This window comes from Oncorhynchus clarkii, chromosome 20, assembly GCF_045791955.1.
Source record: "Oncorhynchus clarkii lewisi isolate Uvic-CL-2024 chromosome 20, UVic_Ocla_1.0, whole genome shotgun sequence".
Classification (NCBI taxonomy): domain Eukaryota; kingdom Metazoa; phylum Chordata; class Actinopteri; order Salmoniformes; family Salmonidae; genus Oncorhynchus; species Oncorhynchus clarkii.
The window spans coordinates 68,181,840-68,253,928 of record NC_092166.1 but is presented as its reverse complement, the minus strand read 5'-3'; the positions used below and the strand labels follow the sequence as shown (position 1 = coordinate 68,253,928).

At 42.3% G+C, this 72,089-nt stretch overlaps 1 protein-coding gene across 1 annotated transcript; it reads right to left on the bottom strand.

Moving 5' to 3' along the window:
• Window positions 1–13,084: 13,084 nt before the first annotated feature.
• LOC139375665 (heparan sulfate glucosamine 3-O-sulfotransferase 3A1-like) lies at window positions 13,085–65,910 on the bottom strand. Its single transcript, XM_071117469.1, has 2 exons — window positions 65,264–65,910; window positions 13,085–14,052 (listed from the first exon to the last, which is right to left on the bottom strand). Exons 1-2 carry the CDS (start codon window positions 65,908–65,910, stop codon window positions 13,431–13,433), a joined length of 1,269 nt encoding a protein of 422 aa, XP_070973570.1. The 3' UTR covers window positions 13,085–13,430.
• Window positions 65,911–72,089: the final 6,179 nt, after the last annotated feature.

The window sequence follows — 72,089 nt, the reverse complement described above, 5'->3', positions numbered from 1 at the left end:
GCCTACCTCAGACCACTCGTAGAGTGCCAAGTGCATTGTTAGATGCTTTTTAAATGCCCTCCCGTGTCACTTCATACAGAAAAGATGTCCGCTGAACATGGAATCATATCGTTTATCCATCTTTAACTTCAGAACAAAGTTGACTACAAATACAACGTTTCCCAATAAATGACTGGGAGTTTATATATACAGTGTGGGACTCTCTTCTTTATTTTTTATAGCTTACAGTTTATTCGCCTTTAGTCAGCACCTCACCTTTACAAACTTTTACAGATACACAATTGAGAGCATCCTGTCAGGCTGTATCATCGCCTGGTATGGCAACTGCACCGCCCGCAACCTTTGGGCTCTCCAGAGGAAGTGAGGTCTGCCCAACGCATCATCCGGGGCAAACTACCTGCCCGCCAGAACACCTACAACACCCGATGTCACAGGAAGGCCAAAAATATTATCAAGGACAACAACCACCCAAGCCACTTCCTGTTCACCCCGCTATCATCCAGAAGGCGAGGTCAGTGCAGGTGCATCAAAGCTGGGTCTGTGAGACTGAAAAACAGCTTCTATCTCAAGGCCATCAGACTGTTAAATAACCATCACTAGCACATTAGAAGCTGCTGCCCTGTATACACAGACTTGAAATCCCTGGCCACTTTAATAATTGGAACACTAGTCACTTTAATAATGTTTACATATTTTGCATTACTCACCTCATATGTATATACTGTGTTCTATACTAGTCTACAGTATCTTAGTCTATGCTGCTCTGACATTACTCACCTCATATGTATATACTGTGTTCTATACTATTCTACTGTATCTTAGTCTATGCTGCTCTGACATTACTCATCTCATATGCATATACTGTGTTCTATACTATTCTACAGTATCTTAGTCTATGCTGCTCTGACATTACTCATCCCATATGTATATACTGTGTTCTATACTATTCTACAGTATTTTAGTCTATGCTGCTCTGACATTACTCATCTCATATGTATATACTGTGTTCTATACTATTCTACTGTATCTTAGTCTATGCTGCTCTGACATTGCTCATCCAAACATTTACATATTCTTAATTCCATTCCTTTACTTTAGATTGTGTGTATTGTTAGATATTACTTGTTAGATATTACTGCACTGTTGGAGCTAGAAACACAAGCATTTTGCTACACCCGCAATAACATCTGCTAAACACGTGTATGTGACAAATAACATTTGATTTGATTTGATTTTCTACACAAAATCATTTTCTATGGGTGTGCAGCAGCTCATGCTTTTTATTACAAATACAAAGCTGCCAATGTCTTTGCAATTGATACAAACTATTGACATATAAAAAGATGATTCAAATGAAAACCAGGATGAAGGAATTCAAATGTAAACAGTAGGCTATAGGCATATTTATTCAATCTTATTGAAATACATTTCATGTTCAATCATTTGAGATCTATTTTGCTACTTGTAGGCTACTCTCTGTAATTTCTCTCAATACATTTCATGATGTGTAGCCAAACATGTGTGCAATGATGTGCCAAATCCGTGATTTAGTGCATTTTAATTGGGTAAGCATTAAAATAAGTCCCCTCAATATTTGCAGCTGTAGGTGGTTATATCTCTCTAGGAGATGATCCGTCGTCAGTATTGCGAAATAACTATAATGTTAAGGTCAGATTTGAATGGAGAAAGCTGATCCGAGAGCAGCGCTCCCTTTCTTTCGATCCTATCAGTATCGAAAAATTCTCCAACGACACAGTTAGCGACCATTCTCTGTGCGTGGAAAAATGCATCGTCAAAACACTCGTAAGCCTAAGTTCTATCGCTATCGGGAAACTGGGCCCAGGTCCTTCAGACAGAGGCTTAGTCCCAAATGGCGCCATATTCCCTTTAGAGTGCACTACTTTTGACCAGGACCCATAAAAAGTAGTGACCTATAAAGGGACTATGGTGCTATATGGGACACAGAAACACCAAAGAGAAAAGAACAGAGAAAACAGAACAGAACCCTGTAGGTACTGTAGGACCCTCAGTCCCTTGCTGTTTTTATTAATGCTGGGTCTGGAGCATGCCTCACACAGATATTTGCTCAGACTATTAAAGGGATTTAGGGGCTCTTTCCTGACATCCAGAGAAAACAGAGGGCTGATCTCCTCCACGTCCTCTGTGGGGCAGGACCAAGCTGTGTGGCGGTGACTGTTGCACTGTGTGTGCGTGTCTGCGTGTGCGTACATATCCCTGTGTGTGTGCCTCTCCCATTCAGACCACCACGACAGTCTCTCCTCCATCCTTCAAAGGGCTGTTCTCTGATCCGCCTGTCTCATCAGTTTATGTGTGGTGGCGTGGCGTGGCATATCTGATGCCCCCGGCACGTATTTCAATGGAGCGCCACACGCAGGAACCCATTTTTCTGGGGAGGCTGGACTGTTTCTGCTCTGTTGTATGGAGAAACAGACTCTGTGCGTGCGGATAGTGGAGCATTTGGGTGATCAGAGAGGCTGAGAGGGGCGGGTGGCTTACTCCGAGTTCTGGGGGCTCTGGGGATAGAGGGAGGGTTAATTGTGCACAGGTGACTCTGTGCAGGTACTTCAACACACCAGCTGCTGCCCTGGCATGCACAGACACAGACAGATGGTGGGGAGAAGAGAGATGGTGTGTGTGCTTGGAGTGTGGGGTGTGTGTGTTAGAGAAAGAGAAAGACAGAGGGATAGTGAGAAGGTCAGAGTGAGAAGGAGAGAAGGATAATAAAACAGAAATACTTTTCTTTTTCAACAGCATCTCTCTTTCTGTCTGTTTTTCAATAAACCACATGCGGTCAAACAGTGGTCTTTATTTCTCTCTGTTCGTGCTGCTATTGATGTTGAGCTGAATATTCTCTGACCTGGTCTGTCTCTGTCAGTCTGTATAGATGTTTGCATCCAAAATGGCACTCTATTCCCTACACAGTGCACTGATTTTGACCAGGGCCCATAGATCTTTGGTCAAGAGTAGTGCACTACGTAATAGGGTGCTATTTGTTCCACAGAAGATGTTACGCTTTCATTTCCTCCTTCGTTACCCTCTCACTCCTTTCAGAGAGAGACAGGAACATGGACATGTGCCCCAAATGGCACCCTATTCTCTATATAGTGCACTATGTTGACATATGGATCTGGTCAAAAGTAGTGCACTATGTAGGCAATAGGGTGCTATTTGGGATGCAATTCAGTTTATTTCCCTGATAAACTTCTCTGAAGAGGCTCGCTGATCCAGTAAGAGAGGAATAACAAACAACATCCAGAACGTTAATGATCTAAATTAGGGTTCCCCAACTGATGGCACATGGGCCAAATTTGGCCTGCGGATGGTTTTATTTGGCCCCCCAATTAGGAACATTTTCATTGGTGGACATGACAAATGGTAAAAACACCAGGAAATCATATCCAAGTGATTTTAATTTTGGAAATCTGTCCCAGGCATTACCAGTTATAATAGAGAGACGTGATAGTATGCAAATGTAAGCAAGGTTTGAAATTATGATGTTTTAGTCAAACATTATATCGGGTTGAGCTTTTTGTAGTCAATTTACAGTCTACAAATGATGCCCCCCGATCATCTGCTCGAAAAATAACCCGTGCCTTTAGGGCTTTTAGACTTTCAGGTCTTCTTCAATGACGATCAACACGGTTTAACTTCCCAACTTTAGTCATACGCTTTGATGTCGAGAGAATTGCTCACATCTGCTAAATGGTTCCCACAGGGTCAGACAGTGATATGCTTTCATTATATATTCATCTAAATCAGAAGTGACTTGAAGGTGTAACTACTAAGGGGTTATTAACAACTGTAACATCTAGTGGCGCAGGAGAAGAGGTAGAAGTAACGCTGTGATGCTGAGATTCCTTATGCATATGAAAACAAATGCATTTGGAGACAAAATTGAAGAGAAATGGTAGCAGAGAGAGAAAGAGAGAGAGAGAGTGAGAGAGGGAAAGCAGGAGAAAGTGAGAAAGAGAGAGAGAAAGAGGGAAAGAAAGAGAGAGGGAAAGAGAGAGAGAACGTGTTGATGGAATTTATAGCTTTAAAGGAATGATTAGAAAACTCCACTCATAAACCATATAATTCTAGGAGGGGCTAGGTAGTTGTGGCCTAGGAGGGGCTAGATAGTTGTGGCCTAGGAGGGGCCTCGGATAGGACACTTTGTGGCCTATTGGATATTAAATAGTGAATTTTTTTGTTGTTGTAATAAATAGGTATAGAAGTTGAAGATATACTAGCAGAACACATGAAAAGACTATTTGTTAACCAAGCCCATATGTCCAAGATTTTATGCCGTACAGGTGAATTACAGGAGAAGGTGATTCACTCAATCCAGTCCCTGAGGAGAATAGATGCGAAGCAGCCCCGTTGAGAGGGGCCATACCAAGTACTCCTGGTGACAGCCTTCGCGGTGAGGATAGCTGAAAAAGCTACCTGGTTTCATATCACAAATTGCAAGAGGGTAAGACACACTCTCTACCTCTCTAACGAAGATTCCCTGACCCCGTCCCATCCTCCCTGTGTGCGTTCATAGAAGTGAAAGTATGGGCTCCGGGAAAGGGTGGGGCTTTACAGGAGTGCTGATTGGTCTGAGCTGTCTTATTGTGGGAGCAATATTCCTAAATACACCATGACCCATCCTGAGAATGCAGAAGGTGGTAACTTGACCCATAGTTTAGATGATGAGGATTTTGTATTAACCAAGCATAAGAGATCACTTGATCTGGATAAACAGGAAGTGAGAGTGGAAATTGGGAAGGATGTCACAGTGGAGGTCTATGTAGACCAAATGGGGTCTCTGACTCCTTGGCAGTCTAGGACTATGAGCCATTATGGAAGATATCTGTGCGGGTCCCTGTGTAGTTCATGGAAGCAGGTCATAGCCCACACAGAGAGAGAGGGCTATATGAATCCACTTACCCAGTATGGAAGGAGGTGGTAAATAGTGAAGGTGAGGGTTTTTGACTGCAATTCGGAGCGAGAGAAGTATTGCATAAAGGTACGAATTACTGTTAAAAAACACAAAGAAGGAGGATCTATGTTGGGTTTGATTGGGTTTTGGTGGACACCATAGTACCCATTCCGGGTAGAAGAAGTTAGGGCAGGTGATAGCTCCATAGTCAGCCAGAATACAAGCAGAGCCCCTGACAAAACAGATCCAGAGCCAAGGGCCGGTGCGGATAGTGCAGATGAAAGATTTTAAGGAAGTGATTGAGGTGGAAACTGGTTATGGGGATTCTAACCTATGGTTAGAATGGATTCAGTATTCAGCCAGATCAGTAGCGAAAGAAGAATGTTATGCCTGCGCCACAGCAAAGCCTCAGTTGACAACCATTCCCTTTCCATTTGATGGAATTGATACACCCAGGGGAATGGCCTGTATGGTAAAGCTGTTCATGAAGGCAGGGAAGCCAGACAATGACAGTTGCATTGATCTGCATTATCTGTATCCCCATGTTCCCATTACATCCAGATTTCCCCCTTTCACAGATACAGGAGGACATTATTATCGTATGGTTCGATACATCACACATGGATGGGACGTAGGGGAAGTAAGAACATTCAATAGGACAGAGAACGTTACAACCGACAAGACAATGAGGGACCTGACTGGGTGGTTGAGGTCCGAGGACTTTAGTAAGATAAAAAGGCCTAGAGCGGATGTCTGGTGGTTTGTGGAGGTGTGAGGCTGTGGCCTAACCTGCCTACCAATTGGACCGGTAGTTGTGCACTAGTGCCGTTAGGCATGCCCTTCACCCTTATCCAACACAAAGACCTAGAGCCAGGTAGAAGAGAGAGAAGGAGTGCTCCGTCAGGATCTTTTGACAATAGAGTTTACATTGATAGCATTGGAATTCCAAGGTGGGTACCTGATGAGTTCAAAGCTAGGAATCAGATATGGGCTGGCTTGGAATCAGATATGGGCTGGCTTGGAATCAGATATGGGCTGGCTTGGAATCAGATATGGGCTGGCTTGGAATCAAGCATCTTCTGGTGGTCAACTCGCAATATAAATGTAGATTGAATCAATGATATCTACTATAAACAACAACGTTTCATCAACTATACTAGAGACGCGATAAAAGGTTTAGCAGAATAGAATAGCATTGGATGTGTTACTGGCAGAAAAGGGTGGGGTGTGTGTGATATTCGGAGCCGAATGTTGTTCTTTCATCCCCGATAACGCAGCTCCAGACGGATCAGTGACCAAGGCCAGTATGATGTTTAACTACATTAGCTCACGAATATATGAACATTGAGAACATAATTCTCGTGACAGAAAGAGAGAATGGCCTAGTTTCAATCCGCATCGCAGAAGATCCGCGCTATAGTGTAATTTAAAGATAATGTTCCCGCGTTCGCGGAGACTGCATTCACGGTAAACACTGAATATGTCGGCTCAATCGGGAATTACCTTTATATTTCAAAGGATCTTCTGCGATAATGACTGAATCAACCCCAAGGTCTAAATTCTAGAGGAACTCAAATAAGTGAGGGTACCAAGCGATATAGAGTGGCTAGTGTCTCTCTTGAGAGAAGACAAAACCTTCCTTCCCTGGAGCGTCATCTGTGGTTGCCAGTGCACCCTCTTAACCCATACACATTAGCAACCAGTTCACACTCAGCGTTTCAGAGCCAGGGGACATGAGGAGTGCAGTCACCACACCCTTAAGGCTGTGCTCTACAAGCCCTTTGGACTAGGTCCTCAGTCCTCACCCCGCAAGGGACGCCACAATCCAAAAATAAGGCTTTTAGATAGAAAGCATCTTTTAGCATACTTGAACCCTCTTTTGACATTCTGTCCTGAAAGCTTGGTAGAGATAAGCAGAGACAACAAGAGAAAGTGTAATGGGGGAGATTGGAGAGGGGCTATTAGCTACTGTGTTTGTTCGTACTGTATGGTGGGAGAGACAGGGAGAGATCAACAGCACTCCAATGTTCATATTATTTTTATAACATTTTGATTTAACCTTTATTTAACTAGGCAAGTCAGTTAAGAACAAATTCGTATTTACAATGACGGCCTACCAAAAGGCAAAAGGCCTCCTGTGGGGACAGGGGCTGGGATTAAAAATGAAAATGTAGGACAAAACACACATCACGACAAGAAAGACACCACAACACTACATAAAGAGAGACCTAAGACAACAACACAGCATGGCAGCAACACAACATGACCACAACACGGTAGCAACACAACATGGCAGCAGCACAACATGGTAGCAGAAGAAACATGGTACAAACATTTTTGGGCACAGACAACAACACAAAGGGCAAAAAGGTAGAGACAACAACACCTCATGTGAAGCAGCCACAAGTGTCAGTATGAGTGTCCATGATTGATCCTTTGAATGTAGAGATGGAGATAAAACTGTCCAGTTTGAGTGTTGTTTGCAGCTCGTTCCAGTCACTAGCTGCAGCGAACTGAAAAGAGGAACGACCCAGGGATGTGTGTGTTTTGGGGACTTTTAACAGAATGTAACTGGCAGAACAGAACATGACCTTTGTTTTGGAGGTGTTCAGATCAAGGTTAACGGCAGAGAAAGCTTGTTGGACACTAAGAAAGCTTTGTTGTAGAGCGTTTAACACAAAATCCGGGGAGGGGCCAGCTGAGTATAAGACTGTATCATCTGCATATAAATGAATGAGAGAGCTATTTGAGCTATGTTGTTGATGTAAATTGAGAAGAGTGTGGGACCTATGATCGAGCCTTGGGGTAATCCCTTGGTGATAGGCAGTGGCTGAGACAGCAGATTGACTGACTATATATATATACTGCACTCTTTGAGAGAGGTAGTTAGCAAAATAGGCCAAAGACCTCTCAGAGACACCAATACTCCTTAGCCGGCCCACAAGAATGGAATGGTCTACCATATCAAAAGCTTTGGCCAAATCAATAAAAATAGCAGCACAACATTGCTTAGAATCAAGGGCAATGGTGACATCATTAGGACATTTAGGTTTAGGAAACCAGATTGCATACCAAAGAGAATACTATAGACTATCAAGAAAGCCAGTCAGTTGATTATTAATTCACAGTTGATTATAACACTTGATAAACAGGGCAAGATATGAATTGGCTTACATCAGTTAGGATCAGCTTGATCACCCTCTTTAAATAAAGGACACATCATTCTATGGTTGGGAGTCATAGGGCAAATAATACAAATCACAAGAAAATAATAAAACAACTTGGGGCTAGCCATTGTACAAAAAATTGTCCCAACAAGATAACTTGAGAGAGTAGCTCTCTATGAGTCCAGTAGGCTATACAAGTGAGATAAAATAAACACATAGTTGGCCTAAAGTAGTTAGTTAAAGTGTTTCTGAATAAGCTCACATAATAAGTTAACTAGCCTACACAAGTTAATTACCCAACATAAAATTCATATCAGTCAAAAGTCTGCGGTGTGTGTGTGTGTGTGTATGTGCGTGTGGCTGGAGGCCAGCGTAAGCTATGGAGAGAGGGGGGAGTGTGGCGGGGGTACCTGTACCAGACAGGGGGAGACAGGCCAGGGCAGACAGGGAACAGCCTGCCGGGTGGGATCCAAGCAGCAGTGCAGCAGGCAGGCAACGGGAGTAGGTGTCACACCCACTTGGGCTGAGCTTTTACTTCGGGAGGCTGAGTAGGAGAGTAGGTGTTCAACCTTACCAGACAGGTGCGTGGTAGAGCAGATAAAAACATCTGAAGCGAAAAGCTAGGTGCAAAACCGTGGTAAAGTTGGCGTGAGTTTTGATATTTGCCAGACATTCGGGCCTTCTAACATCACTAGCTCACGAATGATTCCCTGAGATGTGGATATTCTACACAACATAGTAGGGGGGTTCCCAGTCATTACAATTACCTCAACTACCTCGTAACTCACCACATACACCACTCATTATTGTTTCGCCTCACACAAGTCAACAAAGTCAGGTTTTTCTAAAAATCTGTTAAGCCTCATTTATGCCCTCTGTATGTATGTACACTATGCAGGAACTCAATTGGCTTCACAAAATGGCAATCCTGCATGCCTACTTGTGTCAAGTTTATAACTGAATGGCTAATCACATACTGTATTTAGCTATGAATCTATGCAGGATCGCCATTTTGGGTAGCTAGTTGTTGTTCTTGTGCTGCGTACTGTGTAAATGAGGCTTTACTCCACATCACTTTGAAGCTACAGTACATTACTTTAACACTGCAACCTCATAGGAATAAATCTGCATGTACATTAGTCCATTGAATACCTGTTTTAAAGCATAAGAACAGGCAGAATGGTGATGATAAAAAGGATCAGGATTTCAGAAATGTCACTCACCAGATGTTTATATAACTGTTATCTTTTATTAAAAGTGTGCTTAATCAATCCAACATGAATTCAAATTAAATAGACAAAACCATAACAGTATGTATGTATGATAAAGACGGATGGCAGATTGCATAAAACCTAAGGTTTATGTTTCCCACTGAACTCCTATAGAAAACACTGACCATGATTAAGTGTCCCTTTGAGGCACATCTGCTTTGAGAGAGGAGAGGATAGTTTGGAAGCTTACAATACAACCAGGCAGATATAAATCAGAAACACAACTTCACCATTGTGCTATAGCTCTTCTTAACACAGAGAGAGAGACCGCCATCCACGGATGCCTCCGAGGCAAGGAAGGCAGACTGACATCAACTGTATTCAGTTCACAAGGAGGCATGTCGAAGAGGAAATTTGAGGAATCATTTGGATAGGCCCACTGGAGGTCTCGTTATAACATTAGTTGAGGAGTTGCTGTTGATGATACAACAGCTGACTGATTATCCATCCAAATGGCACCCTAATCCCAATGGGCCCTGGTCAAAAGTAGTGCACTATATAGGAAATAGGGTGCCATTGGACACATCCAGTAAGTGCTATCTTTGCTCTGTCTCTCGCGCTACACTGTAATTCAATTAACTCCATTAAATGAATGTGGGGAAACTACCCTCGGAATAACAAACCCTCACAGGATTGGAATTGCAAGCTCAGCGGGAAAGGGTGTAGTAACCGCATCAATGTAATGTAAAGAATATACAAATTAAAATGAATAACTTGATAAAGCAAAAAATATGTTGTACAGTATAAAACAAATGCAACTCTCTAGAGCAGGGGTGTCAAAGTCAAATGGACGGAGGGCCAAATAAAAAAATCAGCTACAAGACGAGGGCCGGACTGTTCGAATGTTCATTGAAAAATTTTTAAATGACGCATATAGTCTAGTGAACCTAATTGAACCTACTGAAAACCTAACAAATATATTACAATATGATCAGATAAATAAAGCAATATTTTCTTATGGCTCTGTCAGTAATCTTTAATTTTCAACAGACACAAAAGACAAATTTCCTTTATATAAATATCCCCATAACATGAACATTAAATGAAAGAAACCGGTATTCAAGGCACCATCAGTAGACTATATTTTCTATTTTAGCAAAAGTGGGCTAAATTTACTTCAAAGAAAAAACAATAATAGCAATTTTCTATCATCCACTCAACTGAAATATTTTTAAAATATAATTGGATTGAAATACAAAAAAATAAAGTGCAAAAATCTATTAATCAAAAACAACACTTTGTTTAAGGAGAAGTAACATGCAGTGAAAACAAATATTAAATTTTAACTTTTAAACTTGAACTGAGTAAAAACTCTAAATATGTGATTGCACAGTAATGTTCACTTGTTTGAGGTTGAGGGTGATACTTGGTGGTGTCCCATCTTTTCCACAAGTTCATCAATGTTCGGGGTAAGGCTCTGAGCTGAAGAAATCCTCAGAATTGAGTGGAGGTGTTCAGCAGTAAGTCGACTTCTGTGTGATGTTTTGTTCAGGTTCATCAAAGAAAACAGTTGTTCACACAGGTATGTGCTGCCAAACATAGACAACGTTTGAGCAGCCTGGATGCGCAGCTGGGGCATTGTGCCGGGGAGGAAACGGGCGAACTCCGCAGCACCCACTGCCGCATATTTTGCCCTCAGTGCATCATTGCATTGGAGGTCAATCAACTCCATTTGGAGGTTTGGTGGTGAGCTTTCCACGTCAACAGCAAATGGGTTACCGAGCAGTTCCAACCTGCTTTTTTGTGCTTCAAAGTCAGCAAATCGGCGTCGAAAGTCAGCGGCAAGCATACCTATTTTATCAGCCAACTGTGTGCTCGGGAACGCACTGGTAGAGAGCTTCTCTTTCATGGTCTGGCAGCTGGGAAAGTGGCTCAAATTTTCTTTCCGCATCTGCGTCTCCCACAGAGTCAGTTTGGTTTTAAATGCCTTCACTGTACTGTACATATCAGAGATGACACGATCCCGACCCTGCAGCTGCAAGTTTATTGCATTCAGATGACTCGTAATGTCACACAGAAAAGCCATTTCACACAGAAACATTTCGTCTCGGAGTTGTGTTGTGTCTTTCCCTTTGCTGTCCAAGAACAGACAAATCTCCTCACGAAGCTCGAAACATCTTTGAAGCACCTTTCCCTGGCTTAGCCATCGCACCTCTGTGTGATAAGGCAAATCACCATGCTCCGTTTCTAACTCCGTCAGAAATGCCTTGAACTGGCGGTGATTCAAACCTTTGGCTCTGATAAAGTTAACTGTGCGCGTGATGATGCTCATTACATGCTCCATTTTCAAGGCTTTACCGCACAACGCTTCCTGGTGTATGATACAATGATAAGCTGTCAGCTCACCTGTCGCGTTTTCCTCTTGCATCTTTTCCCGTATCTTCGCCACCAGTCCGCTCCTGTGTCCACACATCGCAGGTGCTCCGTCGGTTGTCAAACCCACGAGTTTTTCCCAAGGCAGCTCCATCTCATTTACACATCTTGACACCTCTTCATACAAATCATGCCCCGTAGTTGTGCCATGCATAGGACGTAAAGCCAAAAACTCCTCTGTCACGCTTAGGTTGGAGTCCACTCCGCGGATGAAAATTGACAACTGGGCAATGTCAGAAATGTCGGTGCTCTCATCCACAGCCAAGGAATATGCAATAAAATCTTTTCCCTTTTTCACAAGCTGCTCTTTTAGATTGATGGACAACTGGTCTACTCTCTCGGCAATGGTGTTTCTGCTCAGACTCACATTTAAAAAGAGTTGCCTTTTTTCTGGGCAAACTTCGTCACAAACTTTAATCATGCAGTTTTTGATGAAATCCCCCTCCGTAAATGGCCGGGCTGATTTAGCGATCTCTTCTGCCAAAATAAAACTGGCCTTGACAGCAGCCTGGCCTTGTGATTTGGCTTTTTTGAACAGAGCCTGTCGAGATTTGAGGCCTCGTTTTAATTCCTCTGCCTTTTGTAGCCTTTGTTCCATGTCCATATTCTTGTTTTTGTCCGCGTGTTTCGTTTCATAATGTCGTCTCAGATTATACTCTTTCAGTACCGCCACACTTTCTCCACACAGAAGACACACAGGTTTTCCAGCTACCTTCGTGAACATATACTCCGACTCCCACCTTGTTTGAAACCCCCGGTTCTCAGTATCCACCTTCCGTTTTGCCATTTTTGATGGGTATCTGAAAGTTAATTTTACTGTGATGCTGACGACTGCTGTGCCAATAAATATTGAAATGAAGCAGCCTACTGCTCGGTGCGTCACCTTTGCATTGTGGGAAATGTAGTATTGGTGCGTGTAAAAGATCTGCGGGCTGCCGGCTTGCTGCGGGCCGGTTCTAATAATAAATCAAGATCATCCCAGGGGCCGTAAAAAACCTTCTTGCGGGCCGGATGTGGCCCGCGGGCCTTGACTCTGACATATGTGCTCTAGAGGCACATACAACATAATATGAAATAATATTATCAGTGATGAAAGCTATTCAAAATATGTATATTATATACTGCATGTGTACATCATCTTAAATAAATAACATGTATTTATTTTTTTCAATATTTTCTAGAAAAAATGCAAAGCGGCTAGGTTTGCTTTAAAGTATGGCATAGAACCACTCAGACAAGACTGTATATCCAACGTCTCTCTGTGCCATTTCAAAAAACATTTCAGTAACACGGCTGCACATTTGTCTTTTGCAGCACTGGAAGGTTCCAAACAGAAAACACTCTGATAGTGCTGGTAAAACCTTGTAGAGATGTAGAGACAGTACCTACAGTATCTTTCTGTATTGGAACCACCACATGTTCTATGAGGGACAATCCAGCTCTATGCATTTTATTCAACCAGCATCTTGTAGGCTGCTGATACTTGTTTTGAGGCAGTTCAGATAGAGGAATACGTAACACAGTGAAACATATTGCATATCTGGCTTACCAGTAAGAGCAGATTAGGCTACTTTCTTCTCTCTCATTGACAAATATTGCTTCTAGACTTAGTATTGTGGATGTCGCACAGTAATTTGGTAGTGTCAATAGTCCTCAGTGTTCTCCACTGAGCATCCAGTACTTGAGGCCCAGTCAATCGTCCCAACCAAATATCTGTCCAGTCATCTGGTAGAACTTCATGTTGAAAGGTCTGTAGAAGTCCCGTAGCCTCTGCACCACCTCTGGGTGGATGTTGGGGTGGGTCCGCCCTTTGGTTTTGCCCAGGCAGTGGGGCTTGCTGCTGCCCTCAGCCTTCTTGAGGCAGGGGAAGCCCTTGGTCTGGTTGAAGTAGAAGTGTTTGTCAGTGATGATCCTCTTGAGTCCCAGGAAGTCCTGCACCCGGCCCAGCTCTCCGGCAGGGTCGCTTATCAGACGCTCTCCGCTCACAAACAGGATCTGACCCATGGGGAAGTACTGCAGCCAGTTATCCAGGTGCTTGGCATAGATGCCGATCTGGATGGCGCTCCAGGATGTGTCGATGAGCCCCGTAGTCCTGTTTTTGAAGGTCAGGCTCTCAAAGGTGGGAATGTCGGGCTTCTTGGACAGCGTTTGCGTGTAGTCAGAGATGGCCCTGGTGACGGGGTCCCGCACCACCACAATAAGCTTGGTGTCCCGGGACATGGCGGAGATCCGTGCCGGGGCCTCTCTGGTCACAAAGTAGCTGGGGGTCTTCTCCATGGTGATCTGGCCCTCCAGGGTCTTGGGCATGAGCTCCCTGAGGAGAGGAGTGGAGAAGAAATGGATAGGATAAGAAGCAAATTAATGACTACATATAAACTTTGACAATGATAACACAGCTCAAAACACACCAAATGTGAGACTGAGAAAATACAAAACACATGTAACACTTTATTCCTTAGCAGGCGGCTATAGTATGTTGGCAAGCTTTTCTACTGGCCAGAGAAGCAAGGGTGGAATGTACAGCATCACATCAGCACCTACGCTCAACCACTTCTCTGAGAGTATTGACAGTTGTGTAGAGCGAGGGAACGGATGTCTCTCCAAGTGTTTCCCAATGCAGCCAAAGGGCTACGGAAACCCAGAGATCTTCAGAGAAAATACAAATATTTTGTAATGATAGAGTAACTATCTTTGATCGCAAATGTTAGTGTTGTGAATTGCTAAACAGACCGTTCATAAAATCCAAGCTTTATCATCTTCCTTAAATAATTCAGTGCATGCCTAGTTAAATAGAGGTTAAATCAAATTAAAAAAAATAGCAGTAGGCTATCTCGACACAGAGCGCACCCCGAGTATAGCGTTGTCAAATCATACAAACATTGTAACGTCAGTCAAACTAAAGTCAAATGACCAAAGTTGCCAAGCTTGCTAGATAACCTCTTTCAACGAATGACAGAATATCTCCTATATTTGGCAAAATCGAGTTGATGATCTATACAGATAGCAGATCAGCTCATGAAAAACGAGGATACGAAGAGAGGAAATAGTTTAAGGTATCTTAAACTATACCAACTGTATCATCCCGTTTGTTGACCACACATTCTCTACCGAAGCTCTCATATGGGCGGCAAACTGGCCTTAGAGACATCGCAGAGAATCGGGGGACACGTTATACCGGTATTTTGACATACATAGGCGAGAGACGTGCGTTGATAATGCATTGCAAACTATGGATTACAGAATAAAGTTAGGAATTTTCAAGCGAGACAGGAGTCAGGATTTTGGATTTCAGTGGGAATGGGACTGGATATAGAAATAGCTCTAGGAAAGGAAAGTTGAATTTTCCCTCATGCCTCTCTGAGTTGTTAACACTTAACAGATTGAATGTCTGTGACAGAGATGCCTATGCATGAATTGTGAATTGTGATGAATTGTGCGTAGGCCTATCAAATGTGTGACTGTCTGAAGAGTCAAAATGACTGCTCAAAGAGGCACACACGTTTATAGTCTATACTCTAGGTTTCCCTGCAGGGTTTATTAATTGCATTTGGGTCATGTGTGCAGTCCTTCAGTGTCAATTACACGCGTGCTTTGAATTAATGGTGACTTTGTGTGAAGTAAATATGCTAGGCTAAATGCTTCTATGCAAACAACCTGTTAGGATAATGTTATAACATTTTGGCTAATCTGCTGCCGTGCATGTTATGTATTTTGTGGAATTGCATTAGTGCGACATTGGAGGAAAACATTTGAAGGGCCTAATTTCCCAGGTTCTGTCATTTCATTTGACAGTCCCGGGATCCGGTTACCCATGTTAATCCCAATAGCGTACTGTATCGCTAGTAAAAAAACAACAACAACATATTAAACCTATGCTAACAACATTTTCTCAGCGGGAAAAAACAATTCTTCTTTTGTGAAAAGCAGCAGTGGAACAATATGCTTATAAAGCTAACCTGAATCAGAGAATGGAACGGCATCTAATAGAGTATTTTAGAACCACGATTTGATTCATTGCTGTCTGGATATATCCACACGTTGTTATTCATTAGATATTGAGAAATTACAAGTGTTAGAATTGGAACGCATAACATTGTGATAATTGTTATGTTTTTGTTTCAATATCACATTTATTGGACACTTCATTTGGAAAAGAGAAATCTTCTGTGCGGCAGAGTAGCCTAGTGGTTTGAGCGTTGGACTAGTAACTGAAAGGTTGCAAGTTCAAATCCCCGAGCTGACAAATCTGTTGTTCTGCCCCTGAACAGGCAGTTAACCCACTGATCCTAGGTGGTCATTGAAAATAAGAATTTGTTCTTAATTAACTGACTTGCCTAGTTAAATAAAGGTATAGCAGAAACATAGTAATCAAAGCAGTCAGAAAGGCACATTTTCCTAAATGTGTTGGACTATAGGTGTGTCCAAATGGCACCCTATTCCATCATTTGGAATACATTTTCGGAAATTAAATCCCTGTGATAAAAAAATATCCATAAATTTCACCTCAAATATTTATAGCAAAAAAGTTCAACTGGGCAGGCAGCTCAGCCATAATATTTGGTTTAACGTTTTCTTTGGCAAAAATGTCATCTGTGCGGGCGCGTTTTTCACTGAGAACTGACACACACACAAACATACTGAGGCGAGAAACAGGCTAATCTTTTCGGTCATGACACCCCACCTTTCCTGCCTCTCCCCCTCTCCCCGATGCCCTGAGTTCCTTCAGGACAGTGACCTGAACCAAAGCAGATAAAAGCAGCCCATGAATCATTAACGTCTCCTTCTCCCCGACATTTACAGCCTCTGCAGAATACAGCTTTAAAATTCACCAAAGTAGAGAATGCACACTTCAATTATTTATCCTAGCTCTCTCTATCTCTCTGCTGGTGCAATTCTGCTTAAAGCCCAGTGTATGTGTGTGTGTGTGTGTGTGCTGACAAAGTCGCCTACCCGCGCTGCTCCCATGGCAGACGCAGTTTACTGGCCGTGACAGAACTACTGAGCTGTATGAGGGGAGGGAGGAGGGCTCAGCCTCTCTCAGGTCCCCTGGCTGGTCAGAATGGGGAGGAGGGGAGTAGGAGAGGAGGAGAGGGAGAATGAGAGGAGAGGAGGACAGAATGAGGGTTAGGCTACTCATCTTTTCAATCTCAGGCTCTTTATAAAGCGACAAATAGCAGCAAATAGGCCTCAGCTACCACCATGTTGAACAAAATAAAAAATACACAGCTGTCCACCGCCAACAAACTTGTCCTTTTCTTTCTGCCTCACGAATACGCAGGTAAACAATCATGCTCCGTTTAACCTCCATGCAGCTAAATGAGACAAGAGGCATCTGAGGTGCAACTAGAGATATGTGTTTCTCAGAGGGAGAGGGCTTCTGAGAGACGCCAACTGTCAGACTGTGTACTGGATGAATTTACTACGCAATTATGCTTCTCTCCAAGATTTTCTTCTTGCACTTATACTGGAAAAGTAGATATACAGTACTAGTCAAATATTTGGACACACCTACTCATTCAAGAGTTTTTCTTTATTTGTACTATTTTCTACATTGTAGAATAATAGTAAAGACATATAAACTATGAAATAACACATATGAAATCATGTAGTAACCAAAAAAGTGTTAAACAAATCAAAATATGTTGAGATTCTTCAAAGTAGCCACGCTTGGATAACAGGCACAGAGGTGCAGTTAATTGCCGATTTCTGAGGCTGGTAACTCTAATGAACTCTAATAACTCTGGGTCTTCCTTTCCTGTTGCGGTCCTCATGAGAGCCAGTTTCATCATAGCGCTTGATGGTTTTTGCGACAGCACTTGAAGAAACTTTCAAAGTTCTTGAAATTTTCCAGAATGACTGACCTTCATGTCTTAAAGTAATGATGGACTGTCATTTCTTTTTGCTTATTTGAGCTGTTTTTGCCATAATATGTACTTGGTCTTTTACCAAATAGGGCTATTTCTGCATACCACCTCTACCTTGCCATTACAAAACTGAATGTCTCAAATGCATTGAAAAGGAAAGAAATTCCACAAATTAACTTTTAACAAGGCACACCTGTTAATAGAAATGCATTCCAGGTGACTACCTCATGAAGCTGGTTGAGAGAATGCCAAGAGTGTGCTGTCATCAAGGCAAAGGGTGGCTATTTTGAAGAATCTCAAATCTCAAATATATTTTGATTTGTTTCTACATGATTTCATGTGCTATTTCATAGTTGTTATGTCTTTACTATTATCCTACAATGTAGAAAATAGTAAAAATAAAGAAAAACTCTGGAATGAGTAGTTGTGTTCAAACTTTTGACTGGTACTGTATATGTAAATATCCAGTCTGAAAACAGAGGATTTGGTTTCACACAAAACATTACCACCTTCAATTTGGGCAATGTCTTCTGGGTTCCACCTAAATGTGTTTAACATTTTCTGCCAAGATCTAAACAGATGTAGGAACTTAATTTGAGCCAGTTTGCTCAAATTAAAGCAGAAAGCAGGAAAATAATCCTGCAGCAAAAGGAAAAGTGAATTATTATGTGGATTATAATTAATGGACATTTTTGTAGTTCAAATTCAAAATCTATTCTGACATTTTAAAGCTACAATATGTCACTTTTTGGATGACCTGACCAAATTCACAGAGAAATGTGTATTATAGATCTGTCATTCTCATTGAAAACAAGTCTAAGAAGTGGTAGATCAGTTCTATGTGCACTATTTCTTTGCTTCACATTCTTAAGTTTTGTTTTTGTGTTTTTAACTTTGGTTTTTGTACACCAGCTTCAAACAGCTGAAAATACAATCTTTTTTTATGGAAAATATATTTCACAGCGGTTTAGATGGTGCAATGATTCTTCACATGATACTTGCTTGTTTTGTCACATAAACTGAAATTAGGAAAACTATTAGAATTTTAGCAACCAGGAACTGGTGTAAAGATTTCTGCAAAGTGCATCTTTAACAGTGGAAATCAATGGTTTATGGTGCCTCTTCTGCCTTTCTAGGCCCAGCACAGAAGTACAGGGGTGCAGATGCATCCAGAGAAAAGAGCCTGAGCATCCTGAGTGACTCTAACCTGGCAGCCTCATGTCACAAGATCAGGGCTACCATGGTGACAGACAGAGAGACAGGAAGTGGGTTGATAAGGCAAGAAGTAAGCCAACACGAGAAGGAAGTGGTTGATGGGGGTAGGGGGCTACAAGGCTTTCCTGTGTTCTGACATTCACACTGCACCCCCAACATTGACTGACACCTGACCCCAGTCCTCTCAGTGTCAATGTGAGGCAGCACACCTACAGCTGTATCAGGGGGGGATAAGGGGGAAAGGAGGAGGGGCTACACTGCAGGGAACAAGCTTTCTTTCCATTCACATTATCTCTGGTCCATCTCCTTTACAGGCAGGGCTATCACCCTGGTTTATGGTCTGCTCCCCTCGGAGGTGCAGAGTACAGGAATGAGACTGTGGTTCATTGAGGTTATCCACCAGCTCCTCAACTGAAGCATCAGATATAGGCGTTTGTCCATAATGGCACCCTGAGCCCAAATAGCCCTGGTCAACAGTAGTGCACAGTGTAATATAAAGGGAATAAAAGGGAATTTGGAATGCAACCTTTGTGGTGATTACAGTAAGAATAGTATAGGTCCCCTAACAAATATAGTCATGTGAACAGACACCTATTAGCCATAACCATGTTCCTCTTCGTCTACAAAGCAGAACTTTCCAGATGTTCGGCTTCCATGAATATTTCCGAGTAAGGAGGATTTATATTTTATATAGAAATAAAGACATCTCTAAATGTATTCCCAAGGAGTGCAGACTGAGGATTGAGTGGCGAGAGAGTTTGAAGTTGAACCCAGATAGATCCATTCACAGGTCTGGGAGGACAATAAATCAAATCAAATCAAATTGTATTGGTCACATACACATGGTTAGCAAGTGTTAATGCGAGTGTAGCGAAATGCTTGTGCTTCTAGTTCCGACAGTGCAGTAGTGTCTAACAAGTAATCTAACAAATTCACAACGACTACCTTATACACACAAATGTAAAGGGATGAATAAGAATATGTACATACATATATGGATGGGCGATGGCCGTGCGGCATAGGCAAGATGCAGTAGATGGTATAGAATACAGTATATACATATGAGGTGAGTAATGAAGGATATGTAGACATTATTAAAGTGGCGTTTTTTTAAATGACTAGTGATACCTTTATTAAATCAATTTATTACATTTATTAAAGTGGCCAGAGATTTGAGTCTGTATGTTGGCAGCAGCCACTCTGTGTTAGTGATGGCTGTCTAATAGTCTGATGGCCTTGAGATAGAAGCTCTTTTTCAGTCACTCGGTCCCAGCCTTGATGCACCTGTACTGACCTCGCCTTCTGGATGATAGCGGTGTGAACAGGCAGTGGCTCGGGTGGTTGTTGCCCTTGATGATCTTTTTGGCCTTCCTGTGACATTGGGTGCTGTAGGTGTCTTGGAGGGCAGGTAGTTTGCCCCCGGTGATGCGTTGTGCAGACCGCACCACCTACTGGAGAGCCTTGCGGTTGTGGGCGGAGCAGTTGCCGTACCAGGTGGTGAAACTGCCGAACAGGATGCTCTCGATTGTGCATCTGTAAAAGTTAGGAGACAAGCCACATTTCTTCAGCCTCCTGAGGTTGAAGAGGCTCTGTCTGTGTGGGTGGACCATTTCAGTTTGTCCGTGATGTGTATGCCGAGGAACTTAAAACTTTCCACCGTCTCCACTACTGTCCCGTCGATGTGGATGGGGGGGGATGCTCCCTCTGCTGTTTCCTGAAGTCCACGATCATCTCTTTTGTTTTGTTGACGATGAGTGAGAGGTTAATTTACAAACGCCACACTCCAAGGGCCCTCACCTCCTTCCTGTAGTCCGTCTCGTCGTGGTTGGTAATCAAGCCACGCAGTCATGGCCCAGGAGTGTGAAGGTGAATGGAAAGGCCCTGGAGCAACAAACCGCCCTTGCTGTCTCTGCCTGGCCAGTTCCCCTCTGTCCACTGGGATTCTCTGCCTCAAACCTTATTACAGGATCTGAGTCACTGGCTTACTGGTGCTCTTCCATGCCGTCCCTAGGAGGGGTGCATCCCTTGAGTGGGTTGAATCACTGACGTGATTTTCCTGTCTGCGTTGGTGCCCCCCCTTGCGTTCGTGCCGTGGGGAGATCTTCATGGGCAATACTCGGCCTTGTCTCAGGATGGTAAGTTGGTGGTTGAAGATATCCCTCTAGTGGTGTGGGGCTGTACCTTGGCAAAGTGGGTGGGGTTATATCCTGACTGTTTGGCCCTGTCCGGAGGTATCGTCGGACGTGGCCACAGTGTCTCCCGACCCCTCCTGTCTCAGCCTCCGGTATTTAAAATGCAATAGTTTGTGTTGGGGGGCTAGGGTCAGTCTGTTATATTTCTCTGAGTATTTCTCCTGTCTTATCTGGTGTCCTGTGTGAATTTAAGTATACTCGCTCTAATTATCTCTCTCTCGCTCTCTTTTCTCTCTCTTTTTCTCTTTCTTTCTCTATTTCTCTCTCTCTTGGAGGACCTGAGACCTAGCACCATGGCTCAGGACTACCTGGCCTGATGACTCCTTGCTGTCCCCAGTTCACCTGGTCGTGCTGCTGCTCCAGTTTCAACTGTTCTGCCTGCGGCTATGGAATCCTGACCTGTTCACCGGACGTGCTACCTTGTCCCAGACCTGCTGTTTTCAACTCTCTAGAGACAGCAGGAGCGGTAGAGATACTCTGAATGATCGGCTATGAAAAGCCAACTGACATTTACTCCTGAGGTGCTGACCTGTTGCACCCTCTACAACCAAATCAAATCAAATTTATTTATATAGCCCTTCGTACATCAGCTGATATCTCAAAGTGCTGTACAGAAACCCAGCCTAAAACCCCAAACAGCAAGCAAGGAGTTTTTCCTAGCCACAGTGCTTCTACACCTGCATTGCTTGCTATTTGGAGTTTTAGGCTGGGTTTCTGTACAGCACTTTGTGACATCAGCAGATGTAAGAAGGGCTTTTTAAATACTTTTGATTGATGGGTGAACAGGGAGTACAAGAGAGGGCTGAGAACGCACCCTTGTGGGGCCCCAGTGTTGAGGATCAGCGGGGTGGAGATGTTGTTTCCTACCCTCACCACTTGGGGGCGGCCTGTCAGAAAGTCCAGGACCCAGTTGCACATAGTGCGGTCGAGACCCAGGGTCTGAGGACGCGGCTAGGGATGCCATCTGGGCCGGAAGCCTTGCGAGGGTTAACACGTTTAAATGTTTTACTCATGTTGGCCACGGTAAAGGAGAGACCAGGGAAGAGAGCAGAGAGCGGCTCTGATTTATGTGGACTATACAAGAGTATTTATTTCCATTCCAACAGGAACCGCATGCAGTTCTTTCAAATGAAACTTTATTGTCAGCTTAGGTGATGTAACGAACGAGGCACCTTCCAAGTGCCTGAGATTTACTGTGCTTCCACAGCGCTGCTTTGATGTCTTCTTCGCGCTGCTAGAATAGGACTACTCATACACACTGATGCATGACATACAGGCAGCAGGTTTCAGCTCGTGAAACAACGTGACTACAGAGCAGAACTGAATAAAGATATACATTATGTAAGCCTAACCTTTTTTACTATTTAAATTTTGATGCTAAAACTAACATAGATATAGCGGAAAGTGGAAAGCAAATTGACGATTTATGGTGTCGCCCCAAAATCCGAAAAGTTAAATGACAAAGGTTGAGGGGTAAATTTATGAGAGTGCAAACAAATAACCAACATTGTTTTCATGGAGAAGGTACAGTATGTACAACAGAACATGGTATATAAACTGTACTCTGAGAGAATACACTCATATGGTTCTACTAACTAGGCAATGTAGCCTGCCAACACTCATTGGGGGGACCATTCCCTGTTATATCAGTCAATGAGTCCTTTGTAAGGTTGTCTATAAAAAGAGTACTTTGGCACAAGGAGTCTGATGCATCACGGCTTTCGTTTCCCCAATCCAATGTAACAAAACAACAAAACTAGCAAGTGAGCAAATCCCTCTGCTTTATCCCATATGAATCAGAAAGGTGCTGGGGAATGAAAGGGTCTGGGGTTGGACTGGGACTAATTTTTGGCCCAAATGAATGTGTGTCTGAGGACCTGTGAAGAAGGGGATCCCTCATTTACTTCTACAGATGTAGGATCTTACTTTGATTATTCTTTTGTTGCTGAGATTTACATAAATTCATTGAAAACCTGCTCTAACACACAGTTATATTAACAGTATTACAGTTTCACGTAGCCTCATTTTGACCAGCTAGTAGCCTAACCACCAATATTATGGACTTTATTTAACCTTTATTTAACTAGGCAAGTCAGTTAAGAACAAATTATTTTTTACAATGACAGCATACCCCGGATGACGCTGGGCCAATTGTTCGCAGCCCTATGGCCGGATGAGATTCGGCCTGGATTCAAACCAGGGACTGTAGTGACGCCTCTTACACTGAGATGCAGTGCCTTAGACTGCTGCGCCACTAGGAAGCCCTAAATGTTCAAAACCTGTAGGATTATTTTGCTGCGACAATACAGGTCAAATTAAGATCCTATATCTGTACATGTATGTCAATGGAGGTATAATGGCCAAAAGGCTAGTGGAGTGGGCATCCAGGTCCACTTCTCCCCATGTAGAAGCCTTTGATTAATTATTCCCTTCCAGTGTGGAGGGAGGCTGACAGCCAGCCAAGCATGCTGTACATCCACTCATCCACTCCCAGAGTGTTTCCCACCCGGCCGCCGTGGCTGGTGTTGTGACCAGATAATCATCTGGTAATTGGCTGAATATTTCTGCTGTCTGCAGGGAGGGAAGAGGAGGGGAAGCGCTTGGCTCTATGTCCGCAGTTCTGCTCAGCAGCCATTTTCCAGGTCACTGGTCTCGAGCTGAGGTCAGGAGGGGGATGGAGCTGGGGAGGGGGGGGCAGTGATTTAGAGAATTGACTGCTGTGTGTGCTGGTATGTCTGCCTGCTCCTGTTCGCTGGGCCTGCTACTTTACAGCTCTGTCAACCCCTCTGGTAACAATGTAGCACCTCAACCGGCCCTGGGGCCAGCAAACGCCCCAGGCACTGGGACTGGGCTGGGCTGGGCTGGGCTGTGCTGGCATAGGAGATGTGAGAGGGGAGTTAAAGTAGTAGGCTATGGTTTGAGATGGAGAAACAACTGTTTAACTCTATGTACTCCACTGAAACATCAGGGATTCCAACTGTAATCTCTAACGAGTGACAAAATAAAAGGACAGGTGAGCTAGCTATATAATAGAATTACTCCCTGTTTCATTCCATCCTATGGTTATTTTTATATACTGTAGCTGCACTTCGTGGCAGTGGTTGGTGTAGAAAGTAAACTATGGTACTGGGTAACGGTTGTCACCAACAGCTCCGGTGGTGAGAGATCCAGCCATTTATCATGGTGGTTGGGGTCGGGGGATTACAGGTGTGAGACTAACCCCAAATCCTGCTCTCCGTTTGGGCTTAGTGTCCCTCCTCCTACCCCTGTCAGCTCCAGAGCTCCATGCCCCTGGGATCTGTCTGTTCACCTGCTCTTTATTCCCCTAGCGTATTTATAATCTCCCCTGTCCATTCCCCTCCTCTACTACTAACCCTCCTGTGATCTATATGTCAAAATCCCCCTGACTGGGTTACAAAGTCCACCCTATTCACTATATGGGCCCACAGGATTCTGGTCAAAAGTAGTGCACTATATAGGGAATAGGACACAAACCTTAGCTTCCCCTCCCTCCCGGGGTGCACATTGCCATGCAGTGTAGCTGTCCAAGCCACATAGCAATTACTGATGTCCCCTCTGCCCTTTGGTAAACAACTTGAGGAAATCGTACGTCATTAAAGACTAATTAATTATCTCATTAGATTGCATTAGAGAGATATATTCTGCAGGCAGATCTGCTTCAAGTTGTGACACCTTGATTGTGGGTGGCTCAGTTCTACCAGATACGGTCCTTATATTGCTCATTTGAAATCAAATGTATTTTTTCAAGTGACTGACAGGCACTTTGAGGAAAACCAAATAATGTGTCCAAAGCGTTCCACAGGAATGCTGGCCGATGTTGACTCCAATGCTTCCCACATTTGTGTCAAGTTGGCTGGATGTCCTTTGGGTGGTGGACCATTCTTGATACACGAGGGAAACTATTGAGCGTGAAAAACCCAGCATCATTGTGGTTCTTGACACAAAACGGTGCGCCTGCCAGCTGCTACCATACCCCATTCAAAGGCACTTAAATCTTTTGTCTTGCCCATTCATCAAGTTGGCATATTTATGACATTTTGGCCTTACCCAGAACTCCTTTAAAACTCCATAATGTTTCATCAGTAGGTGCACTGCCAAAATACCATAGTAAATTGACAAATCCCCCCATTTATTTTTTCATATACATGTTTATATTTTGCAATATTCATAAATTGTTTAAAACAATGGTATTGAAATCAAAATACTACTAATATTACAGAGCAAGCTTTAAAGCTTAACATGACCCAATGTTTTGCTTTGTAGCACCTACAGATTATACATTATGGAGTCTTAAAGGAGGCCCGGATAAGATCAAAATGTCATAAATATGCCAGCTTTGATTATTTCTCAATTATGCTTTTAGATGTAAATGTCAACTATATGTCAAAAATCCTTCCTCCAAAGGACCATTCAATGGATTCAGTTTAGTAAAAATATTTTGTTGTTTGTTTCGTATGGAATCACTCACATGGGAATTGTGGGGGGGGTTGGAGTGATGCATGGGAATTTTAAGAGGTCGGAAGTCATTTTGGAGAGTGACACAATTACTAGATAAGAGACTCATCTCTTCCTGGGAAAAAAGGGAGGACAGGACCTCCGTTAGTCTTTCCTCTGAGAAAACGACAACAAGGTTTTGATAAAAACTATGTGGGGTCATGAAGGGATACCAGCAAGACTAGTGGGATAAAATATCAACATATTGGACAGCAATAACTGCTGAGATAACTGGTAAAGGGAAACAAATTGGTACAGATGTAGGATCTTAATTTGATCACTCTTTTGTTGCTGAGACTTTTCCTGCACCACAGGAAATGCAGATGAGCTTCATGATTTAGATAAATTCACTGAAAACCCACACTAACACACGGTTATGTTAAAACTATTGCACTAACCAGCGATCAAGCGACATTATGGACTAAATGTTAAAATCCTATTTTGCTGTGATGATATAGATCAAAGGACCTGTAAGATGTAGGAAGAAACAGTCTGAGCACAGTCAAGGCAACGTCCTTCACTTCAAAGCTACAGCTGAACAAGCTCGGTTGTAGAACATACATTTTTTTTTAAACTGTTGTTAATCCCTTTGGGCTGGCTGTCTGACTACCAAATGAGCAAAAAAGAAACAGCTCCGTTTGCTCAGTTTGTCACCAAATTTAGAGGCATAACATAAACACACACACACTCCAAGGCTCAAAGTACCTTCTGGTGTCTATTCCCTCAATGATGTAAACTACTGCAGTAATCTAATAAAAAGCCAAGTGAAGCATAGGTTGCAAAACTGACATAATATATTTTTATATATTTAACTAGGCAAGTCAGTTAAGAACAAATTCTTATTTACAATGACGGCCTTAAGTGGGTTAACTGCCTTGTTCGGTTGAAAAACAACAATCTTACATTGTCAGCTCTGGGATTCAATCCAGCAACCTTTTGGTTACTGGCCCAACACTCTTACCACTAGGCTACCTGCCGCCCCTATTCAGACCACACCAGAGCAGAGAAAAGCACCATTGGAAAATCACCATTGTCAAATGGATTTCTGATTTTCTGCACCAGTTTAGCTAAACCTTCTTGGGTTGGGTTTTGTCTGGCTACCACCTGAAATAGAAGCAAGGAAAAATAAAACAAAATGTCCCACCCTAACTCAAAATATTAGAAAAGTCATAAACTGTGGAGGGATATGGAAGAAAATAGAACCCTATCTGTCCTTGAGCGGGGTGTTAGAATAATACCATGCATTGAAACAAAAACAGCCAACACTTAGTCATTTTTTTCTCAATTCGTGTGCAAATACATTTCCCCACTAGGCGCTCTTGGTGCTGGTGAGAGCTGAGTGCTTTTTTGTCCCCTTTTCCTTCTTCCATATCAACTACCACCATGCGGTTTAGTAAATATTTCATAGTTAGCTTTGCAGTATGTTCTTCTAAATTCATCAACAGTGTTTTAAGCAGACCACTTTTCCTGGTGCTGAGTGTAAGTCCCCAGTTCATTGCGTAAGGGTGAAAATAAGGCTTATCTTTGCAGAAACCTGCTAGTGAATTGTTCCTCACTATAACTGTTATAGGATGAGAGACAGACTGAGGTGGGGAGAAATAAAACCTACATTATACACTAGAGCCATCCCATTAAAAAACTGTTAGACATTGAACAACGGAAGAGAGGAGAGACTACATCCCAAATTGCACCTTATTCTCTTTCTAGTGCACTTTTTTTTGGACCAGGGCTCTTGGTAGGGCTTTTGATAGGTCTCTGGTCAAAAGTTGTGCACTACATAGCGAATAGGGTGCCATTTAGGACGCAGACAGAATGGAGGATAGAAGAGTCCCCCCAAGTTTAGTTCCTGTGGAGCGGGTCGAGAGTTTCAAGTTCCTTGGTGTCCACATCACCAACGAACTATCATGGTCCAAACACACCAAGACAGTTGTGAAGAGGGCACGACAACACCTTTTCCACATCAGAAAAACTGAAAATATTTAGCATGGATCCCCAGATCCTCAAAAAGTTCTAAAGCTGCACCATCGAGAGCATCCTGACCGGTTGCATCACCGCCTGGTTTGGCAACTGCTCGGCATCTGACCATAAGGCGCAAAAGAGGGTAGTGTGTACAGCTCAGTACATCACTGTGGTACATACACTTAGGTTGGAGTCATTAAAACTCATTTTTCAACCACTCCACAAATTTCTTGTTAACAAACTATAGTTTTGGCAAGTCGGTTAGGACACCTACTTTGTGCATGACAAGTAATTTTTCCAACAATTGTTTATAGACAGATTATTTCACTGTTCACTGTATCACAATTCCAGTGGGTCAGAAGTTTACATATACTAAGTTGACTATGTCTTTAAACAGCTTGGAAAATTCCAGAAAACGATGTCATGGCTTTAGAAGCTTCTGATAGGCTAATTGACATAATTTGAGTCAATTGGAGGTGTACCTGTTTAAATATTTCAAGGCCTACCTTCAAACTCAGTGCCTCTTTGCTTGACATCATGGGAAAAGCAAAAGAAATCAGCCAAGACTTCAGAAAAAAATGGTAGACCTCCACAAGTCTGGTTCGTCCTTGGGAGCAATTTCCAAATGCCTGAAGGTAAACGTGCATCTGTAGAAACAATAGTATGCAAGTATAAACACCATGGGACCACGCAGCCGTCATACCGCTCAGGAAGGAGACGTGTTTTGTCTCCTAGAGATGAACGTACTTTGGTGCGAAAAGTGCAAATCAATCCCAGAACAGCAGCAAAGGACCTTGTGAAGATGCTGGAGGAAACAGGTTATAACGTATCTATATCCACAGTAAAACAAGGCCTATAACGACATAACCTGAAACGCCGCTCAGCAAGGAAGAAGCCATTGCTCCAAAACCGCCATAAAAAATCCAGACTACGGTTTGCAACTGCACATGGGGACAAAGATTGTACTTTTTGGAGAAATGTCCTCTGATCTGATGAAACAAAAATAGAACTCTTTCGCCATAATGACCATCGTTATGTTTGGAGGAAAAAGGGGGAGGCTTGCAAGCCGAAGAACACCTTCACAACCGTGAAGCACAGGGGTGGCAGCATCATATTTTGGCGGTGCTTTGCTGCAGGACGGACTGGTGCACTTCACAAAATAGATGGCTTCATGAGCGAGGAAAAGTATGTGGATATATTGAAGCAACATCTCAAGACATCAGTTAAAGCTTGGTCGCAAATGGGTCTTCCAAATGGACAATGACCCCAGCATACTTCCAAAGTTGTGGCAAAATGGCTTAAGGACAACAAAGTCAAGGTATTGGAGTGGCCATCACAAAGCCCTGCCCTTAATCCTATAGAAAATGTGTGGGCACAACTAAAAAAGCGGGTGCGAGTAAGGAGGCCTACAAACCTGACTCTGTTATAGCAGCTCTGTAAGGAGGAATGGGCCAAAATTTACCCAACTTATTGCGGGAAGCTTGTGGAAGACTACCCGAAATGTTTGACCGAAGTTAAACAATTTTAAAGGCTATGCTACCAACTGCTAATTGAGTGTATGTAAACCTCTGACCCACTGCGAATGTGATGAAAGAAATAAAATCTGAAATAAATCATTCTCTACAATTATTCTGCAATTTCACATTATTAAAATAAAGTGGTGACCCTAACTGACAGTGAATTTTTACAAGGATTAACTGTCAGGAATTGTGAAAAACGGAGTTTAAATGTATTTGGCTAAGGTGTATGTAAACTTCTGACTTCAACTGTATATAATAGGCGGTGCCAGAGGAAAGCCCAAAACACTGTCAAAGACTCCAGTCACCCAAGTCATAGACTGTTTTCTCTGCTACCGCATGGCAACCGCATGGCAACCAGTACCGGATCGAAGTCTAGGACCAAAGGGCTCCTTAACAGCTTCTACCCCCAAGCCATAAGACTGCTGAAAAACTATTCAAATTGCCACCGGACTATTTACATTGACACATTTGTTTTGTACACTGCTGCTACTCGCTGTTTATTATCTATGCATAGTCACTTCACTCGTACCTACATGTACAAATTACCTCAACTAACCTGTACCCCTGCACACTGACTCGGTACTAGTGCCCCCTGTATATAGCCTCGTTATTGTTATTCTTATTGTGTTACTTGTTATTCTTTTTTTACTTTATTTTATTTGGTAAATATATTCTTAACTCTTCTTGAACTGCACTGTTGGTTAAGGACTTGTAAGTAAGCATTTCACGGTAAGGTCTACACTTGCTGTATTTTGCGCATGTGACAAATAAAGTTTGATTTGATTTGTTTCCATTTGACTGGAGTTTAGCATCCACTGTAGAGAGAGTAAACTTGCCTAATGCACTGTCCAAGTCAACCGAGGTCTCACACTGATCATTCTCTCCTCTCTCTCTCTCCTCTCTCTCATGGGGAAGCTGAACTAGGCTACAGTACATTAACTGAAAGAGCATTCAACTGAGTTCAGTGTGACTGAGGACTGACAAGTTCAATCCAGGTTTCATTCCTTTCAACTGTGACCCCACAACACCCTGAAAAACAAGCGGAACAAACAGGGATTGAGTTAATGGATGAGTATAATATCTGGGTCTGTAGTGTATGTTTTTAGCAGGTTCTAAGACATGGGATGGACACACACACGCACGCACGCATGCACACACGCACGCACGCACCCCCACACACACAACTTTTTAATAGTGCTCTGACCCACTTGTTCAGAGTTGTGGGGAGTTTAAGATGGTTGAGTGGAGGGAGGCAGCGGTACAGAGCTATGGGGATCAACTTCAGTAACAGCACTACTCTTCTGTCTGTTTCTTTCCGCCAAGTCAGTTGTTAGGGTCTCAGCGGCTTGAGAAAGATAAGACACCTAAAATGGAGGCTTAATGGCCAAGCTCATTTTCAAGGTATTGTATTTCCCCAGCGTCAGCTTCTAGGTGCTTCTTGTGCATGCGCTCAATTATAATATAAGACGTCACTCTATGCATAGTCAGGTCTAAAATTACTGGCACCCTTGATAAAGATGAGCAAAAAATGATGTATAAAATAAATATTACAAATACTGAGCTATATTTTATGGTAAAAAATAATCATATATTTTATACTAATTGTCACGCCCTGGTCTTAGTTATCTTTGTTTTCTTTATTATTTTGGTTAGGCCAGGGTGTGACATGGGCGATTTATGTGTTTTGTCTTGTCTAGGGGTTTTTGTAGATTTATGGGGTTGTGTTCAGTTTAGGTGTCTAGGTAAGTCTATGGTTGCCTGGATTGGTTCTCAATCAGAGGCAGGTGTTTATTGTTGTCTCTGATTGGGAACCATATTTAGGCAGCCATATTCTTTGGGTATTTTGTGGGTGATTGTTTTCTGTCTTTGTGTTTTATGCACCAGTTAGGACTGTAACTGTTTTCACGTTTATTGTTTTGTAGTTTGTTCATGTTTGAGTTTTCTTATTAAAGAACCATGAACTATAACCACGCTGTGTTTTGGTCCGCCTCTCCTTCCCAGGAAGAAATCCGTGACACTAATACATATGCTCGGAGAATATATATATATATTTAACAAGGAATAAAAAATACTCTGAACAGTATCTGGAAACAGATACAGAACAGTATCTCCCCCAATGACATTTTAGAAAACATCTCAGTGTTGTTATCCTCGCAAGGGGAGGGTGCTGGAGTTTTGATAACAGGGGTGCCAATAATTTTGACCCTATCTCTTTTATTTATTTTAATGTATTTATTGTTGCGCAAAATACATTTTCCTAAGCAATTGTATTAATATTAAACAATTGTTTAAAAAAATTACGTGGCATGCATTCATTATAGTTCAGTATTTGTGTGATTTATTTTAGTCTTTTTTAGTCATCTTTATCAAGGATGCAATTAATTTTGGACCTGATAGCAAATCCACTTGGATCCTGATTCTTTCTTGAGCCCCTGGAATAGTAGCTGACATTTTATGTGGAAACCTCACAGAGATTGAGTCCCTCAAATTGAGCCTGTTTCACAGAGGGAGAGTTTTAATTTTACGTGATTTTCAAATAAAGTTGTGTCAAACGCATGGGAGCATAATTAAGTGGGAATTTGTTCAGAGCCAAAATGAAGGCTTAGTAGAAAGCTGTTCCTCTATAATTACCCATGACAAAAGGACACCGCTTCTGTCTCTTGGACCATTACCATGGTGATTTCCACCCCACTCAAATATTCAATCTAAACATTCCATTCCAGTCTTTGGTGAATGTATCTAACCGCCACTATAAGCTATCAGTGAAATATATCCTTTTTAAGCCAATTTTTTGCTCGCACAGATCGTCCATCCCAACCTCCATCCGTATGTTGCTGATGTTGACACTTGTGAGAGAAAGAGAGGAAGAAAAAGAAGCAGCGAAGCGTCGGGGAAGCCCCACAAAAAGCCTGTGATTTATAAATATTAGAGCTAACTGAAAGTCTGCTAGGAGATTACGCCTCTGTGAGTCAAGCTCTGTTTTCTCTAAAACCTCCCTAAGTGCATTTCTAGAATACAGCTGTAAATACAGCCGTAAAATGATGGGCTGGCAAAAAGACAATCCAATCCTCCTCCTCGTTCGTTTACAATGTGATGCACTCTGGCACTTTTACATCCACAGTAGATCTTTATATTGAGGAAATACAAGTCGTGTCCCTGTATGTATGCTGCTGTTTACTTTGCTGCTGCTGGACGTTGTGTTGAATGTTGTTGGGGGTAAGACTGTCCAATCATCTCTCATAGCTTCCTGTCTGACTGTGGCGGGGTTCAGTGTTATGTTTTCAGAACGACATGCATCAGTGCGGTTCAGTATGATGTGTTTCAGTGTGGTTCAGTGTTATGTGTTTAGTGTGTTTCAGTGTGTTTTCAGCCTTTCAGCCTCTTTGATCATCTATGTTTTAGGAGGTTCACTGAATACATGACTGGGGCGTAAGAGAATATAAAGGCTTGTTTGGAAGTTGAATCTCAGCCAATTCTGCTCCTTTTAATGGTTCAGTAGAGGGGTTTCTACCCTGGCCACTGCTCTGTGGTTCCTCTCTCCCAACCCCTTCCTCTATGATCTAATAGGTATTCCAGCGTATAGAGGCCCTATTAAATAAGGCCTTGTAAAATCCGAGATGATCGTTTCACTGCAGTTAGCAGCGCCAGGAAACGTGAGTGGACTCTAGAAGATGTCACACACAAAGAGCATTAGACGCTAGTTAAGACTCTGGGATGTTCTTCATCTCAAGCACTACGGCTGTGTTGACCAGGTAAACCAACTCAAGCAGGATTTTATTAGCCTGGGTACCAGACCTGTTTGTGCTGACATTCCACTCCTTGCCACTCCTTAGAGTGGAATGTCAGAACAAACATGTCTGGTACCCAGGCTAGGACATTATTACCAGACAAGTATAATTCTGTATAAAATGCCTCAATCAATGGTACAAAAAAGGGAACACTCTTCATTGATTTGTCCATGTTCATATACAGTTGAAGTCGGAGGTTTACATACACCTTAGGCAATTACATTTAAACTTAGTTTTTCACAATTCCTGACATTTAATCCTAGTGAAAATTCCCTGTCTTAGGTCAGTTAGGATCACCACTTCATTTTAAGAATGTGAAATGTCAGATTAATAGTAGAGAGAATTATTTATTTCAGCTTTCATTTCTTTCATCATATTCCAAGCGGGTCAGAAGTTTACATACACTCAATTAGTATTTGGTAGCATTGGCTTTAAATTGCTAACTTGGGTCAAACCTTGGGCTAGCCTTCCACAAGATTCCCACAATAAGTTTGGTGAATTTTGGCCCATTCCTCCTGACAGAGCTGCTGTAACTGAGTCAGGTTTGTAGGCCTCCTTGCTCATACGTGCTTTTCAGTTCTGCCGATAAAGTTTCTATAGGATTGAGGTCAGGGCTTTGTAATGGCCACTCCAATACCTTGACTTTGTTGTCCTTAACTTCTTGGTGACAGGGGGGCAGTAGTGAGTAGCTTGGATGAATAAGGTGCCCAGAGTAAACTGCCTGCTACTCTGTCCCAGATGCTAATATATGCATATTATTAGTAGTATTGGATAGAAAACACTCTGAAGTTTCTAAAACTGTTTGAATGATATCTGTGAGTGTAACAGAACTCATATGGCAGGCGAAAACCTGAGAAAAATCCAAACAGGAAGTGGGAAATCTGAGGTTTGTAATTTTTCAACTCTTTGCCATTCCAAAATACAGTGTAAATGGGGTCATATTGCACTTCCTAAGGCTTCCACTAGATATTAACAGTCTTTAGAACTTTGTTTGAGGCTTCTACTGTGAAGTGGGGGCGAATGAGAGGGGATTGAGCAACGTGTCTGTGCCAAAGGCTCGTGAGGCGCGGTCACGAGAAAGTTAGCTCTCGTTCCATTGCTTTTCTACAGACAATGGAATTCTCCGGTTGGAACATTTTTGAAGATTTATGATAAAAACATCCTAAAGATTGATTCTATACTTAGCTTGACAAGTTTCTACGAACTGTAATATAACTTTTTGAACTTTTCGTCCGACGTTAGGCTGGACCTGAACGCGCGTTTGGATTTGTTTACCAAACACCCTAACAAAAGAAGCTATTTGGACATAAATTATGAACTTTATCGAACAACTGGGATTCCTGGGAGTGCATTCTGATGAAGATCATCAAAGGTAAGTGAATATTTATAATGCTATTTCTGAATAATGTTGACTACACAATATGACGGATATCTTTTTGGCTGCTTTGTTGTCTGAATGCTGTACTCAGATTATTGGTTGACATTTTCCGTAAAATTTTTTAAAAATCTGACACAGATTTGCATTAAGGAGAAGTATATCTCTAATTCCATGTATAACAGTTGTATTTTCATCAACATTTATGATGAGTATTTCTGTAAATTGATGTGGCTCTCTGCACAATCACTGCATGTTTTAGAACTACTGAACGTAACGCGTTTATGTCACAACTGCTAAAAGAAGAGGACCAAGGTGCAACGTGGTGAGCGTACATTTTCCAATATTGAATAAAAATGACACCGAACAAAACAATAAACACTACAAAAACAAACCGTAAAGCTAAAGGCTATGTGCCCTAAACAAAGTCAACTTCCCACAAAAACAGGTGGAAAAAAGGGCTACCTAAGTATGGTTCTCAATCAGAGACAACGATAGACAGCTGCCTCTGATTGAGAACCACACCCGGCCAAAACACAAAGAACTAGAAAACATAGAAACAAAGAAACTAGAATGCCCACCCTATTCACACCCTGGCCTAACCAAAATGGAGAATAAAAGCCTCTCTATGGCCAGGGCGTGACACTTTAGCAAACAAAACATACATGTATTGTGTAACATGAAGTCCTGTGAGTGTCATCTGATGAAGATCATCAAAGGTTAGTGATTAATTTGATCTCTATTTGTGCTTTTTGTGACTCCTCTCTTTGGCTGGAAAATTTTTCTGTGACCTAACATAATCGTTTGTGGTGCTTTCGCTGTAAAGCCTTTTTGAAATCAGACACTGTGGCTGGATTAATGAGAATTTTATCTTTAAAATGGTTTAAAATACTTGCATGCTTGAGGAATTTTAATTATAAGATTTTTGTTGTTTTGAATTTGGCGCCCTGCATTTTCACTGGCTGTTGGCGAGGTGGGACGCTACCGTCCCACATATCCCAGAGAGGTTAAGCCATTTTTCCACAACTTTGGAAGTATGCTTGGGGTCATTGTCCATTTGGAAGACCCATTTGCGACCAAGCTTTAACTTCCTGACTGATGTCTTGAGATATTGCTTCAATATGTCCACAGAATTTTCCTCGCTCATGATGCCATCTATTTTGTGAAGTGCACCAGTCCATCCTGCAGCAAAGCAACCACAAAACATGATGCTGCCACCCCCGTGCTCCATGGTTGGGAAGGTGTTCTTCGGCTTGCAAGCCTCCCCCTTTTTCCTCCAAACATAACGATGGTCATTATGACCAAACAGTTCCATTTTTGTTTCATCAGACCAGGGGACATTTCTCCAAAAAGTACGATCTTTGTCCCCATGTGCAGTTGCAAACTGTAGTCTGGCTTTTTAATGGCGGTTTAGGAGCAGTGGCGTCTTCCTTGCTGAGCGGCCTTTCAGGTTATGTCGATATAGGACTAGTTTTACTGTGGATATAGATAATTTTGTACCTGTTTCCTCAAGCATCTTCACAAGGTCTTTTGCTGTTGTTCTGGGATTATTTTGCACTTTTCGCACCAAAGTACGTTCATCTCAAGGAGACAGAACGCGTCTCCTCCCTGAGCGGTATGACGGCTGCGTGGTCCCATGGTGTTTATACTTGCGTACTTTTGTTTGTACAGATGAACGTGGTACCTTCAGGCGTTTGGAAATTGCTCCCAAGGATGAACCAGACTTGGAGGTCTACACATTTTTTTCTGGGGTCTTGGCTGATTTCTTTTGATTTTCCCATGATGTCAAGCAAAGAGACACTGAGTTTGAAGGCAGGCCTTGAAATACATGCACAAGTACACCTCCAATTGACTGAAATGATGTCAATTAGCCAATTAGAAGCTTCTAACGCCATGACATAATTTTCTGATATTTTCCAAGCTGTTTAAAGGCACAGTCAACTTAGTGTATGGTATGTCAAATTCTGACCCACCGGAATTGTGATACAGTGAATTATAAGTGAAATAATCTGTCTGTAAACAATTGTTTGAAAAATTACTTGTGTCATGCACAAAGTTGATGTCCTAACCGACTTGCCAAAACTATAGTTTGTGAACATGAAATTTGTGGAGTGGTTGAAAAACGAGCTTTAATGACTCCAACCTAAGTGTATGTAAACTTCCGACTTAAACTGTAGTTGCAAATGTATGAAGAGTATCCTTACAAGAGTTTATATGATAGTAAATTCATACTATATGTGTATGGCATTAACATCTGCACTACATTACATTATTTATTCAAAACATTATTAACCAACCATTATGTTAGCCTACTGTGGTCGCTATCAAACCCTGTGCACTCTCCCCATCCCCTTATAAACAGTAAACACATAATGATAAACTGCGTATCATTCAAACTCTGGCTTACCTACAATCAACAGTACTAAACTACTTTCTAACCTTCATTGTATTCTGTTTTCACGTGCATCTGTTTGACATTCTAATAAGGACATAACAGTAGAACCTGGAATAGCTTGCCTGCGTCCCAAATGGCACCCTGTTCCCCATAGGGATCTGCTCAAAAGTAGTGCACTATATATAGGGAACAGGTTGCCATTTGTGTGTGTGTGTGTGTGTGTGTGTGTGTGTGTGTGTGTGTGTGTGTGTGTGTGTGTGTGTGTGTGTGTGTGTGAGAGACAGTGTGTGTGCGGCAAATCAAATTGTATTTGTCACATGCACCGAATACAACAGGTGTGGACTTTACCGTGAAATGCTTACTTACGAGCCCATAACCAACAATGCAGAGTTAAAAAGTAAGAACATTGCAAAAAATAAATAATGAAAAATGAACACAATAAAATAACAATAACGATGCGATATACAAGGAGTACCGGTATCTAGTCAATGTGCAGGGGTATGAGGTAGTTGAGGTAATTGAGGTAATATTTACATGCAGGTAAGGGTAAAAGTGACTAAGGTATCAGGATAGATACTAAACAGAGTAGCAGCAGTCTGTGTGTGAAGAGTGTGAAAGTGTGTCTATGTGTGTGTGTGTGTGTGTGTGTGTGTGTGTGTGTGTGTGTGTGTGTGCGTGCGTGTGTGTGTAGCTCCAGGTTATAAATTAGACAGGGCTTCAGACTGCACTTTATCTGTTAGTCACATATGGTAGAAAGCTCAATACATTGACTCCATCTATCATTTGAATCCTCCTTTTCTCTGCCACAAGCGTGGTTTGGGCTACAGGCAAATCTGCTCATAATAATCAAGTAGTTGAACAATAAGTGTTAGCTATAAATAGTAAACACACACACAAACCCACACACCACTACTGTAGTTAGCTATTTATGTTATATAAAAAATATATTTTTACCCCTTTTTCTCCACAATTTTTGTAGTATCCAATTGGTAGTTACAGTCTTGTCTCATCGCTGTAACTCCCGTACGGACTCAGGAGAGATAAAGGTCAAGAGCCATGCATCCTCCGAAACACGACCCAACCAAGCCGCACTGCTTCTTGACACAATGCCTTAACCCGGAAGCCAGCCGCACCAATGTGTTGGAGGAAACACCGTACACCTGAACCATGTCAACGTGCATGTGCCCAGGAGTCGCTAGAGCACGATGGGACAAGGACACCGCAGCCGGCCAAACCCTCCCCTAAGTCAGACCATGCTGGGCCAATTTTGCGCCGCACACTAGGTCTCCTGGTCGCAGCTGGCTGCAACAGAGCCTGGTCCAGGATCTCTAGTGGCACAGCTAGCATCTGCGATGCAGTGCCTTCGACCACTGCACCACCTGGGAGGCCCGTAGTTAGCTACTTGACAAGAGGAAAGCCCCAGGGGTCCTGGCACCCAGAGATCTGATTGCAAAAGCCTGGGATTCACTAAAATAGCTCGGGTCTTGTAAAAGGAACCATTGTTCTCTTCAAAAGTTAGGAGATGAGTCCAGAATTAGTCAGGTAGCATCCCAGCCTGGAGAGGTTGAGTAAAGGAGCTGCCAAGACTCTACTGGTAAAGTAGTAGGTTACAGTTAACGGTCTATGCGTCCCAAATGGCACCCTATTCTCTATATAGTGCACTTCTTTAAAATACGTGCACCAGATAATATATACCAGGTCAGGGATCATAAACTAGATTCAGCCGAGTCCCGATTTTCTCTTGAGTGGATGGTCAGGGGGCCAGAACATAATTACAAATGATTTGTTGACTGCAAATTGACCTCAAGAAGCCCAAACAGATATAATATTTGACAAAAGCAGAATAATTTCAAACCTTGTATATAGGTCTACTTTGGAACAGATTTTCAAAGCTGAAATCACTTGGAGCTGATGTGCTGGTGTTTTTACAGTCTTTTATGTCCAACAATAACCCTCTACCGCGCACACAATTACATAAAAAATATTTTTCCATCCTATTTTTGGGAAGATTTATGCTTTCTGATCATGTATTAATAATATAAAAATATATTTTTTACTCCCCACACCCATCTTTTTTTTTGTGGCCTCAGGGCAACACTGTTCCATTAGGGTATTGAAACACCAAGGAAAATCTGATATTTTCAGTACAATTATTCAGTGAAATATAGTAGAAACTCTTTTCATAAGAAGATATTTCACTGTCTCTCGAACCTGATTCTGGGGTCCGTTCTTCCTCACTGTCACTGTCCTCAAGCTTACTGACCTCACTATCAGAGTGTATGATCCTAACTGCTCGATTAGGCTACTTTCTCTGATAGAATGTCCATATGTCCATTGCCTGTGAATGTCAGTGGATATGTTGGCAGAAACATTAACTAAGGCCATAATTTTACATAAATGTATATGTCTTTCATTGAGCACAATATTGCCCTGAAAAGTAGCCTAACTGCACAACGTTGCCTGAGGCAACAAAAAGAAAACTACATTTTTGAATATAAATAAAAACAAAATATGCTCAAAACCTATCAAGTATGCTTCTTTAAAGGTTCCTACAAGTAAATCAATTTTTCTGTCAAGTTGTAAGTAATGTATCTCACACTATGAGTTCAAGTCGCTCCACTTCCTGAAAGAACTTCTGCACCTCATTGGATTGTCATCAAGTCATCACATATTGTCACATGTAGGAATAAATGTAGATTTTTTTTGCTCAGAAAACTTTATCTTTTCTTTCAGGTTTTCTGAATGATAACACGATAGTGTAAATCTACTCTGTGTATCATATGTCACAGAGCAGAGAGCATGCATGTTTCAATCCCACAGCAATCACAATGCAACAATAGATTATAGATTTGAAGATAATATGATATTGATAAGTGAGCTTTGTAGATGTAGATGCTAATATGTATCTAGCTCAACGGAAAAACTGTTGAGATAACATATTGCACATCAGCCCATAGCCCATCTGTTCGAGTTAGTGTTTATTGAAGGGGGGGGGGGGGCTTAAGGGATGAGAGTCATCAGGCACTGCAAGGAGTGAGAGGTGTTAAACTGATTACACTGTCTTCATGATCTCTCTGTTCTCTGTCTGTTCTTTCTCTCTCTTGCTCTCCCTTTCTCCTTCCCTTTCCCCCTCCATCTCTCTATCTCTCTCTCTTCTTCCTCCTCCCTCCTGCTGTTTCCCTCATCCCCTCTCTTTCCCTCATCCCCTCTCTCTCTGCCCCCCCCCCTTCCCCCCTCTCACTCTTGCTCCCCCTTCCCACTCTCTGAGCCCTGAGAATACAAAGAGGAACTGGCAGCATCACATCACACTCCTCATCTGTGTGCCAAAACACAGCAGGCACCCCGAGCCCTTACCATCCCTCACCCCTCTCTCTCTATCTCTCTCCCTCCATCCTCCCACTCCACACCCTCTATCCCCCCACTCCTCACCCTCCATCCCCCACTCCTCACCCTCCACCCCCTCATATTCCATCCCCCTCTATCCCTCCACCCTCCCCTCCATCCTGCCATCACTCCTTCTAGAAGATGCTCTGGAGAGGGGTTCAGATTAGCATGTCTAAAACCGGCTTCTTATCGCTTCTCTCGACATAAACTCATTACACACACGACAGGCTTGTATCCTCTCTCTAGGTTTTCACCAAGCCACCGATAGAGAGAGAGAGAGATACAGAGAGAGAGAGACAGGGAGAGAGAGACAGAGAGAGAGAGATGGGGTAATAAGAACGACTTACTAAAATGATTTATTCTGAGATGTAAATGTAGCTAGCATTGTATGGTGGGTTGCCAGTGGTGGGGGAGACGAGAAGGGTTAACGACATGGTCGGATGCACGATTTCCATTCTGAGCCCCCTGCATTATCCATTAAGTAAATAGCCCGGGGAAAATGGAACTTAAAGCACCTCGTTTCGTTCTGTCGAGGCAGTGGGAGCTAACGGCGCCGTCGCTGTGCATAACGAACAGGTGATTATGAAGTAAGAGAGCGGGAACCTTGCTTGCTATCAGCACAAGTTGCACACAATCTAATGCTAACAGTAAGTCATGTCAATAGAGGCAGAAGACAGGGAGGAGATGAGGGAGATGGTGTTGAAAGGAGCGGAGAGAGATGAGGGGCAGAACAAGTCTACTCTAGAAATGACTCAAATGGCTAAAGCAGGGCCGGGCAGCGGTTGACTGGGCTCCAGCCCAACAGACAGACTCAATAGACCCTGGTAAGAACCTGGAAGCCCCAGCGCCCTGTCGGCATGCTAAACTGACCATGCATGCATCCCAAATGGCACCCTATTCCCTATGTAAGGCCATGGGGCTCTAGTCAAAAGTATGCACAATGGGCCCTGGTCAAAGTTAGTGCACTATATAGGAAATAGGGTGCCACTTGGGGCGTAGCCAATGTAACAGGAACAACACCACCGCCTCCCCAGACCAAACCTAGACTGTAGGTAACCTCAACTGAGAGTAGGGTTTGAAACTAAGAGTGTAAAATAATATGGAGTGTAAGTAACAGCATGTGTAAATCGTCTGAGAAGCTGTTGACAATATGTGCTGATGTTTCAGCCTGTCAACCCGCTGTGAGATGGATATGGAAATAGAAGTGAATTATAGGGTAAAGCTTCATTGTTGTGTTCAGGGTTTAGGGACATAATGGGCATCGTGTAGAGCTGAGGTTTTTCTCTCTGCAAACAACAGATAGACAGGATTGTGAGTTTCTCTGCAGACCTGCCACATAAAGAAGAACCCCCTGTAAAATAGCCACAAAAAAACGAACCAAAAAACGTACACTTTAGCTCTCATGCCCTGCACCAGAATCTAAGGGTTAACCCTCGCAGCACAAATGAAATACAAATTGACAGGGTTCTAAACATGACCTACTAGGCGATAGATGAACAGTTATCTGCATGAGGGATGTTTCCCTTCATTCCTATACCAGCAGGTCTGCTCTCTATTTCAGTACGGTGTTATAGGAGCAGCTAACCCCTGCAGCTGTCTGCCTGTGTTATCTGTCCAGTAACTAATGTCCTAATTCTCCCCAGGCTGTCTGATTACCAACCCAGCCCACACACACCCTGATCTCTGGTGAGCAGGTGATTGTACGTGCACGCACACACACACACGCACACACACACACACACACACACACACACACACACACACACACACACACACACACACACACACACACACACACACACACACAGACACACACGCACACACACACTGCTATATGTTGCCAGGGGGATGCTTAATGAGGCGTTCAAGAAGGAGGGGACAGCGTCTTGATGATTCATATTATCAATCAGGGTGTTAGTTTTCCATTTTTCACATCGATGTAATCATCCTAAAATACATTAACATTGAGGAGAGTCATAATGTGTGAATATTTTCAGTGTTATTGAGTCAAACTCTGCCAGCCTTGAATGACTGATGCGTCTTCCTTACCAAAAAGTATACTCCCATGCCATGAATAAATATGCAGCATCAAAACTGCTATTAGAAAAAAAAATGTATGTGGATGAGCTGGGTGGTACAAGATCATTCGAGGAAAATGAGGTTACCAAGTAGAGCTCGGGAAAACAGGAACAGAATGCATATTCCTATTAACAGTGTTCATATTCATGACAAATGAATTGAACATATGACAAGCCACTTTCAGTCCCATTTAGATTCACATTAGTGTTCCATCCTTTAAATAGTAAACACTAAACATGCAGAATGCATACACTATTGGAACAAGTGCTTCTGGGTAGTACCTTGCATGGTAGGCTTTATCTGTGGTGTGCACCTCTCTGATTCAGAGGGGTTGGGTTAACTGCGGAAGACACATTTCAGTTGAAGGCATTCAGTTGTACAACTGACTGGCTCTAACTGGACAAATAACGTCCAGGCCGGTGGTAAGTCTTTGGGATTGTGTGCATGTGTACATGAGTGTTTATGTTTGTGCTGCTAACTAGCTGTGCATGTGTTTGTACAGTATGTGCCCTACTGTGTGTATGCACACCCACATGTGTACTGTATGTGTTTCTTTGTGCATGTGACTCAATGCATCTTTTAAAGGTCACTTCTGCTATAATGTCCATTGAGGTAATCACCAGGGAGAGATAGAAATGAACAAGGGCCCTACAACATGAGCAGGAGTACCACAAAAGGTTTGTGGGCTAGGGAAAGCCTGGTGGGTTTGAGCCCAGCAGACCTCTGTTAAAGTAGAAGCCAGTTGGATAGCAGAAAGAGAAAATAAATTGAACACCATAAACAGGGCAGTGAAAGGAACTGGTGCTGGCTAAGTGGAAAATAATATGATGTAATGAATGGTATGTCAGAAACATCCACTGGCCAGTGAAGCAGTGTGTGTGAGTAGGGGGTGAAGGAGTGGCAGGTATCATGCTTTGGGGACTACTACTGCACCTGAAACACTAGTCTGACCATTTGGCTAAGATGAGTCCTCTCTCTCTCTCTCTCTCTCTGCGCTCTCTCTCTCTGCGCTCTCTCTCTCTCTGCGCTTTCTCTCTCTCTGCGCTTTCTCTCTCTGCACTCTCTCTCTCTGCACTCTCTCTGCGTTCTCTCTCTCTCTCTCTCTCTCAAAGTTCTGGTTGTGATTGAAATGTTGAATCCTTATATTGTGATAATAACAGGCAAACAAATCAATGGTTGGGGTGGATCCTTACAACCTAATCAATACTGAGCTTCTCAAGACGGACCGTCCGTAATGAGATAATGTGAATAATGGTGAATGTTCTAAATCTAAATAAACCATTGATTGATTAATCAAAGCTCAATTACAACTCAATAAGGTGTGAAACGATACAAACACAATATCAAGGACTGACCAACCATGATATCACAATTATAGTTTAACCATATTTTGAGGCTATACTGTATTTGTTTACATTTACATAGTTTACAAACATTGGAGTAAAACATTAATTTATTGGTCCAAAAATGGATGTAGCAATTAAGGATTCTAGCTTTACGGAGGTCCAATGAGAGGCACATTTTTTTTCACAGAAAAATGCACAATTACATTTCCCAAGACCCTCACTGCTGATAAGCAATAAAAAATCATCTCTCTCTCCAACCACTGTAATATAAATGTAATAACCAGCTATGAAAAAATCTGCTTCATGACAAAGATAACAATGCAAACTCAACAATTTGATTAAAAATATTCTATTTATTATTGCAAAATAATTGGATTTAGACTTTTTTTTTTTACTGTAAGCAATTCTACCGTTACCAAGGAAGTGAGAATAATATATTTGACCTCGGCCAAGTGATTTCCTGGCTTTTATTCAGTTACTCACTACTCACTCACTTCTAATTTCCCTTAGTTTCCAATATGAAACAACACATTGGACTTTCATACAGAGTAACTATATATGCTGTTTGACACATGGGAAGTGTTTGTAAGACTCTTTTTCCATTTCTCTCCTCCTTCATTATAATTCCACAGAAAGGGGTACATTCCATTTACTGCCAGAGAGAAATACTTATCTAAGAGATAAATAGACAGACAAATAATGAGATTCCTTCCCTCCTTACGTTCTTCCCTCTGTGATAGGGAGTTGGTTATTAATGACCCTAGGACAAGGCCTTGCTGAAAAACCACATGAATTTCACATCAACACGTGAAGTCTTCCAAAAACACGTCTTCATGTGATCTCATATGATCTCATGTGAAGTTAATGTAAAGCAACATGTGATATCATGAAACTACACATGTGAAAAAGTGATCACATGCGAAGTGAAAAAACAAAAACGTGAAATTTCATGTGAAATCATGCGATTTTCCATATGTGAAATCATGTGTTTTTTCTGTAAAGGAATGCAAGGAACAGTGCAGAATGGTGTGTGTGTGTGTGTGTGTCGACGTGAGGAACGACCAAGGCCCTCAACGTGTGGGAACAACATGGGAACAGCAGTGAGGAGCCCTGAACTCTCATTTGCGTTAATAAAACTTCTCTAAATTGTTTGTGTAATGAAATTAACATCATCAGGGCCGGGGGGGGGGGGGGGGGACATCAATTAAACAGATAAGCAAATTAAAATAAATCACTTCTGATGGTGACCCGCCGGCCGGTTGCCGTCCAGTAAACAACAGGGAGGAAACAGGAAGCAGGAAGCCATTTTGCTGAGCGATTAGAGGGGTCATAAATCGTCATGACCCAACCAGCAGCAATAAATACTATAGTTTGTCTATAGTCTGTCCTCTCTTCAGGCCTCAGGACAAAGGGAGGACTGCTATCACTACTTCCTCATCTGAGATGAACAGGGGGGCCGTACTGTGTTTGTCTCGCACGTATCCCTAAAACTTACTAGGACTTGACTAGGCCGTGACCCATGAGGGCATGGCACAATTAATGAGTTTACAGTACACAACATAATTATGAGGTAAAGGTCTATGGATGGATGTAAATGTGTGAGTATACAGATTGATGTCCTGTCCCCACTGTTTTCTTAAGGTTTGTCCAAGTAGAGACCAAGAGGATGCCATTTTGTGATGGTGGCATGTAGTATGTGAAGTTTCCCTAAGGTATAGATCAATGATCAGTTTTCCCTCCCCCAATCTTAACCTTAACCATTAGAAGGGACAATTTTAAACTGACCCAAGATCAGTGTCTAGGACAACTTCACCCTACACTGTATTTGTTTCCTGGGTGGGGAATTCTGAAATGTGTAGGAGGGAGTGGTGGACATGATCACAGCATCTAGTGAATGGGTCGCGTTCCACAGCTGAGGCGAGGCGACGCAACAACCAAAGGTTGCCTGCCACGTTATCGACTGTGTCATCGATTGACAGATTGCTATAAGATATGATGTGGCTAGCTGATACTTAAACAACTATCCAGGCACTGCAAGATCTGTCAGGCATCAGCAATGTCTAAGCTCTGGAACATGGACAATAATGCAGCTCACCTAAGTGGCTGAAGTAATAATGGATGGTGGTGTGTTTGGGGAGGTGGTGGTGGGTGGAATTGTGGTGGGAGTGTGACACCCTGTCCATAGAAAGCTGTTTATTCTTTGTGTTGGTTGGGGCGTGATAGTGACTAGGGTGGGTCTTTCTATGGTGGCCTGATATGGTTCCTAATCAGAGGCAGCTGTTTGTCGTTGTCTCTGATTGGGGATCATATTTAGGTAGCCATTCTCCCATTGTGCTTTGTGGGATCTTGTCTACAGATAGTTGCCTGTGTGCACACAAGATAGCGGCATGTTTAGTTTGTGCTTTTGTTGTTTTGTTCGGTGTTCATATTATTAAAAGGAAAATGTACGCCTACCACGCTGCACCTTGGTCCATTCCTTACGACGACCGTGACAGGGAGCCACTACAGATCAGAATTAGAGTTGATAGGTGGAAATGTGTGAGATGAGAGAATGAATGGGACACAAGAGGGCACATTTGGAGATTTTACTACAAACGTGATTTATCTGTCATTCTCAAGGTGTCCAGTGTCAAGAGGATGCATAAAAACCAGCTCATAAAAACGCCCTCTCTTCCTGTCTCTAGGGGTCAGCACCTTAGAATCATTGTTTTACAATCAAAATAATATAATCAATATCAGCAGGGATATTCAAAGGATTTTCAGGTGGTTTAAAGCATTTGATGTCAAGACACAAGGGGTCAGGAAACGATGGAGGTCGAACACAAAAGAATAACAAAGGAAAATGTATTTCATGAGTTTGCATGTGTTCTCCATGTGTTGGCATGTATTCTCCATGACAACCAACATATTATGGACCACACCATTAAGCCATGTTAGCACTAGTCAGTGCTTTATTAACTGGCAGCTAGTTTCAAAGGGACAACTAGCCTACACTTAATTTCACATAATGATCATGCTCACTTGAACTATAGAATGACAATCTGTACAGAGATAACATTCCCCATATTCATTATTTTTTCCCTAAAGTTTTTTTCTCTTCATTTCTCTGCAGTATGTATCACAGCCAATCCAAGTCTTGCGGTCTGATCCCAGCTTCATTCATTAGCATGCAAATCCTCATCTTTAGGAGAAAGCAGAGATGGAGAGAAGCTATAGCCCAATCACACTGGAGAAAGAACCTCTTTTGTTCTGAAACTTTGGAACATTGAAGATGTTCCTTCTCTCTATCACCGTCCAGGTACAGCTACATGCTCTTGTGACAGCAGCAATCTCCCCATGCCTCAGCCTAATGTACAGTCAGGGCTAGTTACATTAGCAATTACACTGTTCAGGTTAAGATTAATTGAATTACTGGGTGGCTTCCCCCATGCTTCACTGTGGGCGTATCAATCACTTCCTCGGAGCCAGATAGACCCTGAATCACCACACACACACACACACACACACACACACGCACACGCACACACACACACACACACACACATGCACACACACCCTCTATCCTCCGATCCTCCCTACTTCTTTATGCAAAATGGCCGGGCCGAGCTGCTGCACTCCATCTATCAATAAACTGGTACGGAGGTGGTACACTCATTTTCAAACACTTTCCATCTCTTTCATCAAGCAGCAGTATGACACTGGTGGCAGTCAGTAAAGAGCGGCCATATTTATTTACTGTATCTTGCAGAGAAATAAATAATACAAAGACTTAAGCAGAAACAGAGCTGTTGTGATTGCAATCTTGGTTGTGTGAGTGAACGAATGTATGAGATATTAATAGTAATATTAATAGTAAACGTAGCCCTATATACAAACCTCTCACTGACATACAGAGCCTTCAGAAAGTATTGATACCCCTTGACTTAGTCCACATTTTGTTGTGTTACCGCCTGAATGCAACATGAATGAAATAGGTATTTCTCTATCACCCATCTACACGCATTACAGTGGTGAAAACAGAATGTATGAATGTATGCCCACGAGATCAGAATGGTTCATAAGAGGCTACACACAATACCCCACATTGACAGTGAAAACATGTTTATAGAAATGTTTGCAAATGTATTGAAAATGAAATACAGAATTTCTCATTTACATACACACCCCTGAATAAATACATGTTAGAATCACCTTTGGCAGTGATTACAGCTGTGTCTTTCTGGTTAAGTCTCAGAGCTTTGCACACCTGGATTGTACAATATTTTCCCATTATTCTTTTCAAAATTCTTCAAGCTCTGTCAAATTGGTTGTTCATCATTGTTAAGTAAATGTTGTTAAGTAAATGTTTACTCCTGAACTTATTTAAGCTTGCCATAAGAAGGTGGCTGAATACTTATTGACTCAAGACTTTTCAGCTTTTCATTTTTTTCATTATTTTGTAAAAATATAGAAAAACATAATTCCACTTTGATATTATGGGGTATTGTGTGTGGGCCAGTGACCAAAAATCTAAATTGAATCCATTTTAAATTCAGGCTGTAACACAAGAAGATGTGGAAAAAGTCAAGGGGTATGACTGCTTTCTGAAGGCAGCGTATCTCATTTTACCCTACAGTATAGTATTAGAGAGGTGCGGGGGGCTAATTTAATCGACATCCACGTCATCGGCGCCCGGGAAACAGTAAGTTAACTGCCTTTCTCAGGGGCATTATTACAAAGCGCTCAATAGGGCAGGGTCCCCAACTCGCGGCCCGCGGGCTGCATTTGGTTTTATTTCTAAGCAAATGTCATTGTTGGACATAAAATACAGTAAAAACACCAGGAAATTGGCTCCAAGTGATTTTAATTCTGGAAATCTATTCCCAAGTATTCCCACGCATAATAGAGAGTTGTGTGATCGTATACAAATGTAAGCTAGGTTTTAAATGTTATATCTGTGTGTGCTTCTTGCTGTCAATTTGCAGTCTACAAACTATGTTCCGGCCCCAGACCATCCGCTCAAGAAACAATCAGCCCGCGGCTGAATCTAGTTGATGAGCCCTACCATAGGGCACTTAATACGACTGACTGTCTCTTCTAACAAGCAGACGTATTTTCTTACAGTCCCGTACAGTAATACAATACGTATTGTGTAAAACACATGTTTGAACAGCTGGGTTCCTGCTTGAGAGAAACTCAGGTACCTCTTTTAGAAACCACAAATGTAATGATTCTATGATGCTTCTGTTCTATGAAATGTCTTTCAGGACAGATTAAACTCCACTTCGTCTTTCTCTCCTCGTTCTCTTGCTACATTATTAGCCCATGACTGCATCCCAAATGGCACCCCTGGGATGCAGCCCGTATTAGACAATCTGCAGGGTTTCTGGCCAAGCAACTATAGCACTGCCAAACCCTAATCTCCTGCATGTTCTGTTTCTTTCACAAAAGTCCTCTCTACCGTTCTTTACTTGGCTTCTGCACATTAGACGGTTGTAAATGAGACATCAATCAGTAAAACAGGCAGGATCAGAAGGTTCGCAACTGATTTGATGGTAGTCCAGGGTGAGCTGAATTTCAGTCACAATGAAAACAGGTTTATTGTCTCCCCAAGATGACTGATACAGCTAAGTACAGCAAGGCGAACCGGTTTGAGTGTGTCAAGAACTGATTTTTCACGCTCAACCATTTCCTGTGTGTATCAAGAATGGTCCACCACCCAAAGGACATCGAGGAAACATGACACAACTGTGGGAAGCATTGGAATCAACATGGGCCAGCATCCCGGTGGAATGCCCTGACAAATTGAGGCTGTTCTGAGGGCAAAAGGGAGGATATCAATATACTCAATATTAGGAAGGTGTTCCTAATGTTTTGTACACTCAGTGTATATACCTACAGTACAGGTTATGTGACAAGACTTCCTTTAAGGTTTATCTCTATTGTGCTCACACATTAGGTAGATGTTGTGCGGTGTCTGTCTATCTGAGGTATAGAGTGTGTTCATCTTCTCTCCATGCTCTGGCAGAGTCTGGTCTGCAGACAGGAGCAGGGGAGATCTAGACTCTGCCAGAGAGCCTGTTTGGCTCTTCACGTGCCCCTCTGGAGCAGGAGGGAAAAGGGAAGGTTGGTTTGGAAACATTCTATCGCAACATGGACGGCTGCAGATAACACACACATGGCAAGTATGTCAGCATTCAGGCTGCCGATCGAGCAGGGAGGCTGAGGGGAGAGAGGTGTGGAGCAGGGAGGCTGAGGGGAGAGAGGTAGAGAGCAGGGAGGCACCAAGAAGAGAGTGTGTTGTTTTCATGTTTAAACAGATTAATAAGTAAAGTGGAGAGGAAGAGAGCAACAAGACTTCACTGCAGAGGTGGTTAAGGAACTGTGGACTTGTAACCTTTTGAGGAGTCATTATTTAACCGACTAAACTGCTGTTAATTTTGACAGGCACTCCAAAAACTGTGCCAAAAAGCTGGACATATTGGATGTGTGGCAAAGTCATTTCAGAGAAATGTATTACGGTCAAAACGGAAAACAGAACACTCAAGAGTTGAGGGCTTCCTTCTTTTTATTAGTTCCCAGGCTTTCCAAAGATCTGGGTTCTCCCCCCCCCCCCCCCCACTCTCCCCATCCTCTTTTTTTCTCTTTTGTGGAAAACACGGCGGACGGCTCCCTGTCCTGTGATAAAGCTGTTGCCTGTGTGATGGGAGAGAGAGATCCATCATGCTAAGGCAGAGGCTTTATTCCATCATTCCGCACCATTGAGGGCTGTAACATGCATGTACTCTGCATCACGCATCATTTAACCGGCCTTCTCTCTGCCCAAATAACACGGTTTTGGCTCACCTCAATCTGCAACAATATTGTGGCTTTCATGCTAAAGCTCTAAAGAAATGATCCATCTGCATACATTTTTTCAGTACTTTCGTGATTTGTTTAGTGGAGAGACCGTAGAGACCGTGCCAGTAGCCTAAAACCTGAACGCAACGGTTCTCAGTACCAAATGATAGGTTTAAGATTTCACTTTGTTTGTGGAAGAATAACACTTTACTCCCATCCCCCTTGGGCTGCCAGAAAAAACTGAAACACAAAGTAGAAGGGGGGGGGGGGGCATAAATGGCAGTCAGTGAAATGACTGACATGGGTCCTTTTCATTCAGACTCATATAAAGTGGATACACTAACTTATAAGAGAAGTGCCTTAAGGAGCCGTAGGAAAGCTCTATAATGTTAGAAAACATTACATGACAAGTTTCCACAGAGGGAGCTCAAGGAGAATAAACAACATTGAGTTTCACAAACATTCGCTGAAAACCGGTAAATCACTATCGTTCTTTTTAGGAGTTACACCTATTGCCTTACAATGGAGCAGACTTATAGGCAAAGGCTAGAAAGGTCTAATGTTGGGATATTTTGTATATTTGGCCTTAAGACATGATCAAAATTGCTTCAGTAAATTGCTTCAGTAAATTGCTTCAGCTCTATAACATTTCAAACCATAGGGGAGAATTGCAGGCCTTGTGCATTTGTAGGCCTAAACCAAATGGTTTTGTAATCTGAATCCTTGAGCGGATACTGCTTAGTACTGTTACTAATACCCCATAAAACAAGAACAACAGCTGTTTAACGGAAGTGTTCTTAAGATAATAAAGGGACAAACAGGTTGCGGCCTGACTAGTGTGGACGCAAACCTCCAGAGCAAATAAACAACAAGCAGAATGCTTCAAGTGTAACTCCATACCCAACAATACCATCTGCTGTCTGCTGTAGTGAACTCTGAACTCTTTTGGGTGGTACATTCTGTGTGAAGCCCTCTAGGTGGCCCTCGATGACCTAACCCTAACTATGATCAATTACCTTTCTTTCTACAGGCTCTCAGTAAAGCTCAGCTCACCAGACCTGGGTTCAAATACTATTTGATATCATTTTAAATACTTTATCTGTGCTTGATTGAGCTTGCCTAGCTTAATGAACCAATTGAATAGTCCCAAAACAGCAAAACTACCCATCTGGCACTTCAGGCAGGCTCAAGCAAAATATCAAATATCAGGTCTGCAGCTCACCATGGTCCCTGGTCGGTGAGGCTTCGGCCACTTGTACCAAAGTTACCAACTAGACCTCCACAGGAATGAACGACAGACCGACGGACAGATGCAGGCCAACAGACAACAAACAGGTTGTTATTTTGGGTGCCTTGGTCAGTCAGGTGAAAACATCAGGTGTGAGCGTCTGGGAAATTCAGGAGGTGTCTGAGGATCACCCTGCACCTGCTGCCTGACCCCATCCTCCCATCGGGGGGAAGATTCCCTGCATGCCAGGGGGCAGCTGCTGACAGCCAGTACCGTGGCCCAACCGACCGCACCTCCTCCCTCCCCAAACTACACTGCCCTCCCCAACCTTCCCCACCTCACCCTCCCCAACCTACCCCACTACCCTGTATGGGGACCTCCTAGGGTCAGCTGCTGGGGTGTGTAAGGGTGATGGTGGGGATCGAGTGCAAGTGTGTGTGTGTGTGTGTGTGTGTGTGTGTGTGTGTGTGTGTGTGTGTGTGTGTGTCAAGGGTGAAATTAAATCTATTCATCAAAAAACGATTTAGTAAACTGAAACATAATAATTAATAAACACATTTTTCTTAAACAACAACTATACTAAAACTACTATCTTTGACTCCAAAACTAAATTAAATAAATACAATACAAACCATTATGAATTATGTTTAAGTTTGAGTTTTTTGAGGGGCAGAAATCTAATGAGGTTTCAAGCTTTTATTTCTGATGGAGCTTCAAGCTTCTGAATCTGCGGGTCACATTGAGATGTACTTTAAAATGTAACCTTTCACTGCACTGGGCTAAATCAGGCTAACACAGAGTGATTCTTAAATAAATCTACTTTGAAACACAAGTATACACCTCACACACATGGTTATGGACTTCAAAAAAAAGAAGATAGAGGAAATGTATTACATAAATTACAAAACTATGAAATAACACATATGGAATCATGTAGTAACCAAAAAAGTGTTAAATAAATCAAAATATATTTTATATTTGAGATTCTTCAAAGTAGCCACCTTTGCCTTGAAGACAGATTTTCACACTCTTGGCATTCTCTCAACCAGCTTCATGAGGTAGTCACCTGGAATGCATTTCAATTAACAGGTGTGCCTTGTTAAAAGTTAATTTGTGGAATTTCTTTCCTTCTTAATGTGTTTGAGCCAATCAGTTGTTTTGTGACAAGGTTATACAGAAGATATCCCTACTTGGTAAAAGACCAAGTCCATATTATGGCAAGAATAGCTCAAATGAGCAAAGACAAATGACAATCCATCATTATTTTAAGACATGAAGGTCAGTCAATCCAGAAAATTTTAAGAACTTTGAAGTCTCTCTTTGTGAGACGTAGAGTAGGTAAACGGATGATCTTCACGTGTGGTTCCCACCATGAAGCATGGAAGAGGAGGTGTGATGGTGTGGGGGTGCTTTGCTGGTGACACTGTCAGTGATTTATTTAGAATTCAGGGCACATTTAACCAGCATGGCTACCACAGCATTCTGCAGCGATACACCATCCCATCTGGTTTGTGCTTAGTGGGACTATAATTTGTTTTTCAACAGGACAAGGACCCAAAACACACCTCCAGGCTGTGTAAGGGCTATTTGACCAAGAAGGATGATGGAGTGCTGCATCAGATGACCTGGCCTCCACAATCACCCGACCTCAACCCAATTGAGATGGTTTGGGATGAGTTGGACCACAGAATGAAGGAAAAGCAGTAATCAGCATATGTGGGAACTCCTTCAAGACTGTTGGAAAAGCATTCCTCAATATTAATAACATTCCACCCATGAAGCCACGAGGTAATTTGACTGTAGGAAAGGGCTACAGGTAGACTCAGCGAGATGACATTGCCCCGAGCAGCACCGCAGATATTGGGTGCGTTTGAATGGTAAAGACTTCAGACTAACTCTCATGTACCTAACCTCATAACACACACACAAACTGAAATCCTAATTATAATATTATGTGTGTACACAATGTACAACCAATTAGTGAGAGAGAGACTGAAATATATCATTTACATAAGTATTCACAACCCATGAGTCAATACTTTGTAAGATCATTTGTGGCTGCGATTACAGCTGTGAGTCTTTCTGGGTAAGCCTCTAAGAGTATTCCACATCTGGAATGTGTAACATTTGCCCATTATTATTTTCATTTTTTTGTCAAATTGGTTTTTGACAATTGCTAGACAACCATTTTCAGGTCTTGCCATATATTTTCAAGTAGATGTAAGTCCAAACTGTAACTAGGCCACTCAGGAACATCCACTATCTTATTGGTAAGCAACTCCAGTGTAGATTTGGCCTTGTGTTTTAGGTTTTTGTCCGACTGAAAGGTGAATTAATCTCCCAGTGTCTGTTGGAAAGCAGACTGAACCAAGTTTTCTTCGAGGATTTTACCTTAGCTCAATTCTATATATTATTTATACTGAAAAACAGCAGTCCGATTACAAGCATACGCCTAACTATGCAGCCACCACTACGCTTGAAATACAGAGAGTGGTACTCAGTAATGTGTTGTATTGATTTGCCCCAAACAAAACACTTTGTATTCAAGACAAAAAGTTAATTGCTTTTCCTTATTTATTTGCAATATTACTTTAGTGCATTTTTGCAAACAGGATGCATGTTTTCTGAAACATCTGAAAACAAGACTCCCTAAATTTTATCAGCATATCGATTGCGCAACCAGGGGTGGAAAGACCTTGGATCATTGTTACTCTAACTTCCGCGACGCATATAAGGCCCTGCCCCGCCCCCCTTTCGGAAAAGCTGACCACGACTCCATTTTGTTGATCCCTGCCTACAGACAGAAACTAAAACAAGAGGCTCCCACGCTGAGGTCTGTCCAACGCTGGTCCGACCAAGCTGACTCCACACTCCAAGACTGCTTCCATCACGTGGACTGGGAGATGTTTCGTATTGCGTCAGATAACAACATTGACGAATACGCTGATTCGGTGTGCGAGTTCATTAGAACGTGCGTTGAAGATGTCGTTCCCATAGCAACGATTAAAACATTCCCTAACCAGAAACCGTGGATTGATGGCAGCATTCGTGTGAAACTGAAAGCGCGAACCACTGCTTTTAATCAGGGCAAGGTGTCTGGTAACATGACCGAATACAAACAGTGCAGCTTTTCCCTCCGCAAGGCTATCAAACAAGCTAAGCGCCAGTACAGAGACAAAGTAGAATCTCAATTCAACGGCTCAGACACAAGAGGCATGTGGCAGGGTCTACAGTCAATCACGGACTACAGGAAGAAATCCAGCCCAGTCACGGACCAGGATGTCTTGCTCCCAGGCAGACTAAATAACTTTTTTGCCCGCTTTGAGGACAATACAGTGCCACTGACACGGCCTGCAACGAAAACATGCGGTCTCTCCTTCACTGCAGCCGAGGTGAGTAAGACATTTAAACGTGTTAACCCTCGCAAGGCTGCAGGCCCAGACGGCATCCCCAGCCGCGCCCTCAGAGCATGCGCAGACCAGCTGGCCGGTGTGTTTACGGACATATTCAATCAATCCCTATACCAGTCTGCTGTTCCCACATGCTTCAAGAGGGCCACCATTGTTCCTGTTCCCAAGAAAGCTAAGGTAACTGAGCTAAACGACTACCGCCCCGTAGCACTCACATCCGTCATCATGAAGTGCTTTGAGAGACTAGTCAAGGACCATATCACCTCCACCCTACCTGACACCCTAGACCCACTCCAATTTGCTTACCGCCCAAATAGGTCCACAGACGATGCAATCTCAACCACACTGCACACTGCCCTAACCCATCTGGACAAGAGGAATACCTATGTGAGAATGCTGTTCATCGACTACAGCTCGGCATTCAACACCATAGTACCCTCCAAGCTCGTCATCAAGCTCGAGACCCTGGGTCTCGACCCCGCCCTGTGCAACTGGGTACTGGACTTCCTGACGGGCCGCCCCCAGGTGGTGAGGGTAGGCAACAACATCTCCTCCCCGCTGATCCTCAACACTGGGGCCCCACAAGGGTGCGTTCTGAGCCCTCTCCTGTACTCCCTGTTCACCCACGACTGCGTGGCCACGCACGCCTCCAACTCAATTATCAAGTTTGCGGACGACACAACAGTGGTAGGCTTGATTACCAACAACGACGAGACGGCCTACAGGGAGGAGGTGAGGGCCCTCGGAGTGTGGTGTCAGGAAAATAACCTCACACTCAACGTCAACAAAACTAAGGAGATGATTGTGGACTTCAGGAAACAGCAGAGGGAACACCCCCCTATCCACATCGATGGAACAGTAGTGGAAAGGGTAGCAAGTTTTAAGTTCCTCGGCATACACATCACAGACAAACTGAATTGGTCCACTCACACAGACAGCATCGTGAAGAAGGCGCAGCAGCGCCTCTTCAACCTCAGGAGGCTGAAGAAATTCGGCTTGTCACCAAAAGCACTCACAAACTTCTACAGATGCACAATCGACAGCATCCTGGCGGGCTGTATCACCGCCTGGTATGGCAACTGCACCGCCCTCAACCGTAAGGCTCTCCAGAGGGTAGTGAGGTCTGCACAACGCATCACCGGGGGCAAACTACCTGCCCTCCAGGACACCTACACCACCCGATGTCACAGGAAGGCCATAAAGATCATCAAGGACATCAACCACCCGAGCCACTGCCTGTTCACCCCGCTATCATCCAGAAGGCGAGGTCAGTACAGGTGCATCAAAGCTGGGACCGAGAGACTGAAAAACAGCTTCTATCTCAAGGCCATCAGACTGTTAAACAGCCACCACTAACACTGAGTGGCTGCTGCCAACACACTGACACTGACTCAACTCCAGCCACTTTAATAATGGGAATTGATGGGAAATGATGTAAATATATCACTAGCCACTTTAAACAATGCTACATTATATAATGTTACTTACCCTACATTATTCATCTCATATGCATACGTATATACTGTACTCTATATCATCGACTGTATCCTTATGTAATACATGTATCACTAGCCACTTTAAACTATGCCACTTTGTTTACATACTCATCTCATTTGTACATACTGTACTCGATACCATCTACTGTATCTTGCCTATGCTGCTCTGTACCATCACTCATTCATATATCCTTATGTACATATTCTTTATCCCCTTACACTGTGTACAAGACAGTAGTTTTGGAATTGTTAGTTAGATTACTTGTTATTACTGCATTGTCGGAACTAGAAGCACAAGCATTTCGCTACACTCGCATTAACATCTGCTAACCATGTGTATGTGACAAATAAAATTTGATTTGATTTGATTTTGGAATATTTTTTATTGGCCTCATGGTGAAATCTCTGAATAGTTTTCTTCCTCTCCAGCAACTGAGTTAGGAAGGACACCGGTATTTTTGTAGTGAAGGTGCATTGATACACCATCCAAAATGTAATAAATATCGTGACGATGCTCAAAGGGAGATTCGATGTCTGTTTTATTTTTATTTTATTCTACCAATATGTGACCTTCCTTGCGATGCATTGGAAAACCTCCCTGGTCTTTGTGGTTGAGTCTGTGTTTGAAATTCCCTGCTCAGCTTACAGATAATTGTATGTGTGCGGTACAGAGATGAGGTAGTCATTCAAAAATCATGTTAAAACACTGTAACTTATTATGTAACTTGTTAATTAAGCAAGTATATATTCCTGAACTTATTTAGGCTTGCCATATCAAAGAGTTTGAATACTTATTAACATTACAGCTTTTAATTTTTCATGAATTATTAAAAAAGTCAGAAACATAATTCTACTTTGACATTACAAAATGTGAAAAAAGTCCAGGGGCGTGAATACTTTCTGAAGGCACTGTAGGTGCCAGTCTGACCATTTTTATCCCCTGAATGCAACACACTTAGAAAGGCCGTGACCAACGATGGTCACAGACTTGACTAAAGTGATCCGCTGGAACGCACCCGTTGAGATGAGCATGATGCAAGACTTTGCTCTCACACAGTCACACAGATTATCTGCACAGGTGCGCTTCACGCTGCTACAACGTGGTAACTACGGGACTGAAACAGTGGAAATGTTGAGCCTCGCGCTTCAGCGCTCCTGGTTGACCCAGAAATTGACCCACTATCTACGTATTTAAACCTAACCTAACCTATAACCTGATCCATCACCTTATGCATTACTGACCCACAGTGACAAGAAGTGACATTCGAAAAACACAACAACTATACAACTAATAAATGGCTCCTAGCCTCCCACACATTAGGCTACTTTCTGTCTCTAACACTAAAACTGAAACTAAATAATATCAAAACGAAATAGAAATGTTTTTATAAAACTGAAACTGAATAAAACTAGTAAAGTAGATGTGAAAACTAACTGAAACTAAAAATAATTTCAAAAGAAAATCTTAGTCTAATAGAAATAAAAACACAAAACTATAATAACCTTGGTGTGTGTTGTTTGTGTATGGTGATGGTGGGTTACATTCCTCCAGTGGAAGGTGAGGGGCCCCTTGTGTTACAAGTACAATTATACTCCATGATAATCACTTTCACAACCCTGAGGCAGTCAGGGTCTCATGCTCAGGAGCTCTCTCTCTCTCTCTCTCGCTCTCTCTTGCTCTCTTTTGCTCTCTCAGGGGATCGGGTTACCACCCTGTGCAGCACTGTTCTGGGTGCTTCAATGCAGCTTTGTGTTTTCAGTAGTGCACCTTCAAGGAAAATCTGATAAATCAATTGGGCTCAGAGAAGCGAGTGTATTAAATGTACATCAAACACCTTGGTACCAGAGAGTTAGTGTATTGTACGTATGAGAGAGAAATAAAGAGACAGACCCACTGGGCACAGACGTCATTTCAATCAACGTCTATTCCGCGTTGGTTCAATGTAATTTAATTGAAATGAAGTGGAAACAACGTTGATTCAACCAGTGTGTGCAGTGGATTTTTTTTGCCCATTTTAACTCATTCGCTCCGTTTAAAACTCTGAGAGGAAGAACATGTCATAGCTGGACTCCTGGCCAAGCCAGATCAAAGCAATGTTGACTGCCAGTGGTACACTGAGGGGATGCATACAGCGTGGACGCATGCACGCACACACACACACACACACACACACAAAGTCTCTTTGTTTGGTAGGGTTCTGCTTTCATATGACAACCAGCAGCACACACCACGATGAAGGCTAACTAATGAACGTATGACATATGAATAGTTGCAAAGTCATCTACTGTAAATGCATTACTTCTGTGTGCCTGTATAGACTTTGCTATAATGGAAAACTACAGAAATTCCTCACACTACTCAAGGCGTCCACAGTAATATAGCTAACTGCTGGGATGTTTCTCCTCCCTACCAATAAGCTGCCAGCCTTTCCTTTCCACGTGTCCTCCAGACCTCTTCACAGGGCCAATGACGAGTGACATGTCTGAGAGCAACAAACAAGGCAGCCCTCTCAACTCTGCCACCCACTTAATTGACACCTAACCCTGCCAAAATATGAACAACTTGGAAGTGAAGCTCACGGAAAATGCTGGGAATTTAAACCACTTTTCACCAACAGTTCTGACGACTGAGTAAATGTATTTTCTTTGTGCAACTTTTCATACATGGAGCAGCATCAGCGAAGCTATTTGGCTGGACGACTAGACTCATGTAGGAAATAATGATAATCACAAAGGAGTTTGAAAAATGAATGTTAATGGTATTCATATATGGGACAGGATCCAAAATATTATTCCAAATGTTTACATCTGGATCTTGTAATGTATGCCTGGCATTTGGAGTACAGTAAAAACATACTTTGATAGTGTCTTTCCCTACATCCACATCTGACGGCCTCACACCACAGGCCACTACAGAGACAGGGCTAGCCAGAGGAACAGAGAGCAGCACTACAGAAAATCCTCAAAGAACCGTTCTCTATGGGTCAATGCTTTTATTATCAGAAAACTTTTAGTACCATTACTTAATTTCCTGTCAAATACAGCCAGTTCAATAAACAGGTAAATGCCCTAATTTTACACAAAATTATATTTTTTGGAGCTCAGCTTTTTCATTCATAATTCACTCCCTTGTGTCTTGTTTTTGGTACAACATACTTTTCATGCAAACAACTGAATACAAAATAATCATATCTATTTTTCTTGTAAGACTTGGCTAAACAAGACAATAACATGGGTTTCTGGAAATATACTATGTATAGGATGGATGATGTGTTGGCAGGCAGGGACCTCAGACTGCTAGTCTGGGACAGGTCACATGTGTTCTTATGAAGGGCAATTAACTCATTAGATGGTTTGGTCTGGCCTAATCCAGCCAGTCTGGTGATGTCAGACAGCGCACCCCCTCGGACCCCTGCAGACCCCGCTCAACCCCCACTCACCCCTCAAAATCCCCTGGCCTTGACAGGTGAAGGCTGGGTTAGAGGGTAGAAGGCTGAGCTAGAGGGTAACCCTAGTAGGTCCCAGACATAACGCTAAACTACCATCAACATGGACCTTTCATTACATCAGAGTGTTGTCGGTGACCTTGTTCACTTGGAGTACATCACATTTCCACAACAATAGCTTGTCGGGTCAAGCATGATTGTCTCGGTACAAGGTAGAGAGATGGGTAGTGAAATGTAACACTGAGCCACTGGTTTCCTGTTTAATGGCTAACAATGTAGACCTAGAACTACTTCCTGTTTAATGGCTAACAATGTAGACCTACTGTACAACTACATACATTGTACACAGAGAGGCAGATACACACACATGTAAATGCATAAAACCTACATTTTACCCAACGTACTACAAGACTAAAAGATAATGGTTTGTTGTACAAATTGCATTAGTACAACTTTGGTGTGGATCAGATTTCACTTTGTCAGGGGAAGGGAGATACTGAATGCTGAATTCGACACTCCAAAAACTTGGTTGAAAGTTATTTACAACTGTCCAGTGGCGACCCGTTAATCAGGGCAGGTGTAGATATTCCATAAAAAATGTACCGTTTACAGCTACAATAGTCATTTACAACATTAACAATGTCTACACTGTATTTCTGATCAATTTGGTGTTTTTTTAATGGAACAAAAAATTGCTTTTCTTTCAAAAACGATGACATTTTTAAGTGACCCCAAACTTTTGAACGGTAGTTTACATATCATTGAGTTAAACAATAAAGCTGCATACAAACATGGTCTCTTTATTGTTTTCTTGAGTAAGGCAGCTCCAAAATGCAGGTGTTTCAGCCTAGCTCAGTGCTTTCTGTGGTGGTGGGGTGAGCCAGCCAAACATAGGAGCATTGCGTCATGATTGGCTCAGTGTTCTGTCACTCATGGGGACACTACATCATCCCAAAGTTTATATCCTTAGTAAGGGTAGACATCCAAAATTTCAGCCCTTTGGGTCCTGCCATAGAGTTATATTACAAGTGACCTTCCAAGAAGGCTCAAGGTCATTGACCACAGATAAAATGACGTCAAATCATGTTATATGTACAGTACCTTTGATTGGAGTGATCATGTCAACATCTTATTATCAAAGTCTTTATTTATCCTACGGTTCTGACTTGGTGTACAGGGGAAAATACTGTAAGAGCAGCCCATGTTCTGCATTCTGTCGCTGCATATTTCAAAAGTGCTGAACACATATATTGACTACTTCCATCGTCGCTCGCTCATTAAAGTAATAAATAATAATAATAAATTACGTAATGCCTCTTATCCGCTCATCGTTCCCCTTATGCCATAGTTTGATCATCTCAATTGTCACATTTGTTTAACCATATCAGCTTTGTTTTTTAAAAAGGCAGTAAACGAGGCTGAATTAATTGTTTCACTGCCAGACAAGGCTCCTCTGATAGCAAGGTGTAGTGGTGGTAAGGATTCACTCCATTGTGATGGAAAGAAAGCTCTGCTGTTGGGACAGCTTTATGTAGGCCCTAACAGTTTGTGGGCACTGCTTATTGCCGTTATACTGCAATTAATATATTGTTTAGTGTTCTGTAGTGTCTTTTTGAGATTGCCCCACCAAGATTTACATACTAAAATCGCCACTGCAACTGTTGGATATATTACATAGAAAATAATATGAAAAATATTATGCAAATAATGACGATTATTCTTGGTATCTTCTACAAAAACAGTGATAACTTTCCGTAGGGACTTGGGGGCAACAATATGTCTGTCTATGTTTCCACTGGGAAAGCAGGAAAACACGGACGGATGTTGTTGATGCCACGTCACATTAGGACTTAGAAGTGTTAAACTATGTCCCCCACACACACATTCCCATAGACACACACAAACACCCCGGAAACACACACACGTATGTACATACGTACGCTCGCACACACACACACACACACACACACACACACACACACACACACACACACACACACACACACACACACACACACACACACACACATTCCCACAGGGACAGACAGACAGGCCATAGTGATTCATGTTCAGTCCACATATCGGCCATTACTCTAAACAAAGACTCTAAGTCCCATGAGACGGATGCCTCTGCTCTCTCTGCCTTTAACTATTCACAGACACACACACACACGCACACGCACACGCACACACACACACACACACACACACACACACACACACACACACACACTAATGAAAAGAATCACGTAATTCCAGGAAATTGGATGCAGTGATTAGCTATAGAAACCATGGCCTTTTTTCCCTCTACCACCGAGACCGCCTTTCTAGAACCAAAACCGTTTTCTAGAATTGTGAAACAATACACAAAAATGACAAGTAGCATGAATGAATAGCGCCGGACCGTTCTCTTGTTTGTTTTCTTAATGCTTAGCCATTTGCACAAATCCATCACATTGTCATGTGTGTTGTATAATCTGCAGATTTTTTTGCCATTCCATGCAGCAGTACAAAAGACCAAAAAAGAGAATGGAAAAAAATGTCCAGAGCTTGACAGCTGAAGCCCAGATTTAGAGGGTTTTGACGTCAAGTGAATGAACTCCGAGTGCACTGCAGTTCAGAAACACCATTTCGCTTCCATTAGCGTTTGACACTTCTTGAATAGAGGGAAAAAGAAACTTCACATACTTCAATCAAACTAAGGCCTAGATTCAATCAGATCAAGCATTTACTGACGACAGCAAACAGCCGCATAGCGGTTCTGGAGGTTGAACTGCGTTGGAGCCGTCAAATTGGTGAGCAGCTGCTCTTGCGATCATTGTCATGAAGCCACACCCACCCTACTCGCATTAGAAGCTCAGAAGGAGAAAGCGTAGGCTATAAAGAAATGACGGTCAACTTGAAAAATCATTCAACTAAATAATGAGGGTTCCTATCATCATAATGGAGGTGTAGATTACATCTCCCATTCCACTGTTTTAACTTGTAAACAAGGCTGCATGGGATTTCTCTTAAATGAAACTCCGTGCAACCAATGGTAATGTCCGCTTTAGGTATAATACCAGGAGCCGCTTGTGGATTTGACAGCGCTAACACAGTTCCACCTCTACCACCGCCAAAACAACCAACTAAGACACCTCCGAAACAACCGCTAGGCGATGTCGGCTGATTGAATCAAGCCCTATGTCTAAATGAGAGGGCTACTTCCTATCAAAAGCATACACACATAGAGGTTATTAACGGTTCAGCAACAGCATTCCACTTCCGTTTGCGTGTTCGACACTTCTTGAGTAAAACAACAAAGTTTCACACACTTCAATCACGTTCAAGTCTAAATGACTGCGTTAAAGTGTCCACACACAAAGACTGTTAATAAAGGGAGTCTCTCTCAGACTTCCTGGAACAGAGTTGACAGGAGTGGACCTCTACACAGCAGATGCACTCCTTCAGACTGACTAGTCAGTCACGTTGTTGTAACCCTTCTTGATTTCTTCTGCTCCGGCCATTTTAATTCAAGGGCCCATTCCCCATTTTAATGGAAGGCATTAAGTGTAACAGGCCCTGGGGTTGAGTTTGTTCGGCTAGTCCTTGGAGCTCATGGACCAAATTCCATGTAGAAGAATCTTGGCAACTCCTCAGGATAGATGGAACCCTCATGGATATACACTCCCACAATGGATGAATAGGTAAACAGAAGGGTGTGAAAGAGTGATGGCCAAAAGAGAGAGTGTTCACGCTCACAGAGGCACAAAGAAGGAGGTGTCTGTGTGTGGGGAGAGGGTATGAGAGCTAGGGTATGAGAGGGGGCCGAGGCTGGATGGGGGCTTTGGGGGAGTTAGAAGGAGGGGGCCCGGGTGAGAGGAGAAGTTTCTCCAAGCTTTTAGAGTGAACTGCATAGTGTTAACTCAATCAAACGGTGAATCAAACCTCCTGAGACACTCAGGTAACCCTTCGTTATAACCCTAATCCTTCTTAAAAACAGAGCTGCAGTGTCGGCAATGCCCCATTACACACAGACCCACTGAGAGGGAGAGACATGAACCCCCGAAGAGAGAACACACACACGCATGGCGTACGCACAACCACACACACACAAACACATGGGCACGCATACAACCACACACAGACATGGACGCACGCACAACCACACACACGCACATGGGCGTGTGCACAACCACACACACACACAAACGTATGCACACACAACAACGTGAACCTACTGATCACAAATTCATATGCTTGAACATAAAGAGAGAGAAAAGTGGGATAAAATATGGTAACTCCCAAAGAAGAGAGGGGATTGAGGGGGAGAGAGTGTATGTCTGTATTTATGTGTATTTAGAGTTTGTTGAGAATATTTATTTTAGGTCAGACATTGACCCTACTCCCGATGCATTTAAAGTGCTTTGCTTGGCGGTACTTTGCTTGTTATCTAAATCTGGGCCTTTTCCCTATAATACTGATTTTTATCTCCCCATTCAACTATTGGTGATGTTGAATAGGCCTATGAAGAACAATTCGATTTTTTTTATATATGTTTTATATTTGATAATTATTCATTACAAGATAGCAATTACGTTTATTTTTTACATAAAAAGTATTTACTTTATTTTAAATGCAATGGAAAGTGTCATAAATGACGATAATACACTAATATATTTCTTTAGGATTTTGGGGAGATACATTTTATAAGGTGATATTGTGGTCTGCCATGAAACCTAGAGAGAAGCCGATTTGCCAAGATACATTATGAGTAAATAAAATATGAACTTATTGATAAGGTTATTGAGAAGGTTGGCTACTTAATCATGTAAACTATCGTTACAAATGAATCCCCATCATTGGTCTTTGAAAAAGACAATAGCCTATATAATTGAGTAGGAAAAACATGTCGTTAGTCTAATTAATAGGTCATAATTACGCAGTTAATTGTAGGCTAAAGAAATACCCTTTTTTAATCTTAAATGCGTATTTTCTTAATATCAAAAATACCCAAAATATCCAATTAATCTGTAGTGAATTATAGGATATATTAGGTGTTATGAGAGCTCTCCCACAACTTTGACACTGGTTAAACAGTTTAATAAAGTAGCTTATAGGGCACCAAGTTGTCCATGATTTATATATCTTTGTTTATATCCTGTATATTGTAATGAAAAAAGGACCATATACTGTAATTAAAGCCCCTTAAAGCCCCTTCAAAATGCAACAAAGTAATAGAAAAGAAGTGTGCTATAAAACTTGGTCCGTTGAACAAGTGTTGCCAGTGAGAGGCACTGGCGGTGCACAACTTTGAAAACAACACAGCAGCACAACTTTTAAAACTTGTCACCAAACAATATTTCACTATGCACTGATGAATTTGGGAAAAGTAGAGGCATAGGTTTATCATAATCTAATAATAATACTACTAACAATAAGCCCACTACTAATAAAAAATAACAATAATAATAATAATTTAATTTATATTTAATGTATTTATTTAAACATTCACCTGTACCACTCCAGCCCATTCTCGTAGTTGCGGTCGAAGAAGTGCGGTTCGGCTCCCACAGCTCGGATGTCTGGATGCACACGGAGGAACTCGAGCAGCGCGCGCGTCCCTCCTTTCTTTACACCGATGATCATCGCCTGGGGAAGCTTCTTGGTCCCGTCTCCAAGCGGACTGAGTTTACCTGTACTCCCCGTCTTCACCATAAACCGAGGTGCTAATCTCTTCGAATAAACTATATCACCCAAAGAAGGCTGCGTATAATGCGACAGTTCTCGGTTCTTTTCGTTATCACTGTCCACCTGATGTCCCGGTTCGTACAAAACCTGTCCGGTATCAGCATCGTTGAACCGGGAGTACTCGGAGGCGCGTTTAGCGTTGTCGGCGCTCTCGTAGCTCATGCCCGGCATGGAACCTGTGGTCCATTTCTGTAACAGTCTTTTCCTCCTCAGCGACCTCAATTCGTGTAGTTCCGAGGCGAAGAAGTCCACGACTTGGCTGGATGCTTTCACCGGCGTGGGCATGCTGCTGCAGCGGTCCGTGAGGCAGTGGAGGAGGTACAGGGAGGTGAGGAGAGAACACAGCATGACCACGAATTTCTTGAAAATGCCTCGGGACAGGGGGTCCGAATAGACTCGGCTAAAAGCCATAACGGTCCTTGGGTCTCCGGTTCAGAAGCCACAGCCATGCTAGGCAGACATTGTCGGGTCTTGCCATTAAGAAATAGAGGGGACAGCTCGTAGGCTACCGGAGCTTGCTCCGCATCCACCAGTGGATTAGACCTTGCACGCGGCTCACTCAAAAATAACCCTCACATGTGTCCCAGCGCTCGAGCTGTTAAAGTCCTTATAATAAATAATATTGTAAGTCTACTTCAACGTCAGAAAACAGATGAATACGCAGTGCAATTCTAAATGTCAATGGATGGCTCTCCCGCACTAAACCAATAATGTATTGCCAAAACAGCATTGTCAGTACTCTAGCCACGATGAGAATACAACATGTAGACTGTTTGTTGTTTAAAATGACGTTGCATAAATTCAGCACCTTTATTTCATTTTAAACACGTGGCAGTTGTATCAAACTTCTGTATGACTCCAGAGAGGAAGATGGGCATGTCTTCATCAAATTAGAGTGTGTAAACGTTTTGCAAAGGTATGTGAGAGGCATGTCAGGATCCAATGAAATGGCAGTAGGGAGGGAACTTTGTCCCAAACCTGCCTTGCCTGTTGATGGCTGTCACACACACACACACACACACACACACACACACACACACACACACACACACACACACACACACACACACACACACACACACACACGCACACAACTGTTTGATTAACTCATTGTTCAAATGTTTCTTAGTAGGATTATATTAGTGTAGTTTACCCTTATTCTGAAGCTAAAATGCATTTTCACTGAGTCAACCTCAGAGCCATCACTCTCCTTAGATATTCCATTTCCCAACAGTCACACGTAAAGTCAACCCTCTCTCTGCGTCAGGCCACCTAAGAAGATGGCCTCCATTGTAAACATTCTTTCTCTCTGTTTTATAACACAGAGCGGAAGAGCAGAAAGTAAAATAATGATAACGGGCACATTATTTCTTTACAAGTGAACAAGAACAGAACCAAATGTTTCACATCTGCTGTCATCCTTTCTGTGTATTAGCATGATAATGTCAGGGCAGTGCTTCAATGCTGCACAGCTCACTGGTTGAGAAAGAGGACAGAGACCACAGAGGCTTTTATCACATGGCCGTATTGCTACTGCCAGATGTCCCCGTGTTCGGGACACAATACAGGGGGCACCCCACATTTAACAAATCACACCCAATGCCTTTCTACCTCCCTAAAAGACTAGAGGCGATAGGAGGGTTCTCTCCAGCCCTCTGAGCTGCCCAGCAGACCCCCAAGGGTAAAATATTTCACATCGATGGAGGAATGCAACGAGAAAGAGAGTAGAAAGATATGGGTCTCTTAGCTGCATGTCTTACCCAATACAGTTGTTCCTTCCTTAGTCAGGAGTTGAGTCAAGAGTTAGACACACATATTTTGTAGTGATTCATCAGAACAAGCAATCTAGTAGCTTTTCTGAAGTATTAGCGACTTAGTCTATGTGATCCGGGGTGTGTCTGTGTAACAGCCATTTGGAGAATGTTAAATGTTTGTGCAAGGAGTGCAGGGATACACATTTTCTTCAAACACAAAAAACAGCATTTAGAGTTTAATTATACACCCAGACTTTGGTGCTTTAGCAAAAATGTGCAAACAGTCTAGAAGGCATGTAAAAACGAAATCCCACTTTCATCTTCGCCATTTATCCAAATGACTGTACTATGGTTACATCGACACAGCCTTGTTGGAATCTTGGATGCAGAGTTTAAGGGTAATGCAAAACACAAAGCCGTTTATTACCCTCAGAACAGAATTACACTTTACTTTGCATACTGAATCAATTCTAAGGGCACGGTGAGGCATAGTTAACACTGTCCACAGAGAAGACAAATACCAAAATCATAGAATAATCTGTCCTTGATTGTTGTTGTAAAGTTATATTGAAATATTTTTTCTAGCGCTGTAGATTTGGACAATGTTCCACTCAAATGTACTACGTATTAACAATGAAACCTTGGTTGCTCCAACATTTCCTGGTTCGAATGATTGAATTGGTCAAGTAGTCTGGGTACATAAGGAGACTAGGGGTGTGACCAAAATGGCACCCTATAGTGCACTACTTTTGGACAAGGGATCATAGGGCTCATGGTCAAAGGTGGTGCACTTAATGGGCCTTGGTCAACAGTAGTGCACTATATAGTGAATAGGGTGCCATTTCAGATGCAGACTGGGCGTCTCAGTACTGCACTTCATTGTCAGACAGCTTTATGCTCTGAGGTTTAGGAACTGTTATTGCTGCAGTTTTCTGGACTTGGAAATTCAAGGCTGTAAAACAGAAATACTAATTTCATCAAAATGCTGGGACTCCCGGGTGAGATTCGGACGTGGTCAGAAGAAGTTTCCCACTATTAGAGGTTATGTTGTGAACTTGTGATACAATATTATTGACACATAGCATCATTTAGTCTGAGGCCAACATAGTACACACATTGTTATATGAATATACTACCATTAAAAACTTTTACAAATGGACAAAGTTGAATTCTGATGTATAATATGTTCCCTGGGGTGAATTATGATTAACATAAAAAACTTTCCCCGCAAGCTCCTTTTTTTCCCTCTCTGGCTGAAACAGAGCAACTCTTTAAAAAACAGAGCAAGCCCTAAAAACGTCACATTTTTATGTGAATTGAAGTGGCATCAGCCACTTAAGAGCTCAATTAAGAGAGTAAGTAAGAGCTAAATAAAATACAGAGTTAAATGCCACCCAGTGTGCAATGATGTCATACCCTCCTCAGCACCCAGTAAGGAACTACTTTAGATCCTCTGAGTGGTGGTTAAAGCAGACGTGAGTTAAAATACGAGTTGAAATCCAGAGCGATTTACAGTAGTGAGTGCATACAGCTTGTTTTGTACTGGTCCCCCATGGGAATCGAATACACACCTCCGGCATTGCAAGTGCCTTGCTCTACCAACTAAGCCACACGGGACATCACAAGCACTGTCAAGCCCAGCTAAAGTATTCAAAATTATTTCAAATAGTACTGGAACCCAGGTCTGGATTAAAATAATATGCTTCAGGGAATAATGAAATCCATCATTCCTGATACACAACATATTTATGACGTGATATACTACCTGTGTGTCTTCGTGGGTAGGCCTGAAGCATTGCATAGCTGAATATTGTAGGATTAATTCAATGCTTTTTCTGTAGAGACAGGGAGAAAACGTATTTGGTTGTATATACACAGCTGTGGGCCAGTCATTGAGGTGGTGTTTTTAATATCATCATCCTGGCCTGTAGAGGAGGAAGGGTTCCTATTAAGTAACCACAGAAACACAAATAAATCCAACTCTTAATCAGATTAATGCTCAAGTGAAGTTGGTTGTTCTGCCGTGGATTTCTCTAATGTCTAAACAAACATTTGTATCCGTGAACATTTGAACAATACATCAAAAACAATATTATTAATCTGTAAGTGAGTTATCTTGAAAGTTTGTTAATGTTTGCTGTGTGTGTGTGTGTGGGCGGTTGGCACTAGGCAAGGGAGTATACAGAAGCTACTTGATCAGGAACATTCATTTTTAGATTGGAAGGATATGATGGAGTTCCGTGTCACTACGGCTGTGTTTATATAACGGGATCCACACCTTTTTTTTTAAATCACCTAAAAGGACATACCCAAATCTAACTGCCTGTAGCTCAGGCCCCGAAGAAAGGGTATGTATATTCTTAATACCATTTGAAAGGAGACACTTTGAAGTTTGTGGATATGTGAAAGGAATGTATGAGAATATAACACATTAGATCTGGTAAAAGATAATACAAAGAAAAAAACAACCGTTGTTTTGTATTTTTTTGTACCATCATCTTTGAAATGCAAGAGAAAGTCCATAATGTATTATTCCAGCCCAGGTGCAATTTAGATTCCAATGAACCATTGCATTTCTGTTCAAAATGTTGTGTCAAGGCTACCCAAATGTGCCTAATTGGTTTATTAATAACTTTTCAAGTTCAAAATGATGCACTCTCCTCAAACAATAGCATGGTATTCTTTCACTGTAATAGCTACTGTAAATTGGACAGTGCAGTTAGATTAACAAGAATTTAAGCTTTCTGCCAATATTAGATATGTCTATGTCCTGAGAAGTTTTCTTGTTACTTACAACCTCATGCTAATCGCATTAGCCTACGTTAGTTCAACCGTCCCGTGGGTGGGACACCGATCTGTAGAGAGCCTTAATTAAGAGGTTTTAAACAAGCAGCCCATTTCTGATATTTAGCTCTAAGAAAGATCTGATGTAGAAAGATCTGATGTGGTAAGATCTGATGTGATTGGTAAAAAGACCAATAGTGGTAAAACACATCAGAATTGGGCTGTCTGTGTAAACACAGCCTACTTCCCATGGATACTAAAGGTCCATAGTTCATCAATATTAAGGAGACATTGATAAAGATCTAGAATGTGTAATTTACATGTGTTTGCATGACCTGTATCACAGTGTCACGAATGCCATGAGGAATCAATATTTTATGAAGCAAAGTACCCAGCAAACTTTTGGTTAATTAATTATTCCCAGTGTTCTGATTGGATAATATCTGGATAATATCTAACTCACTCTTGCTTTTACAAAAACACGCTTTTTCAAATCTAACATTCAAATCTCAGTGTGTCTGGAGTGTGTGCGTGTGTGTCACATTCCTTCCTCTAAGAGGCAGCAGGATGCAGAGAGAGAGAGAGAAAGAGAGAGAGAGAGAGAGAAAGAGAGGAGGGTGCGGCTTAGGTAGTCTTTGCAGCACGGAGGGCCTCCATATTTCCAGGAAGCAGGACACGGTTGAAAGACAGGCTGGTTTGAGGTGCAGAAGGTTAACAACACATATGGTATATTATATATCAAAACAGGACAACAATCGTCAAAACCAATCTCCAAATGCACGTCCAAACGTCACTGTGACTTTGACTTTACTGTCTCTCTCTGCAAAGTGCGAAACATAAAGACATGAACTTAAAACGTTCTACGTGGGAGTACCTAGAACATCACTGAAGCTGAATTACAATATTCTAAACAACTAGCCGATACTTAGAATAACAACCTATTACTTATCCTAATAGCATTGCCCCCAAAACATTCATGATCGAAATGGTATATGCACAAACCAGGGTGACCCGCCTACGTTTGGCCCCTTGTCAAAAGTAGTGTACTATATAGGGAATAGGGTGCCATTTGGGATGCATAATAGGTCGCTGCCCTGCTTGGCCAAACTCAGCAGGGCTAAAGATAGAGATGCAGAGATGACTCTTGTATCATTAGATAGATTGCACTCCTACTTAAACAAATACATCAATATAAAATGTCCACTCTAAGACTGCTAAATAGCTAATCAAATGCCTATCCCCTGCTGCTACTGGGTTTTATCTGTCCCGTTGCCTCGTCACTTTAACCCTACAGTATATGTACATAGCTACCTCAATTACCTCGTACCCCTGCACAACAACCAGGTAATGGTACTCCCTTTATATTGCCATGTTATTCTTTACTCGTCATTGTTATACGTTCACTGCATATTTATTCCTCGTGTCACTATTTCTTTATATATATATATGGTTTTAATCATGAGCTCTCTCATTGTTGAAAAAGGACCCGTAAGTAAGCTTTTCACTGTTAGTCCACACCTGTTGTTTACGAAGCATATGACAAATAACATTTGATTTGATTTTGACCCCACTACTTTATCTGGTAGAGAGAGCCAGAACAGAACATGGCGACACTGGAGGTGATGAGGTGTGGTGGTGGTGAGTGATATCAGATGGATCCTGACGCCTAAATGGCGCTCATTTGATGGCGCTCTCTGATGATGCATCACATGCTACAGTACTTCATTATAGTGAAGCTGGACAGCGCTCGTGGTTCATTAAAAAGCAATATGTGGAGGTGTGATTGGCCATTTCCTGCAGATAAGTATCTCCTCATACATTTAAAGAAGACAGCCGGGCTAGACTGGGGTAATAATGTTGGGGTAATAATGTTGGGGTAATAATGTTGGGGTAATAATCTAGTTGCTGCCAAACTGAATGTGAATTAAGAATGTTTTAACAGAGACAGGATTTCTGTGGGATTTCAAGGGCTAGGGACTGACTGAAAACTAGCATATTTTCACGCTGTTTTGTCTCATAGGTAATGAATGACGCCCAAAAAGGACCCATTTA

Bases quoted from the DNA above. Each gene is read 5' to 3' on its own strand.
- LOC139375665 (XM_071117469.1), bottom strand. From the start codon at position 65,910: ATGGCTTTTAGCCGAGTCTATTCGGACCCCCTGTCCCGAGGCATTTTC. The intron at 14,053-65,263 runs GTGAATGTTTAA...TCCTCTCCTCAG, and splicing joins AATGGGCTGGAGTGGTACAG to GGAGCTCATGCCCAAGACCC.